Consider the following 54,933-nt stretch of genomic DNA (forward strand, 5'->3'; position numbering starts at 1 on the left):
ATTTCGTTAACGAACTAAATTTTTCCATCATTTGGCGATAAAAGTAATGTAGTCACTAAAGCCTACCGATAGAAACAATTTTATTAACTTCTTAAGTGATGAAAAAACCCAACATTTCCATTTAAAATCGAATATTTTTTATACTGAGAGACACTTCTAGGAGAAATCACGAATACATGAAAAGGACCTCTCTGTAGACAGATAGTGAGAAAAGAACATACATTTTCAAAATTTTTATGGATTGCCATTAGCACGATACAGGGTGTAGAAATTGGGCAATTATCTTGATCCCAATTTTATAGGGGACTCGTTGATTCGGTAATCCGAGATAACATTTATGCTTCACTATATGACATTATTTCAAAAAATGGCTTAATTTCTAAACATACATATGCAATGAAGACTTTAACTGTTTTTCAGATTTATATGGTTCGGAAGGAGGATAGTAATAAAATTTTGAAATATTTGGTACAAACTGTTGCTCTATAACCCAAAACGACAGTAAATGTGAGGGAGTGAGGGAACAATTTTTACAGTTGAGTTACTGAAAGCTTGCAACATTTTACTGGAAAAGTTTACACAGTAAAATTAACATCAGCTGATTGAAAAACATTTCCATCAAATTTAGTGGAAATCGATTCAGAGTTGGATACACATTCCTTATATTATTTTCTATTATCCCAAATTATAATTGCCCTAAAGCTATGATACGCATTTCAAAAAGGTTTGTATTTGGTGTTTTCTACTTTAACCCTTTATAGCCTGACTTTTTTCTTTTCAATGAAAAAATTTTATATGTTGTATTTTAGGACCCTTAACAACGTTTGTTCTACGACTTTTCACAATTTTGCGTTTTGGACATTTTAGGGGAGGTTTTGTGTGTTGGTTCTTTGAAGAACCACCAGGCTCTCCTTTGACAAGTAGAATGCATATGGCTTATATATGAATTTTTTTTATTTTCATTTAAATTATATATGTATTTCAGTTCATTTATTCAATGTTTTGTATGGTATTCTAGAAAGCAGTTTTTTGTTGATTGGTAACATAATTCTACCTCACATTTAATGCAATACACTGTTGTTCTAGATGTGCAATTGGGCATTTTACAACGAGGTTTGCCTGTTGTTAGGTATTTCGGGAAGTGCCCAAGATTATTAAACCGCACGTCACTAGGCGGCATTACTACCCGAACTCGTTTTGGCACATTTTCAGGGGTCTCACATCCTCCAGTGCTTCTTGGACGTCCTTTCCTTATGGATTGTGTGCCAGATTTTACTAAAACTTTGCGAATCCTTAAGATCAACACCTCCCATGTACTTGTTGTACTCGTGGATTATCGCAGGGTAATTATCGATTGGGTAATTTTTCTGGCAATTTGCAGCCAGGAATTCGGTTACGTTGAACTGTTCCAAGCCCATAGATTCCCTGGGTGCGTAAATAAGCCAATAAAGGAATAGTTCGAAGAAAATTCTGTAGTTCTTGAAAAGCGGAACTTTACGAGCAAGCCGCACCACAATATTTGCTGCTGCTCCCAAGTCTGGTTCATTATCCAAAACATGGTATTCGCATCATCATTTGTCACTATATGGAAATCGGGATCGTCTAGACTTTCGTCGTCAAATCTGATATATCGCCAATTTCACTTATTGACCATTCAAAATTATTGACGAATGCTTCAAACTCTTCAGCCGCGGTAAAATCTTTGTATTTACGTGGCATTTTTCTATGAAAAATTAAACATTTACACTAAAATTAGAAAAAGGCGCTAAAGCACTAACGAATTTCACTTCTCTAATGAGTGCCTACTGGTTCTTTGAAGGACCGAAGGACTTTTACACGAAAAACACCAACAAAAAAAAATTATATTGCTAAAAAGATAATTACATGGTTTTAATGTAGTGCACAAATAATAAAAATTAATTTTATTTGGTTCTTTTGGAGCAAAAGTTTTGATTTCAATCAATTTGAAAAAGCACGACTTGTTCACTTTGAAGCTTTTGTGTGTTTTTCTGATAAACGTCAAAAATCAGGTGTTCAGCACCGAAAAGCATATGATTTTCTTTTTCGCTATATGGCATACATTATAAAGAGAATATTTGCTGAATAAACATTGCGCAAAAAATGTAACAGTTTTGAAAAACAAGTCTCTGAAGTTGAGGTTCCTGAAGGGACCACCAGGCTATTAAGGGTTAATAAATTTTACTTTTTATTTTGTTTGTGGATTTTCAGACAATTTCGATGAAAAATGTGGGTAAAATCATCAAAATACCGAATATCGAGGGTACGTGGGGGATATACGATATCGTGGACCCATACAGACAATTCTTTTTGAGGAGGTAAAATGCCCACAAGGGACTCCTTTCAGAATATTCCACTGAAAAATGCGGCTAAAATCATCAAAATACCGAATATCGGTGGTACCGTTATATGGGGGCTATATGATATCGTGGACCTATATAGATAATTCTCTGCCGAGGTATGAAGTACCCACAAGGAACTCCTTGTGTGGATTTTCAGACAATTCCGTTGAAAAATGTGGGTAAAATCATCAAAATACCGAATATCGGGGGTACCGTTATATGGGTGATATACGATATCGAAGACCTGTATAGACAATTCTCTCTCAGGGGGTACAGTACTCACAAGGAACTACTTGTGTGGATTTTAAGACAATTATATTGAAAAATGTGGCTAACATCATCAAAATACCGAATATCGGGGGGTACAGTTATATGGGGGATATACGATATCGTGGACCTATATAGAGAACTCTCTGCCCAGGTATAAAGTACCCCCAAGGAACTACTTGTGTGGATTTTTAGACAATTCCATTGAAAAATGTGGCTAACATCATCAAAATACCGAATATCGGGGGGTACCGTTATATGGGGGCTATACGATATCGTGGACCTGTATAGACAATTCTCTCTCAGGGGGTAAAGTACTTACAAGGAACTACTTGTGTGGATTTTAAGACAATTCTATTGAAAAATGTGGCTAACATCATCAAAATACCGAATATCGGGGGGTACAGTTATATGGGGGATATACGATATCGTGGACCTATATAGACAATTCTTTTTGAGGGTGTGAAATTAATACAAGGGACTCCTTTTGTGGAATTTCAGACAATTCCATTTAAAAAATGTGGCTAAAATCATCAAAATACCGAATACCGTAGGGGTACCGTTATATGGGGGCTATATGATATTGTGGACCTATATAGAGAATTCTCTGCCGAGGTATAAAGTACCCCCAATGAACTACTTGTGTGAATTTTCAGACAATTCCATTGAAAAATGTGGCTAACATCATCAAAATACCGAATATCGGGGGGTACAGTTATATGGGGGCTATACGATATCGTTGACCGATATAGCCCATCTTCGAACTTGACCTGCCTGCAGACAAAAGAGAGATCTGTGCAAAATTTTAGCTTCCTATCTTAATTCGTTTAGACTGTAGCGTGATTACAACAGACGGACAGACGGACAGACAGGGCTAAATCGTCTTAGAATTTTACGCTGATCAAGAATATATATACTTTGTTGGGTCTAAAATGATTATTTCGATGAATTACAAACGGAATGACGAACTTAATATACCCTCCATACTGTGTATGGTGGAGGGTATAAAAATTTTATAAGAAGTGGTTTTCTTCCCCCTTAGAAGCAAAGATGTCAAATAAGGACCAAAAGACCTCAAAAATACCTTAAATCATATGATGGTGATACCAAACGTCATCATGGTTTCTTCTTAAATTAGTTCGAAAATATGGTTAAAATGTAGAATATACTTGAAATCGGGTTTTTCCGTTATCGGGGCTTATGACCCATATAATGACCTGCCAAAGCGATTAAAGATATCTTGAATGTTTAGGAAGAATTTCTATTTTGCGTCGGTATTTGACTGATTGCAGTCCCAATGTATTTTGCATTTTATGTTCTCATTTGACAATTTATTATCAAATGAAAGAAGCAGGTCCATTTTTTGAAATGAACCCTCTTTTTCGGTCATTTTTGTTTGTTTAAATGTGTTCGCATCTTCCAGCTGAAGCACGATGTAGGTCCTGAAGTAGAAAGCATTTAACATCGTATTGCGCCCTAATTTCATTTTAATATTATTCATTCAGAGTTCAAAACAATAAAAAAATAGAAATGAAAAAGAATTTCGATTCGATTCCATTGAAAAATTGTCGATTTTTCCCGATTTTAGAATTTTCATATAAAGCGACAACGGCTAAAAATGTTATTTATAGATTTTATGTATTGATTGGGTAATACGAATAAATACATAAAATCAATATAACAGTTTTATCCGTTGTGGCTTTATACTACCCAAAAAAACCTACACATTATATTAGAATTTACAAATGTACATTCGAAAATAGTAAGTCAAAATGGAAAAAATATGCAATATAAAACATTACTATTGTACATTTAAAAAGTCAAAATGAAAATGTTTAAATTTCACATTTTAGTGCGATTTTTTGGATTTTATTCTTTTCTGCCAAGCGGCAATTCCGAATTTGTCTGAATCGTTAAAATCAGACCGGCGGTCTTTATGTTATAAGAGTAATAACTAACACAACTTTATTTTACATATAGAGAAATAGATTTAAAAGTCGGCGCGTTCCTCAGCCCCTAAATAAGTACTTAGGGTTGGATGTAAAGCCAACAGCATCTCGTGTAATAATTCTCAAACCAATATCTTCATTATTTTAGCAAATATAAGGATTTTAGAAAAATCGAAATAGTGGGCGTAAAAGTAGTCGTGGTCAATATTTTTTTCTTTAAAAACCTAACTCGGGGTATGACGAATGTTTGTACAAAATATTATTCAAATCGGTCCACCCGTTCTCAACTGATTCCATTACCAACGAACAACAATTGATTTATATATAGGTTTTGCAACCGAATCTGAAATAATTTCAAATTATTGTATTTTTTATTTGAAACAATACATACACAAAATATGCATATTTTTTTATCTTTGTTCTACCTTCTGTAATTGTACCATGGTTGCTACTTATTTGAGTAAAACAATTTAATTTAATTTGTTGATTAGTATGTTACACTAAGTGCCAGCTTTGCGGACCGGGCCAGACAGTTTTAAATGATTTTTTATTTGTTTTTTATTTCTTGAATACATTCATAGAAATTAAATGAAAATGATCAACTTTCTAGAACACAGATATAGGAGCAATATCCTAATAGTTATAACTAAATTGTAATAGCTAAATCTTATACTGTGCTAAAAAAAATTGATTTAGTCCCAATAGCAACAAACAGTCGAGATTTCCTCATATATATCCCACATAATTTTTTTGGTTATATGAGACTACTTCTAAAACGAACAAACACTTTATCTGAAAACTTCTCATAATAAGAAATTATAACAAAATATAATTTTGACATCGCAAGTAAATTTTCGCATAAATTGTTGTTTCTGAGCCAATGTTGATAACAGCATATTTAATAACTGCTTATCTTATTTTAATAGATAATATTTAAAATTATATGGTAGTATAGATTTGAAAAATCGAACATTTCCACAATCGATTTCCACTAAATTTGCTAGAGGTACTTCTCTATTGCATGTGACCTCTCGTTCAAATATCATTGCCATGTAGTGCATATTTTGGGTGTGAAAAAGCTTCAATTTAAAATCGGATGAAATATGTATATTTAAACCATCGAACATTATTATTACGTAAGCATGATTATAAAAAAAAAGGAAGCAAAGGCTATAGTCGCGCGGGCCGACCATGTGATACCCTACAACACTACAATATGTTAGAAGCTTTCTTATGTCCAAATCCATTTTGGAAGATTCCGCTTTTGAAATTATATCACGGAGTACTGTCCAGATATTACCCTTAGCATTTTGACCAGGGACCTTTGTCCAATATTTACGCACTCGGTCGTGCTGTTAGTTGCTGTGGTTCATTCAACAGCTAAATATAATCCAATGGTCATCCAAAATGCTAGAATTCCTCCCTGTCCTTAACTTTCTTCTCGGGCGTGTCGATTGGGTTCCATTGGGTAATCAGGATTTTTTTTTCTATTTTTGGTTCATTTGAACCCCTAAATATTTTACGGTCATCTCCAAAAGCAAGAGTCCCCTCTATATCTCCAAATTTAGACTCATATATACGATAACTATCACATAAATGAAAACCGTTATATGGGGACTAAACGAAGACGTGGACCTGTATATTAATTTTTTTTCATAGGCTGTTGCGCCCATTACGAACTTCCAGTACGAAATTTGAAACGATTCCGGTGAATAATGTTGCTGAAATCATCAAAATACCAAATATTGGGAGGTACCATTATGTGGGGGCTATACGAAAACGTGAACCGACATGGCCCATTTACGAACTTAATCTGATTACTGGTAAACTATGCCTTCTATCTCAATTCGTTCGAAAGATATCGTCTTAAAATTTAACGCTGATCCAGAATATATATGCTTTGTAGGGTCTATAATGAATATTTCGAGGAGTTACAAACGGAATGACAAAGTTAATATACCCTCCATAGAATGGTGGAGGGTATAAAAAGCCAGAAGTTCGCCTTTTGTGTATTTCGGATATCGCCAGTAAGTAATGGTGGTATGTTTTCATACAAAAGTAGTGGTCCGTTCTGCCCGCTGTCCTAAACTCTAACTTCATGTGAGATTTCGTGTCCTTTGGTTTCTATTTGTGACCTTTATAACGGCTGCAATATCAGGAACAGTTTGATGTTGGTTCATTTCAGCCCCTACATATATATTGCGTACATCTTTGAAAACAATAGGCCTAGCCCTTCTGAGCCTAACCTTACCCTTGTGAAAGTTTTCGTGAGTATCGGACGATAATTGCAATCTGTATATAATAACCCCAACCTGTCTTGTAAGTTGAAAAAATATTACAAAATATACACTTCAATATTATAAGTCAAGTTGAAAAAAATCGCATGCGATAAAAAATATAAAAAATGGTACAAAGTACTACAATATCAATATTAACATCATTATTGGCATCTTTTATGCGATTTATTGGCTTTTATACTTTTATGCCAAGAGGGCATTCAGAATTAACAAAATTTGTCAAAATCGGTCCAGCCATTCTTGAGATATAAGCATTCTAGCTAACATCCCCTTCCTTTAAATATATACATTGTATATATTTCGCTATACATATCCGATATATTTACTATCGGCATCTACGTTACGGTCAGAATTGACCTGTTCGTTTATGTGTGATTTCGCCGGGATTAAAAATATTCGCGGTTTTATGGAAAATTTGACTATTATTTAACACAAATGTTATGGTCTGTTTCACCCACTAAATATTACCCGATGATCATCAAAATTGGAAGGCTTCTGCCCACTCCTAAGCTCTAGCCCCATGCTAACTTCCGCTTCGATTGGGGTATAATTGCAAACTGTAGAGCAGCTACACAATCAAGAAAATTTTTCATTTCAACCCCTAAATATTATCGATCATCTCCAAAAGCTATAGGCTTCTGTTATGACTCCAGCCCCATCTCCATTCTAAATTTCGTGAAGATCGGGCTATAATTGCGACCTGTAGAGTGATTACAAAATAACATGGACAGACGGACGGACATACATAGCGATCGACTCAGCTCGGCGAGATAGGAAGATCCACATATACTTTCCTATGTGGGAAACCAATATTTTGAGGTGTTACATAATTTTTGGCCCAATCAAACTTTTGTACCCTCAACTCATAGTATTGTAGGGAATTATAAATTATTAAACATAATTTAATTTTTGTACAAAAAAACGAAGCCAAATTTCATTGGCGAACGCAGTCGGTCACTGGGGCAAGGTCCGTCTATCCGACTTTGGGATAGCTGGCTGTCGAAATAAATATTCCATCGACCTACACAATTTTTCTTCGACCTATTACCGACTTATAAAGCTCTGTTAAATCAGCTTTTTTATCTAAAATTTTGAATAGAAAATTCGACCAATAGCATAAATAACATATACAAGTTTCAACAGAATTTATTAAAATAACAGAAAACTTTTTTATAAAACCATGTTGTTGTGTGTGATTTTGGTCAGATTTTTCAATTATATTTTCAGGAATTTGCTATGTAAAGTTCATCCATTTTGAAGTCTTTCGCCACACCTAGAGGCTGAGAGGCTGAAACGGTGCTGATATCCGCATCCGTGTGCATTCGAATCTCGAGAATATGTTGTCTTGTTATACAGGTTATACTCGTATCGCTTCATACTCTGTTAAAAAATTGAGCTATTGATTTGTTTATCCTGCGCCATCCCGTTTTTGGTTATTACCAAGAACGGAAAGATATAATACTTGATGGACCTTGATTTTCCCTGTTCAACTTTATAAGAGTCAATGGGTGTTCGTACTTTATAAAATCCTGTGAAAAAAAGTAAAAAAACATTAAGTTCGGCTGGGCCAAACTTTTAATACCCTCCACCTTAGAGTAAAGGAAACATTAGAAGAAATGTGGCAAAAACCATTAAAATGCCGAATATCGGGAGGTACCGTTATATGGGGGCAACACCAAAACGTGGACCTATACATGCAATGTTTTGCCACACGTACAGAGACCCGTTATGACCTACAAATACCAATTTTCAGACAAATCCGTGAAAAAATGTGGCAAAAATCATCAAAATACCCAATATCGAGAGGTTCCGTTATATGGGGACTATATCAGAACGTGGACCGATATATCTCATTTTCAATACCAACCATCCTAGACACAATACAAATTGCTCTGTTAAATTTTGGCGCTCTACGTCAAATAATGTGGGCTGTATCGTGATTTCAACAGACAGACAGACGGACATACCGACAGACAGACAGACAGACGGACATCGTTAAATCGACTTAGAATTTTATGCTGATTATGAATATATATACTTTATGGGGTCTACGACGAATATTTAAGGATGTTACAAACGGAATGACAATGTTGGTATATTAACTTTCCAAGGTGAAGGGTATAAAAATTAATAACTTTTTATGTTTAAATTGTATTGTAAATTTCAACTAATTTTTAAATACAATATCATACCGTATCATTTCAATAATTTCATACGATAACAATTTGAATTTTTTATTAAAACATTTGTTCACCTTTTGTTACATTACTCCTCCACCTTATCATAATCACAGACTGTGTGCCAATTTATTCACCTGTGTCTCGTTATTTAATTTCCATCTGACTTTTGTGTCCTTCACAAGTTTCTTGGGGTTATTGGCGTCTTACGACAGGCAGGCAAGCTGAGCGACAGACAAATGACAAAATAACTGAAAATTGAAGGATAAAAAGATTTGAGCCAACAAATTCTATTCAAATAAAAATGCACACCTAGTTGTTGTAATTCTTAAAGGTAAGGCGGGTAAAACTGACAATGCCTTATTTTATGTAAGTGTGTAGGGGTGGGTGGGAGTGTATGTGTCTGTGTGGTAGGGAGTTTCGCTTGGAATGGATGAATGTCCTTCCATAATACGTAATTGTATTCAAGATGTGATATAAAATTGAAATGCGCTTTTTTGTTGTTCTTGCTGTTGCTCATAACACCGGTAATCGTAAATTAATTTTAAATCCAAATTATTATTCTCCACCTGTGACACAGCATTATCTATATTTGAGAAAAGGGTAAAGCTGCAGAGTATGGCAGATGCTAACAAATATATTTTGGAAACATTTCTATGAATTTTGATATCATATCAGATTCAATGACATTCCTTCGAGAAATTGCAGGACCAGATGAATTACTTTGATAAAGAGGAAGTTAAAAAGCCAAAATTCGAACCATATTTTTTATGAGCGGATTGTAACGATGTATTATACACTTCGGTTGAATGGAGGATTATCTAAACAAGAGGTTGTCAGGACCGACCAAATGAAACGCTATAAGACTTTGGGACACAATTGTGCAACTTAAATGTGTTATATGTGTATCCTCATCTGTAACCATATATAAGGTTGGGTTTGAATTGTTCACATTAAATTTGATAGATGTGCTATTATATTACATGATACCTCTCCTACATCATCATATCATTTATCCAAATCCAAAATATGCACCTTGGATTTGAGAAAGGTTCAATTTAAAATTTTCAATTTTAAATTTTTTTCAATTTAAATTTAAAAATTAATATATGACAGCTACAATCATAACTGAATCGATTTGGTCAATATTTGGTAGACTTTATTCTAGTCAGAACATTATTTTATGATCAAAAATTCAATCGCAGCATGGTTTGTGTATGATGTACATCGTGTTAGAGGAAAATATACAGGATGAGATAAAAATAACTGCAACAAAGTCAAACGCCACAAATTTTACAGCTTTTTTTAAATCTGGCTGTATGTGTATGTGTGAAAGCAAAACATTTCGGAAATTGCATCAAAATTTAGGAAAAGTATAGATATGTTCGAATAGGTCACCTTTGGCAAGAATTATGACCTTCAAAAGGTCAATAAAACCGTTATTTTGGCCAATTCCCGAAGCGCTTGCTTGAGGAGATCGACTCTCTGTTGTTTTTTAGTGCCATCCTTGCTTTCGAAAATACTCCAGATACAAAAGTCCAACGGATTGGTGGTCATTTTTAGCTGGAAATGAATGAGTAGCCTAATTATGTAGCCATTTTTGGGTGGCGCGTGCGGAGTACGATGATGCAGAGTCCTGTTGGAATGTCCAAGGTCTGCTGTCAAATGTTTGCGTGTCCATGGCTTTAATACACCCTCCAGAAGATTTTCTCGATAATATTCGGCATTTATTCTGATGCCATGGACGATTAATACGAGCGGAGAGCGACCATCAGCTTTCATGGCGGCCCACACCATCACCATGGCCGTCGCTTGAGTTCTGGTGGCCAATCGAAGGTGCACACTTTCAGCTGACCTCTTTGGCAAGTAAACACGATCATTTTGTTTGTTTACAAACTGCTCGACAACAAATGTTTTCTCATCGGAGAAAACCAAATTCGGCAGTTCACCACCTTCGGCCAAGCGAAGCAACTCTCTTTTGAGTCTATTTTCTCTACACTACACTTTTTGGAATTTCAATGGATTTACCCCAAGCTCATTTTACAATATTTGCCGAATGGAATATTGCGATATGTATTTCGATCAAGTTGCTTCTATATTTTTCGAACCATTTCTGATGATGTTGCTGTTTTCTTCCGTCCACTCCCTTGACGTCGGGCTACGCTACCAGTATCACGGTAACGAGCGATGGTACGAGATATAAAAGATTTATTCACATTTTAATGCTGGTGTGATCTAACGATAGCCACTTGTGGTTTTCCAGCCAAATATAAAGAAATCACACTGTCACGCTTGAATTCCATCACGAATAACTTTTTTTCTGGAAATTCTGACTAAAATGCTTTTGTACGCTTGTAAACAATATAATGAGCTGTCACTGGAATAGGCTTAACAGCTGTCGGACGAGAGGCTTAGAAATAACAGCAGTCTGAAGTTGGGTGCAGTCTTTTCATTTCACTCTGTATATGGGAACTATATATTAGTCTGAACCGATTTGGCAATGTTACTTTTAAGCTGTATGTGTTATATTTGGCACATTTTATTAAAAAAGAGAGTGTGTAACATCTTTGAATTACATAAATATTAAATCGGATGAAACATATCTATGACAGCTTTACCTATATTTGAACCGATAATAAGGAGAAATAATTACGTGCCAAAACTCATTCAATTCGGACAAATATTACACATTTGGTGAACATTAAAACTTTTTTAATTTAATACATCGCCTATATATTGTGATCATCTTCAAAACTTATAGGCTTCTATTCAGTCTCTAAGACTGATTCTGTATCTGGTTATAATTACGGCCTATGGAGTGATCAGAAAAAAAGGAAATTAAATTTAAAAGGTATAAGTTCGGACGTACTGAACTTTCATATCTTTTTTCACCGGCTTTAGTACCTATTACGAACTTCAAATACGAAATTTGAAACAGTTCCGGTGAACAATGTCGCTGAAATCATCAAAATACCGAATATATGGAGCTACAGTTATATGGGGCTATACCTAAACGTGGACCTATATAGCCCATTTTTAATACCAAAAGTCCTGCAGATCAAGCACATATTTGAGTAAAATTGTATCAACCTACTTCAATTCGTTCGGAAGTGACTGTGATTTCCACAGACGACAGGCGGACGTATCGTTAAATCGACATAGAATTTTATGCCGATAAAGTATATGTTTACCTTGTGAGGTCCAATTCATCTCGATCAGGGAACAAGAAATTATTTGAAAAATGTTAAGATAATTTCGTTGTTAAGATAATTTCGTTGTCCAAGAGAAATATCCTTTGAGTCACAACGCCTTTATCATACTGTGAATCAAAGAGACATATATTTTTCCAATTCCTTCCATCCCTTATACTTGACAACTCCCCTCCATGTCAATTACTTGTCACTCTAACAGCTACCTTTTGCGTTTGCCTTTTCCTGACATGCGTTTGTAAATGTCACCGTAGTTTTCATTAGCCAGCAGTTGCTGTTTTCCTACGGGGGTGGAGAAAGTGGATTGTAATGAGGCTGGGAATATTTTCATAAAAAGGGGAATGAGTGCTCGTGTCGCTGTTGGTAGTTAAAGTAATTAGAGTGTGAATAATTTTGCCCACCCCTACTTTTTTCCATCGTCTTTGCAACCCCTTTACACGCGTCAAGTTTTCATTTATTCGGTAACTCTTTTTAATGATTGCCATTGTTCCCTTGTCTTTTGCCTGTTTCTGTCTTCGTTATGTTGGTTGATATTAAATTGTCTATTCCGTTTACCTTATGCTGTTGGTTTCTATTAGCCTTGTTACCGCTGTTGGTGTTGTTGTTTTTCCTTGTTCCTTGTTATGATGATGATGATATGTTAATTTGTGTTTAACTGCCTTAATAAGATGCCTCAATGGCTTAATGTCGCTAAAGCCTTTACTATTTCCAAGTCTTTAGCACAGTGTAACGAGACGTGCCCTGTATATGGTTCTGTATAAAATTGATCAACACTAGGAAAATTATGGTCCTGTTAAGTATATATGTGATCACGGATTTTGGAAGGAGAAAATCACCGTCATCTCCGTATGTAAAAACGAAAAATTTACGTATTTAGATCACATTGAAAGGCCCCAAACTAGACACTGCTTGGTGGGGAAATTGAAATTGAGCAATGAGTGGCCGTTACGTTATCGGACCACTTTGAACGAATTTTGTTCACAAAAAGTTAAGGGAGATTATGAGAACAATTGCATTCAACAGGACGGCGCCATGTGCCACACAGCCGATGCTTTTCAAAAAGATTTTTAAAAAAGATTGGAAAACGCGTTAAATCTGTTAAAGACATGCATGTTTTTTTTTCAAATCTAAACTGATTTTTATACCCTCAGCCATATGGCTACAGAAGGTATATATTATTTGATACGGTCAAAACGTGCTTGGTCGAAATAACGGTTTTAAACTCTTTAGGTCTCTTTGGACCAAATCCGTTTCAGGACATTTGGAGTCGATCAGGCAATGTGCGGTGCGACGATAACTCTTGAAGGGGGTATCCGATTTGGTCCAAACTTGATACATCGTAATATATATTGGTCCACTCCTTCTATTTTCTACACAGAAAGAGAAATCATAATCCGATTTTACTCCAACTTTGTAAATCCTAATATTTGAGTCAGTTCTAAGCCAGGTGAGAAAATGGACAATATCGGGTCACTCTATCAAGTGCTTTCCCCACAAAGGGTCAAAATTTTGAATAATTTTATCTCTTATAATATGTAATGTAAAAATCCGATGGTTTTAAAATTTCACACAGCCCAATATTTTTATTAACTCAAGATCTGGTGTTAAGATTGAATATACCGGTCCACTCCTTCCCCATAGAAGGTCGAAATTTGGAATAACCATAAAACTCGTGAAATTAACATCCGATTCCATTCAGACTTGGTACATTTGAATATGTCCATCAACACAGGATCTGTTATAAAAACGGTAGAGATTGGACCATTCCTTCTGGTACCTCCACCACAAAGGTCCAAAATTTTGAATGTCCATGAAGCTCATAAAAAGCGAAATTAACATCCGATTCCATTCCAGACTTGCTACATCTTAATATTTCGATCAACACAAGATTAGTTATAAAGACAGTAGAGATGTGACCATTTCTTTTGCTACCTGCCTCATATAAGGTTCAAGATTTTAAAAAACAAAACGCACAAATAAAGCGAAATAATCATCCAACTCTCCTTAAATTTCATACATACAAACATTTTTGCCTTCTCAAAATCTATTGTAAAGATGAAATATATCTGCGAACTGCTTTTGGTACCTCTCATCCAGAAAATATATTTAAATAATCGAACATTGGGAGAGGATATACATCTGTCGGCAAAACCGACTGATACATATAAACTTTTAACTCGAATGTTGTGCTAAAAAAATATTGTCTTTATTGCAAAGTCAGTGCAGATTTTGATAGAACACCTACCCATTATTTTCATCTTTTTACCCCAAAAGATATTAACTTGTCTCAAATTTAAGACAACTCAGCCTTTCCTCTAATGTGCAATAGGAAAAGGTTTTTAAACACTTTTGAAAGCCTTTCAATAAAATTGTATTCGCCTCGCTTTCGTAACACTGTGCCTCATTATGCGCGGATTGAAAATCTCAAAGGTGTCACAATTCTTCTTGTTGGCATAGAAACAAACGTGTACGTCACATTGAAATAATTTCTGTGCCCAAAAATATGCTTCAGAAGTGATATCAACGCTTCAGTTGTCACTGTCATTATCACCGCTTTTTGAATTCGAAAATGTAAATGTGCCTTTTCGCCGCCTTTATAAAACTGCTGATGATGGCGGTGCTTTTGTTGTATTTTTAGCATAATGTTCATCCCTACTAGACTCGTGTAAGGAACAACATTTGGTTAATGCTCGCAACTTTTTTCAGGATTTAAACTGGCTAATAAGCATTCATTGTGTATGCGTTGGGGTTAGGTTAGGAGTCGGGTTAGGTATTTAGCTATATTTATCATTTAATTAAAAGAAATTAAGTCGCGGCTGTTTATTCAGATATCGAAGCAGGAATATTGTTTATGGAATTTTGTTATTGCGTCTTTGTTATTTTTAGTAAGCTAATTATGAGTTCGCCTCATTAGCTTTCATTAGGCCAAATGTTATGGCTATGTCATGGACAAATTAGTTTTTAGGGAAGAGATTTTAATTGATCTTTTAATCAAATATTGTTTAATGTAACATTGTTAATTTTAAAGTTTTTTTAATGAAAACCAGTAAAGAAAGTCTTCAAGTCGGGCGGGGCCGACTTTATGATACCCTACACCACTTTGCTAATTAAGTAGAGCTCCACATAACAATTAAAAGTTTTTATGGGAGAATTCAATCATACACGCTATGATTATAATTATAATTTAAAGTTCGAAGGACTAAATATGCCGAAGCATTTGTATCTTTTAAATTCGGCATTGTATTGCCCATTTGGTGCACAATTAATTTGAAATCGGATAAAGATATATATATGGGAGCTATATCCAAATCTGAACCGATCTCGATAAAATTTGGCAAAGATATTTCTGAGCTGTATTTGATATATTTCCCTGAATATCGTTGTTACGGAGTGCATATTACGGTTGTGGGTAACAAATATAACAAATCGGATGAATAATATATATGGAAGCTATAGCTATATCTGAACCGATCTTCACCAAATTTGACATACTAGCTTCTAGACTCAATTCGGTCGTAAGTGCCAAATTCCATCCCATTTGGACAAATATTAGACGTTTGGTGCACAATAAAAATAAATCGGACGAAGTTATATATGGGAGCTATATCCAAATCTGAACCGATCTCGATAAAATTTAGCAAATGTATTTCTGAGCTGTATTTGATATATTTCCCCAAATATTGTTGTTGCATAGTGCATATTACGGCGGCGGTGGACAAAAATAACAAATCGGATGAACAATATATATGGGAGCTATAGCTATATCTGAACCGATTTCGATCAAATTTGGCATACATATATTCAGGCCTAATTTGGGTGTATATGAAAATTGCATACAATTCGGGCTGATATTACACGTTTGGTGCACAATAAAAAGCAAATCGGACGATGATATATATGGGAGCTATATCTAAATTTTGACCGATTATCTCCAATTTCAATAGGGTTCGTCCTTGGGTCAAACAAAAGATCTTTGCAAAATTTCGTCTGGATCGGGCAATAAATGCGACCTGTACTTTGTTTACAAAAATACATGGACAGACGGACGGACGGACAGACGGACGGACGGACATGCATAAATCGACTCAGAATGTGATTCTATGCAGATCATCAAAAGGAACTATGGGTGTATCTCGTTTCCTTCTGCCTGTTACAAACAAATGCACAAAGACATAATACCCTGACCACCTTGTGGTGTAGGGTATAAAAATAATCTACAAATTTATTTATAGGGAATATAAGGTTAATCAAACTGCTAAGAAAATAACTCCAACAAATTAGTCTTAACGGTTTACAGCAAAGGAATATATAAGAATTATAATATTCTATTCTATATTCTATAATATTCGGGAATATTATACAACGATCAATATTATGCAACGACCAATTCCTGCATGTACATCCTGTGTTTAATTGTGTCATAACTTCCCTGGATTGCCCATATTGCATCCTAATAAATCGTTAGCCTTCTCTATTTAAGTCATACCAATCCTTCCTAGTAGGCATAGAGAGGCGGTTCTAAAATCATTAAAAAAAAATTATGGAAAAATGTATAGTATCTCATCAATTGAGAATGGCTGGGCCGATTTGACTTAAATTTTCTTCAGGTTGTTTGTAATTGCAGTGAAAAAAATTTGTGAAAGAAAAGTCTCGAAATTGCAAAAATAAAAAGTTGTGCTTTAATATGGAATTTTGAGCGGAATCATTACTAAATAGCTTTTCGAATGAAAAAATGTGCATTTTTTTTGTGTAACTGTGCTTATAACCAAAGAACGACTTGTCTAATTTTGGCATAATCTGTTGGCAAAAAGGATAAAGTCAAAAAAATAAACGCATAAAAATACTCCCTGAAAAATGTGAATAATTGTGTTAGAAGGTGTTATATATTTATTTTTTTTTAATTTTTTTATAGCACTTGAAATTTTTATATTTGACCTTCCATACATAATGCTTTTAAAAATATGTATACGTTAAACGCAAAAACTATGGACCAGCAACACGAATAAGCTCAACTCGTTTATTATACAATTTAAAGTTGATAATTATCTGTTCTAACTATATAAAAAGTAAGTTATAGCAAGAAATTATGCATCACTTAGCAACATCAGTAATGGAACACACCTTATGTAGATAGGCAATATTGATAACAATAACTGACTAAAAATATGCTACACAAACGATATATATAAAATTGATAGTAAAATTCAAGTGTTAACATTTAACAAAATTGAACTGGCGCCTTAGGGTATGTGTCACATTTACAACATTAACAAGAGAACTAATAAAACCATGCTGCATAGAACCAAAAAAAAGACTAGGCTTAGTCAGTTTACAGGTGGGAAAATTTTACGGAAGATATATGTGAGTTTTATAAAGCTAAATATCTCTGTCCCATCATCCCTTTCTCCAAACAACGATCATTTCTATCTGTCAAAATTTACACTTACTTTTTGAACCAGGAATAAAGTATTGTATTGTTATTTTTGCGATATTTTTGTAAAATTTTTTGAAAGTTTATCTACATTTGCATTGAAATTAAAACTTAAATTCGGAGATCTTTAGCTCAAGGATTGTTATCATTTAGAGATACTAATGATGGAATCAGCTTACAGGACAGTTGGCCGTGGAATTGGAAGCTAATTTTCCCTCCTCGAATGGCAATTAAATTCAAAATTCGGAATATATTTATTATTATCCAAACAAATTCAGCTGATCAAAATTATTATAACTTAAAAAGAAGAGATTAAGCTGTTGCGAATGTTTGATAAAGAATTTAGGATTAATAGTAAAGTTCAGGAAGTTTGAAGATAACGAATTATCGGTAAAGTTCGTGGTCGTTAACAATAAAATGAAAAATGATAAAAATCCTGAATATATTGAGTGGACATTTTGTAGCTCAACTAGAACCTTCGACAACTGATTATCTGACCGATGTCCCGAATCACATTGTCCGAATCAGCATCCTTCAATAACGAACATGACAGAACCTTGGAAACAGTTCACCTAATTTTAGCAAACTTATATAATAACAAGCCAAAAAGCTGTAAGTTCGGCCGGGCCGAACTTTTAATACCCTCCACCATTTGGTACAAATTTGGCAATTTCCAAAAAAAATATAATCCGTTAAAAATTCTGCTAACCGTTATATGGGGCTATACGAAGACGTGAACCTGCACAGACAATATTCTGGCATGGGCTGAAGTATCCATTATGAACTTCACATACGAAATTTGAAACAATCTCGGTAAATAATGTCGCTAAAATCATCAAAATACCGAATATTGGGGGGGGGGGGGGGGGGGTACGGTATATGCGGGCTATATGAAGACGTGAACCTTTATGGCCCATTTTCTGTTTTATGCTGCAGTATCTATTACGAACTTCAAATGCCAGATTTGAAACAATTCCGGTGAATAATGTCGCTCAAATCATCAAAATACCGAATATCGGGAGGTAGCGTTATATGGGGGCTATATGATAAATTGGACCTACATGGCCCATTTACGAACTTAACCTGCCTACTGGCAAAATAGACATGTGTGCAAAATTTTAGCCTTCTATCTCAATTTGTTCGAAAGATAGCGTGATTAAAACAGCCAGACGGACAGACAGACAGACAGACACACAGACGAACATGGCTAAATCGTCTTAGAATTTTACGCTGATCAAGAATATATATACTTTGTTGGGTCTGACATGAGTATTTCATAGTATGGTGGAGGGTATAACAAGTAACCTACAACACTACAATATGTTCAAAGTCCCCATAATACATTTTGAAAGATTTCGTTTTTGATATAACGTCAAAGAGCCCCGCCCAGAGGTTACCCTTAGTTTTTTGGCCCGGAGAATTTGGCAAAAGTTGTGGTCCATTTTACAGCTAAATGTAATCCGATGGTCATCCAAAATGCTAGACTTCTTCCCTGTCCTTAACACTCTTCCGATGCGAAATTTCGTATCGATTAGTTTTAATTGTGGCCTACAGAGCGACTACAAAATTGGAAAAAATTAATTTTCTTAGTCCATTTGAACCCATAAATGTATATCTTAAGAACAATAGCCTTTAATTCTGACCCTGACCCTACCCCCATGTCAAATTTCATGAGGATCGGACGATAATTGCGACATGTATATATAGTACCCTCAAAACGTAGTGTTGAAGGGTGTAAACATTTAGAAAATTTACAATTCAAAATTGTACGTCAAATTGAAAAAATCGCATTCGATAAAAAATATGACAAGAATTGAAAAAATGGAACAAAAACTATTCACTTTTTTATTTTTATCCACGATTTTTTTAGATTTTCTGCTTTTCTGGCAAAAGCGAATTGATGGGAATTGTGAAAATCGGCCCAGCGGTTCTTGATTTATAAGCAGAATAAATAAGATCATTTCTTTTACATATATATTGTACCCATTTTGCTTTATATCCGATTTCTTGACTATTACCATCACTGTTATGGTCAGAAGTGATCTTTTAATGTATTTGTGATTTGGCTGGGGTTGAAAATATTCGAGGTTTAGTGGAAATTTTCCTATTTTCTTACATAAAAGTTAGGGTCTATTTTACCTGCTAATTATTGTCCGATGGCCGCCTAAATTTTTAGGTTTATGCCCACTCCTAAACTCTAACTAACTGTAAATTTTCGCGTCGATTGGTTCATAATTGTGACCTATAGAGCAACTGCAAAATCAGGAAATTTTTCAGTTTTTGGTCCATTTCAACCCTTAAATATCGTGCGATCATCTCCAAAAACAATAGGGTTCTATTCTGACCATAACCCCACCTCCATTTTCCTTTTCGTGAGGATCGGTTCATAATTACGACCTGTAGCTTGATTACAAATTAACATGGACAGACAGACAGACGGACGGACGTACATACATAGCTAGATCGACTCAGCTCGGCGAGATAGGAAGATCCATATATACTTTCCTATGTGGGAAACCAATATTTCGAGGTGTTACATAATTTTTGGCCCAATCAAACTTATAATACCCCCAACACATAGTGTTGTAGGGTATAAAAAGTCGCCATCTTCGCAAGCTTCCATTTAAAGCACTCCAGTAACTGGTTGTTATATTTAAAAGTTTCTTAAATAATTCATATCTTCCTAAAATCTGGAAGATTGAAAGATTCTGCCAATCAAAAAGAAAGTCATTAAATATCAACAAATTTAGGCAAATTTAAAAAAACATACGTAATAAAATGTATGAAGGTTTACGATCTGATTATATACGATATTATCAATTTGGCATCAACAGAGCGCATTCCACTGTAGATGCTTTGACTAAATTTATTAATGATATAATTTCGTGAATTGAAACGTACGGTTCAGTTTCTTTGAATGTGGAAAAAGCGTTTGATAGAACGTATTATAATGGAGTATTTTTTAGAAAGACGCAGTTAGGAATTGCAGCGAATGTGGTGAAATGACTGAAAGCTCTTTCACCGATACGCAATTTTATATGCAGTTGGAAATGGGTCAATTTTATCTCATCCATTTAACATTTACATACATGACTTCCTGCTGCGGCTTCGTCTATGTTATTTTATCATTTAAGTACAGTTAATGCTTTCTATACCGATTGGGGATAACAGTCATTACTTTTAAACAAGAGATGGGTTATATCAGAAAGAAAGTCATTAAGGTTGCCTCTAAATACCACTAAGAGATAGATTCAAATATTTGGGTATTTGATAAAACAAGTTGTTCAAATTTGATGGAAATGAGCGAGGCTCTCTAAGTAAGGCCGGAAAAAACAAAGTTAATGCTTCATAAACTATCAATTTCTGGAATGGCAATGAAAAAAAAATTGGAGTATTTGAAAGAAAAATACTGGGTCTGTGTTGGAAAAATTTTCAGTATCATAATAAGCGTTACTCAAATCGGCATATATACGAAGTATCTAAAATTACCCCAATCTCAGTATATGCTATGCGTCTGATTGAATCTGAAATTACACAAACAGGCTTTTATGCATTCAAACTCACTGCGAATATGCTGGCAAACACGCAATATCTTAATGAAAACTTCAATGGCGGAAAACTTCAAATGCTGGGGTATTTCACAACCTTTTTATACCCTACACCACAATGTGGTCAGGGTATTATGTCTTTGTGCATTTGTTTGTAACAGGCAAAAGGAAACGAGATAGACCCATAGTTCCTTTTGATGATCTGCATAGAATCACTTTCTGAGTTGATTTATGCATGTCAGTCTGTCCATGTATTTTTGTAAACAAAGTACAGTTCGCATTTATTGTCCTATCCAGATGAAATTTTGCACAAATCATTTGCTTGGTCCAAGGACGAACCCTATTGAAATTGGAGATAATCGGTCAAAATTTAGATATAGCTCCCATATATATCTTCGTCCGATTTGCTTTTTATTGTGCACCAAACGTGTGATATCAGTCCGAATAGCATGGAATTTTGCACGTACGATCAGATTAGACCTGAAAATAAGTATGCCAAATTTGATCGAAATCGGTTCAGATATAGCTATGGCTCCCATATATATAGTTCATCCGATTTGTTATTTTTGTCCTCCGCAGCCGTAATATGCACTCTGTAACAACAATATTTTTGGAAATATATGAAATGCAGCTCCGAAATACCTTTGCTACATTTTATCGAGATCGGTTCAGATTTGGATATAGTTCCTTTATATAACTTCGTCCTATTTACATTTGATTGTGCACCAAATCTAAATCTAATATTTGTCCAAATGGGATGAAACTTGGCACTTACGGCCGAATTCAGTCTAGAAGCTAGTATGTCAAATTTGGTGAAGATCGGTTCAGATATAGCTATAGCTCCCATATATACTGTTCATCCGATTTGTCATATTTGTTACCCACAGCCGTAATATGCACTCCGTAACAACGATATTCAGGGAAATATATCAAATACAGCTCAGAAATATCTTTGCCAAATTTTATCGAGATCGGTTCCTATTTGGCTATAGCTCCCATATATATTTTTATCCGATTTCAAATTATTGTGCACCAAATGGGCAATACAGTCCGAATTTAAAAGATACAAACTTTTAATTGTTATACGCAGCTCTACTAAATTAGCAAAGTGGTGTAGGGTATCATAATGTCGGCCCCGCTCGACTTTAAGACTTTCTTTACTGGTTCAAAATGCATTTTGCCTAGTCTTTAACATTTTATGTCTTTGCTATAGTTATAGATGTGATAACCTAGGAAATAATGACCGAATTCCACAAGACATTGGGACACGTAATTGCCTACTTAAAAATTGTTAAAAATATCGAGGGTTTTTCTCTAGTATTCGAAGATTAGTGCTAGTACGTATCGACAAATTCAAATAATCCTCATAAATCTAGAATCAATATTTTCTATGAAAACCTGCGATGTGTACAACTTTCAAAAGTAATGCATCGATATTTTATATCACAGCAAATGGCTCCAGTGAAAAAATTTAAGATTCCACAATTATAAATAAGTTTGGACAGACGAGCGAACGGTAAAATCAGCTCGGCTAGATAGGAAGATTTATGTATAACTCTCGGACCAATATTTCGAGGTGTAACAAACGTTTTTGACCAATTCAAACTTATCACACCCTTAACACAAACTGTTGTAGGGTGCAACAAGCAAATTTGGCCGCAAATGACTATTTTTAGACAAATTGTTATTAACTGGCAGCTAGTGTTTGGATGAAATTTGAATTTTGCTCTGACGATTTTACTATATTTCCGTTCCGGTACTTCCTGAGAAAATTAGTTATCTCAGAACAAGTTAGAAAATGGAAGAATGTGCTATGAAATTGACACATTTGCAAAAGTATTATATAGTGCATATATTTGAATAAATTGTATTTCTTGTTATTATACCCTCCACCACAGTATGAATGGGGTATTATGATTGCTATTTTGTTCGTAACGCCTCGAAATATAAATTTTAACCCCACAAAGTATATATATATTCATGAACAGCTTAATATACTATGTCGATTTAGCGATGTCCGGCTGTCTGTAGAAATCACTCTAGCTGCCGAACCAAATGAAGTGGGTTGATAAAATTTTATTCAGATATTAGGTCTGCAGGCCTTTGGAATTGAAAATGGAATATATAGGTCAAAGTTTCGATATATCCCCCATATAATTGTATCAACCTGAATTTACTGTAAATTGGCAGCATGGATTCCCATTACATAAGAAATATTTTGGTATAGTCCCCATATAACTGTACATAGGTATTTTCATGATTTGTGCCGCTCTTTTCACCGTAAATGTTTCAAATTTGGAATTTGAAGTTCACAATGTGTATTATATGCTGTAATAGAATAATAGAGCCTAGGTCTCTTTGGGCCAAACCCGTTTAAAGACATTTGGAGTCGATCTAGCGATGTTCGTTCTTCCGTCCGGGGAGCATCCGATTTGGTCCAAACTTGATACATCGTAATATTTTTGTCAAACTTAGATCGAGTTCGGAGATGGGCAATATCGGTCCACTTCTTCTGGTACCTCCCCCACAAAAGATCGGAATTTTCAAAAAAATATATTTTCTGCACAGAAAGAGAAACGGTAATCCGATGATGCTCCAACTTTGCAAATCCTAATTTTTGCCTCAGTTTTCGATCAGGATAATATCGGTCCACTCCATCAAGTTCTTCTTCCCAAAGGGTCAAAATTTTGAAAAATTATAACTCTTATAAAATGTGACGTAAGAATCCGGTTGTCTTAAAATTTCACACATCCCAATATTTTTATAAACTCAAGATTTGGTGTTTAAATTCAATATATCGGTCCACCCCTTCTGGTACCTCCCCCACAAAAGGTCGAAATTTTATATATTCATTAAGTTCATAAAACGCGAAATTAATATCCAATTCGATTTAGACTTGGTACATCTGAATATTTCTATCAACACAGGGTCTGTTATGAAAACGGTAGAGATCGGACCATTCCTTCTGGTACCTCCCCTACAAAAGGCCAAAATTTGGAATATCCATGAAGTTCATAAAACGCGAAATTAAAAACCGATTCCATTCTGACTTGACACATCTCAATACTTCTATTAACACAAGATCTGTTATAAAAATAGTAGAGATCGGACCATTAATTCTAGTACCTCCACCACATAGGGTTCAAGATTTGGAAAAACAATATGCTCAAAGAAACCGAAATAAGAATCAAACTCTCTTTAAATTTCACACCAAACATTTTTGCTACCACAAGATATGTTGTGAAGATGATGTATATCTGCGAACACCTTCTGGTACCTCATCCACAAGGGATCACAATTTTCAATAATTTTTTCCGTCATAACTTGCGAAACAAATTAGCGATTCTTTACAACTTGCTATATCGAAATATTTCTCTCATTAAAAAATCTGATATGAATATGGGATGTATCGGAATTTATAATTTCGCATAAAATTTGATATAAATATTTAAATAATAAAATATTTAAATATTTAAATAATAAATATTTAAATAATAAATATAAATAATAAAATATTTGATTTTCTTGTAATTTTGGATATACCAATATTTTTATCCGTATTAGATGATGTATGATAATGGGATACTTCGGTCGACTATCAGACACATTTCAACATTTTCTAAAAATTATCACATATCTCATATAAAGTGATATTTATATCATATTTATTTAGGTCCGATCCGAAATGAACAATATTTGCTCATTCTGTAGAGGGTCAACAATTTGAATAATCATAACAGAAGTCAAAATATATTTAAACTATCGAACATTGTCTGAGGGTATACATCTGTCGGCAAAACCGACACATACTTTTTAAATTGTTAATAATAATATAATAATAATAATAATAATAATAATAATAATAATAATAATAATAATAATAATAATAATAATAATAATAATAATAATAATAATAATAATAATAATAATAATAATAATAATAATAATAATAATAACAATAATAATAATAATAATAATAATAATAATAATAATAATAATAATAATAATAATAATAATAATAATAATAATAATAATAATAATAATAATAATAATAATAATAATAATAATAATAATAATAATAATAATAATAATAATAATAATAATAATAATAATAATAATAATAATAATAATAATAATTATAATAATAATAATATACATATTATTGGTAAATTCTTTAATTAATTATCGATGTAATTAATATAATGCATGAAATATTGTATTAAGTTCGCCAATTTCTCACTAGGTAATTTTCAGCGACGACTTATTCAATGTAACTGCCGTTACAGCTTAGTAATAACGATAACTGTCTAAAAGGATGCTAAACAATCAATGAATATAAAATATTAATTACATTAAAATTTATTGATTAAAAAATTTAAGCTGGCGCCTAAAGGTATGCTCCAGTTAAATGCATCAATTAATAAACAACAAAATATTCTAATATCAAAAGTGAATTAGCTTCGAGAAGTGGCTGTGTTTCAGATCATTCCATATAGTACTAATTGTACTATTTATACACTACGCTACACAATGCTACATGTTATTACGTCATTTGGGCATTTGTTTATACTGCAGAATATATATACTAAAAATATGTAAAGTGTTTGATTGAATTCTCCCATAAAAACTTTTAATTGTTATGCGCAGCTCTACTAAATTAGCAAAGTGGTTTAGGGTATCATAAAGTCGGCCCCGCCCGACTTTAAGACTTTCTTTACTGGTTTTTATTGGGTGCTGCAGTAAAAAATCTAAATATAAAATTAGTCCAATTTTAGTTATTAAAATATTTAACAATTTTATAAAGTACTTGTGATATTTATTTTTCGCATAAAGTACAAATATTTCTGATGATATAAGCTCTTATCTTATTTTAAGCCCACAAGAACGATGAAAAAAATAAAGATAATAATCCTCTATTTGAAAAGAATTATTAAATGCAAGTATTTAATCTAAGAAGTCACAATAAGAGCATTGAACCAATAATGCAGTCAGACATTTATCGTAGACAGAAGGCAAACACTTACATCCATTTGCATTTGGTAGTTATTTGAAAATACAAAAATCTTCTGTGCTTATAACAATAAAAATAAAACCAAAAGAATAATGACAATATCTTAAGAGTAGTTTCTTTCATCATAATCATAAGCAATGTCCAGAAAAGAGACAAATTTATTTTTTTAAGATTTTAACACTCGACTTACTTTTAGTAGGATTTCATGCAAACAATCAAAACTAAAGCCAAAGAACCAATGAAGAAAAGAAAAACAATGAGACGGAGAGTCAAATCCTGGTATAGTACGGCAGTACAGGGTGAGAAAAAAAACTGCAATAAAGTGAAACGCCATAATTTAATTTTTTTTTTAATTTTATTGAATGAAAGCAAAAAATGTCGGAGATAGCATCAAATTTTAGAATAAGTTTAGATTTGTTCAAAGTGGTCCCCTTTGACACGAATTATGGCCTTCAAACGGAAAATGAAACAGTCACACGCTGCCCGAATGTTGCTCTGCGGTATTTTGACCCATTCCCGGCGAAGCGCTTGCTTAAGGTGATCGACACTTTTGTATTTTTTAGTGCCAACCTTTCTTTCCAAAATATTCCAGACAAAATAGTCCAACGGATTGGTATCTAGGGATTTTGGTGAAGCGAGGAACCTCATTTTGTACCCATTCTTGGGTGTCGCGTGCTGAGTGCGATGGTGCTAAGTGCTGTTGGAATGTCCAAGGTCTGCGGCCAAATTGTTTGCGTACCCAAGGCTTTAATACACCCTCCACGATATTTTTGCGATAATATTTGGCATTTTTTCTGATGCCACGGACGATTGACATGTGCAACCGAAGGTGCACATTTTCAGCTGACCTTTTTGGCAAGTAAACACGATCATTTTGTTTGTTTACAAACTGCTGGACAACGAATGTTTTCTCATCGGAGAAACCCAAATTCGGCAGTTTACCACTTTCGGCCAAGCCAAACAAATCTTTAGTTCTTTTGAGTCGAATTTCTTTCCGCTGCAGTGTAAGTTCTTGCAGTTTTTGGAATTTCAATGGCTTTACCCCAAGCACATTTTTCAATATTTGCCGAATGGAATATTGCGATATGTTCAGCTCACGAGATATTTTTCGGACACTGCGACGCAGGTTTTGATCAAGTCGTTCCTTTACTTTTCGAACCATTTCTGCTGATGTTGCTGTTTTCTTCCGTCCACTTCCTTGACGTCGGTCTGCGCTACCAGTATCACGGTAACGATCGATGGTACGAGACACAAAAGATTTATTCACATTTAAATGCTGGAGTGCTTTTGTGGTTTTCCAGCCAAATATAAAGACATCACACTATCACGCTTGAATTTTGATCACGAATATCTATTTTTCTGGAAAATTCTCACAAAAAGGCTTTTGTACGCTTGTAAACAATATAATGAGCTGTTGCCAAACTATATTGAAATCGGCTCAGATTTGGAAATAGCTCCTATATATATTTCCTGTAGACTTCATGTGTTTAATGCATCAAAGACATTTAAAATGTATATATAGCTCCCATACACATTTTCGGCCGATTTCATTTATTTGATGCACCAAACAAGCTATGTGTCTCTAATTGCAATGAAATTTGGAATGTGTAACGGAATTTTAAACGAACATACACTTGCCAAATTATATTGAAATCGGTTCAGATTTGGATATAGCTCCCATATATATTTTTGTGCCGATTTCATTTAATGAAATCTAGAAATAAATTTGTAAAATAGAAATCGGTACAGATTTGGATACAATTAATATACACATTTTTCGCCTGTATTTGAATTTAGCTAACTAGGCTAACAGTAAAAAAAAAAACTAAACAACAACTTAATTGAGGCAACGAATATTGCGGGGAAGTATGTAAGTGGATATGTATTGTTACCTAGAATTCCTCCAATAGCTAAAACAATGTCGTTTAACTTGAAAAGATTGCAGTTTCCTGTACGGTTGGCATTTGCTATGACAATTAATAAATCCGAAAAAGAACAAGTAAAAAAACAGTAAGTTCGGCCGGGCCAAACTTTGAATACCCTCCACCATTTGGAACGAATTAGAAAATTTTCAAAAAAATAAAATCCATTAAAAATTATTTTAAAATCTTTAAAATATCTAACATAGGAAGGTGCCGATATATGGGGGGATATACGATATTGTGGACTTATAAAGACAAATCTATGTCTGCCTGTAAAGTACTCACAAGGAACTCCTTGTGTGGATTTTAAGACAATTCCATTGAAAAATGTGGCTAACATCATCAAAATACCGAATATCGGGGGGTACAGTTATATGGGGGATATACGATATCGTGGACCTATATAGAAAATTCTTTTTGAGGGGGTAAAATGCCCATAAGGGACTCCTTTTTTTGTGGAATTTCAGACAATTCCATTGAAAAATGTGGCTAAAATCATCAAAATACCGAATACCGTGATGTACGATATCGTGGACCTGTATAGAAAATTCTCTCTCAGGGGGTAAAGTACTCACAAGGAACTACTTGTGTGGATTTTAAGACAATTCCATTGAAAAATGTGGCTAATATCATCAAAATACCGAATAACGGGGGGTACAGTTATATGGGGGATATACGATATCGTGGACCTATATAGATAATTTCCTGCCGAGGTATAAAGTACCCAAAAGGAACTATTTGTGTGAATTTTCAGACAATTCCATTGAAAAATGTGGCTAACATCATCAAAATACCGAATATCGGGTGTACCATTATATGGGGGCTATACGATATCGTGGACCGATATAGCCCATCTTCGAACTTGATCTGCCTGCAGACAAAAGAGAGATCTGTGCAAAATTTTAGCTTCCTATCTTAATTCGTTTAGACTGTAGCGTGATTACAACAGACGGACAGACGGACGGCCAGGGCCAAATCGTCTTAGAAATTTACGCTGATCAAGAATATATATAATTTGTTGGTTCTAAAACTAAATTTGGCATGTTCTTGCTTTTCTCAATGTCAGCTGTATATGGAATGTTCACGTGAGTGTAGACCAATCGATTTGTTTATTTACGCTCCTGAAGGAAAAAAAAACAATATTGTATATCCTAAAGCACTACAACAAATGGGGTTTTAAATTGTTGACTTTGTTATATTTTTATTTAAAACCACAAAATATTTGTATATACAATTCTGAAGCCATATAAATCAAAAGAGATAGCTAAGCGCGCCGGGTTCAGCTAGTCTATTTTAAAGTTGAATTGTCATTACGATAATTGAAGATTTAACAGAAAATATCTCAACCTTTTAGAGTCAGTTGAAAATTTATAAAAACTGTTTTCCATATACCATTTGCATACGATTTCCTCGGAATGTTCAACTAAACCACATTGTCATATTAAAATCAAGTTTTTAGCTTTTATTCCGTTTTGTCTCATTTGCTTTTAAAAAGTTCAAGTCATCGATTGCTGCTGAGCCATTTCCAATCCATAAATAAGAAGCATTTTATCGCAATGTTCTATTGAACAGGTAATGTTGTGGCTGCTGAACGTTTTTAGGCTTCATTTATTTTTCATGGCATGAACTATAAAAATTGTAATTTCATTACCGCGCAGTCTGGCAATCTGGAATCGGGAGAAAGGACTACTTTGCCGGAGTGCCTGGTAAACACTTCAATGAGGTGGTGGAAGGTGAGACGGAAACGAAGAGGCCGCTAAGTACGTTAACAAACAAACATACATAGGAGCGAACGACAGGATACGATGGAGCAGAAGATGTGAGCTGAAAACAATGGTAGTAAGAACAACATTTAACAACTTAGAGGCAAAAACTCACTGCATTGTGGGTAACCTACCTTTCAATCTGGCCATTTACCCAGAATAACGAAATGAATTTTCCAATTTTTTTACACTCTATTCTGTTGCGTTGTTTGCTTTCTTTTTTATATCAATTTTGAAAATTGTTTTCCGCCAGTTTCATTTCTAAAAAATGGTTGGCATGATAAGTTAATTTATGATGATGTAACATTTTTCAAAGCTCTATGGAATAGGCAATACAATGCCTAGGGCATCATTGCGTATGAGCACTGTATGACAATGTGTCACGTTTTGTTTTGTAAAATCATACAATGAGGAATATATGTGACAAGTTTTATGCCCTAATGCAGGTGAAAGAAATCTTGTCCATGTGATGTAAACACGTGTCTGATGTGCAAAACTGTAAGGTAAAAGAAAAAACTCAAACGTTGCAAACTGTTTTCATTGTCGAACGGTCGTAAGGGGCAAGGAATTGTGGGTATATGTAAAAAATGGTATGGTAAGTAAAAAAAAAAAAACTTATAGGGCTGGGGAGTCGAGTCACTTTCACCAGATTTCGTCTCGACTCTGTAAACAAAATCTTTTCATCCCATGAAAAAAACTTTAATATAAATGTGTCTAGGACCCATGACACAACCAATACAATATAGGCAACTTTATATTTAATAATAACAAATGCGATAAGTTATTTTGATTATTTCAGACATTTCTAAAATAGTTTAGTTAAAACAAGTGAAACAAACACAAAAACAATAAAATCCGTTAAAAATGCTGTTAAAATCATAAAAATACCGAATGCAGCTGTTATATTAGGGTCTCTAGGACGACATGGGTCTGCATAGGTGACTTTGGCAATAAGACATTACAATATTCAAATGTGAAACTTAAAAAAATCGGTGAATAATGTAGCTAAAATAATCAAAATACCGAATATCGGGATGTACCGTTATATGGGGTCTATACGAAGACGTGGACCTGCACAGACAATTTTCTGTCTTAGGCTGTATTATCCAGTACGAACTTCAAATACCAAATTTGAAACAATTCCGGTGCAAAATGTCGCTAAAATCATCAAAATACCGAATATCGGGAGGTACCGTTATATGGGAGGTACCGTAAGTCTACTTAATTTCGTTCGGAAGCTAGCTTGATTTCCACAGACAGACGGACATCGCTAAATCGACATAGAATTTTATGCTGATCAATAATATATATACTTTGTGAGGTCTAAAATGTATATTTCGAGGTGTTACAAACGGAACATACTATGGTGGAGGGTATAAAATGAGATATATTAGTTACTGCGCATATTACTCAAGAACGACAGACATTTTGACAATTCTGACTGGTTCAGAATGGACTCTTGGCAGAAAAGTATAAAATCTATTTTCAAACACCATAACAATATGTGTTGGGAGTATTGTACGTTTGGTTAGGTAAGAGAGTTTTTAAAACCATGAAATATTACATCTAGGCCCATTATGTTACATATGGATCTACAGGTCGCAATTATGGTCCTGAAATTGGGGTTAGGGTCAGAAATGAAGCCTATTGTTTTGGAGGTGATTGCCAAACATTTAGAGTTTGAAATGAACCAAAAACAGTTGCTCTGCTGGTGGCAATTATAGATAATGATGCTAGAGTTTAGGACTCGGCAGAAGCCAAACACGATCGGAGTATGACTGATGCTACAACTGAATTGTTTCTCTAGCTGTATGACAAGTTGTTATCATTTCACGATACCGACTTCGTATTTCACGATTGCATTTTAGTTGGGACACGCTTTATATCAAATAGGGGGATGATAGTTAGACCGCTTACAGCTCAAGAACCGCTAGACTGCTTTAACAAGTAATTTTGGTAAGATAAATTTTTTGCATGACAACGTGACTTTACATATGTTTTGACGGAAAAGAAAAAAAATGTATTAAGGGGGTAGCTTTGTTCAACCTTCAGTTATTTTGCACTGGTGGTACCGGTATATGTTGGCTATAGAATAACGTGGACCTGTATCGACAAACTACGGTCAGAGGATGTAGTACTCATAACGAACTTCAAATATCAAAATTGAAATAATTTTGTTCAATGGTATGACCCAAATTATCAAAATACCGAATATATTGGTGCACAATTATATATAGATCTCAGCAGGAACATTTTCACACATATTGGGAATACAAACTATTAATTAACAGCTATATTTCGTTTAAAACTGTGACTAAAACCCCGAATAAACCTTAAACCAGCTGGTACCGTTATGTGTGTCCTATACCAAAACGTGGACTAGTACGGACTTAAAATACATTTTAGTAAAATGTTATCTTTCTTCTTCATTTCGTTCGGAAGCTGGAGTTATTTCCACAGACGGGCACCCGTATAGAAATGATGATCTTATGATTTTCAAACGGAAAATAAACTTCATAGATTATCATAAATCATTAAAAATAGTTTACTTCGTGGGAAAAACTCATAGACCATAATTTATATAGCAGGTATCTATGCCACATAACCAACACAATCGTTTTCATAATCTGTTTGTCGAATAGCGGCTTTGCTATTCGTTGATGCCAATTTGTTTTCATTTTTATGCAGAACTTGCTAAATCTAAATTTGTGCATTGTAAATTTTCTTGCCGTAGACACAGTCATACATTCATCCGTACATGTGAACTTAGTATGTACTAATGTCAGAATACCTGAGTTGATTCTGTCGAATAAGTGTTTGCACGGTTATAACTGAGCCTGCATTTTAGTTGTATTATTTCAAAGTGCTTCGGGTTTTTTGTTTCACGGCATGGCTTCATGGAACTCCATACTTTACATGCAATTCAGACACCGTTAAATGGAGATTTTCCGTCTTTTTCGTAGACGTTTTTACTCGATTTGTGCGGTTTTGCCTAGCATCAATTTAAATTGAATTTTCACTTTTTTGTGGCACCTTGCTGTTGTTGTTTTTAGTTCTTCTTCTTCGACATTCGAGAAGCAAGAAAACTCAGTGCTGCAAAAAACAACGAAATACGCGATAGAATGAAAAATCAGCTACAAAGCTACAAAAACTGGCACTAACACATGGATAAGTGAAGAGCGAAATCAATTTTTTACGTACCTTAAGTTTTGAATAGAGATGTCGTCGGTCGAAACGGTGATTTTTATTAGACCGGGCAATGTAAGGCTTGAGAAATAGACCAAACCTTTTGTGTGAAAAATATTAGTGTCAACCTTGCTTTATCTTACTTGTTTTTCTATCAATATTATTAATGTTTCCCATAAGAACGATGTCATTGATAGAGACAAGGTCCACCAAGACATAACTCTGTATCATAGTATGGGCCTGGAAACTTGGTCAATTTTAGAAAGCGTTTGTCCAAAAATCATTAGCTATGCTATCGTGGACGAGTCTATATTTTTTAGCAATTAATAAATCTCAGGTGATAAAAAACATGACCAAAACAAGTAAGCAAAGGCTACAGTCGAGCGGGGCCGACCGTTGAATACCCTACAACACTATAATAAACGATACTGTTTATAGGGACAAAATACTCGACAGAATTCCACAAGAAATTGTGACAAATAATTAAAGAAAACCATCAGGTTTCGTTCTCTAATTTTCGAATAATAGCAACTTAAACTAATTTGCTCATTTCCAATTTATTGGTAGATGTTGCACGTAAATGGTCTTCCTAGATCTAGAACAAATATTTCCCAAATACCTATAATCTCTCAGAAGTGGCAAAAGATTAACATATATTATTGGTTTTTGACTGAAACGCATCTATATGAGATACATCCATTTGACTATATTCTTCAACTAAATCAGCGTTAACGAAATAGTCAGAAGTGCGTCTTTCCTGTATTTGTGAATTCTCCAAAAAGTCACTGGAATGGACATTTACGTATTTTGTCTACAAAAGTTGGCAAACTATTTCACACATTGAATATTTTTGGATGGCCATCCAAAACTGCTTGGCTTTTGCGATGTCCGGTAACCCCCATTAAACTGTGCGTGAGGATCGGGCGATAATTACGACCTGCTGACAATTTTGCAGTTTTTTGGACCATTTAACCCCTAAATATATTGCGATCATCTCCAAAAAGAGTAGGCTTCTATTCTGACCCTCATCTTATACCCATGCAAAATTTCGTAAATATCGGGCCATAAATGCGATCTGTACATGATATCCTGATATCCTAACTACTTAGTTTTGTTAGCTGTAGAAATATTACAAAATGTTTAATTCAAAATGAAAATATGCCAAAAATATGACAAAATAAAAAAATATGAGAAAATGTTACAAAATCAAAATTTTCATCTTTAGAGAGATATTTTTATGCGATTTTTTTAGACGTTTTTTGTTTCCAGCCAAGAGGCCATTCTGAATTAATGAGAACTGTCGAAATCAGTTCAGCCGTTCTCGACATATAAGATATCTTTCAAGCATATCTTCTTTGATAGACATATATATCGCACATATTTTGCTATATATCCGATTTGTTGGATGTTAACATCAATGTAAATGTCAGAAGTAACCTTGTCATGGCTTCGTGATTTCGCCGGGATTTAAAATATTCACGGTTTAATGAAAAATGTTGAATTTTTTCAACACAAAATATATGGTCTATTTTACCCGCTAAATATTATCCGATGACCACCCTAATTGGTAGGCTTCTTCTCCGCCCTAAACTCCAGCTACATACGAAATTCCGCGACGATTGGTCTATAATTTCGTGAAGATCGGACCATAATTGCGACCTGTAGAGTGATTACAAATTAACTTGGACAGACGGACAGACGGACGGACGGACATACATAGCTAGATCGACTCAGCTCGGCGAGCTAGGAAGATCCATATATACTTTCCTATATGGGAAACCAATATTTCGAGGTGTTACATAAATTCTGGCCCAATCAAAGTTATAATACCCCCAACACATAGGGTATAAAAATAGAAACAAATATCACAAAATATTACAAAAAACCAGTAACAACTATGCGTATTTAGTAGAGGTCTCGTAACAAAAAAGTTTATATTGAGAATTTATGTGAAGTTGATCATACCAACTATGATCCGCATAACTTGCTGTATAGTGCATGATATGTCTTCAATAAGGATTATATTAAAAAAAAGTATTAAAGCAATAGATATTCCGGACTGAGTTTAACCAAATGGTAAAATTCGGTTGAATGTATAAAAAATATATTCAATTTGGGCTGATATTCCAATTGTGAGAAATAACCGTAAACTTGGATTAAAATGTACCAATCTCTATAAAATTTGGTAGTGTTTTTGCGAGCTACATCTGATGTCCGGTCATTGTTGTGAAGTTCATAATACGCATGGATAAAACATATATATGGGAGCTATAGCTATATCTAAACCGATTTTCACGAAGATTTTAAGCACTAGCTTCAAGGCTGAATTCAGCAGGAACATTCAGTCCATTTGGGCTAATATTAGCAATTAACAATAAACCTAATATCTCTTTATGAGGTATATATTGGATACTCTGATCCGATTTCGATAAAATTTGATGAAGTTATTTTTGAGCTTCATGAGGTATCTGGTGCCAAAGATTATTGTGTTATAAAAGAATATATAGGAGCTATATTCAAATCTGAATCGATCTTGATAAAACTTGGCAGAGGTATTTTTGATCTATATCTGATATCTGGTTCCAATATCATTCTTGTGGAGTGCATATTGCGAATGTGAAGGACTTAAACACTGAATCGGATGAAACATAGCGATATCTGAACAAATTTTCACCAAATTTAATATACTTACTTCTTGACTGAATTCTGACGAAAGTGCCAAAATTCACTCTATTTGGACTGATATTAACCATCTACCATCCATCTATATACATGATGAGATGAAAAAACAGCAACCAACTTCAGACTGCTGTCATTTCTAAGCCACTAGTCCGACAGCTGTTAAAATTATTTCAGTGACAGCCCGTTATATTTTTTACAAGCGTACAAAAGCACTTTGGTGAAAATTGTCCAGCAAAAAGATATTCGTGATAAAATTCAAGCGTGATGGTAATTTATTTATATTTGAATGGAGACCCACATGTGGCTATAGTTAGAGTACTTAAATATGAATAAATCTTTTGTGTGTCGTACCATCGCCCGTTACCGTGATACTGGTAGCGTAGCCTGACGTCAAGGAAGTGGACGGAATAAAAAGCAACATCAGCAGAAATGGTTCGAAAAGTAAAGAAGCGACTTGATCGAAACCCGCGTCGCAGTGGTCGAAAAATGGCTCGTAAGCTGAACGTATCGCAATATTCCATTCGACAAATATTGAAAAATTAGCTCGGGAAAAGCCATTGAAATTCCAAAAAAATTGACTCAAAAGAGCTAGAGAGTTGCTTCGCTTGACCGAAAGTGGTGAACTGCCGAATTGGATTTTCTCTGATGACAAAACATTCGTTGTCCAGCAGTTTGTATATCGAAAATGTATATCGAAGCTTTATAAAAATCTATACCAATGAACTTGGCAGTGTGAAATGTATCTCAAAGCTTTTTAAAAATCTATGCCAATGAACTTGGCAGTGTTATTTTCGAGCTTTATCTGATACCCGGTATCAAATATCATTGTTGTGAAGTGCATATTTCGCATGGATAAAACATATATATGTGAGCTATAGCTATATCTGAAGCGATTTTTGCCAAAATTTAAAGCACTTGGCTGAAGGCTGACTTCTGACGGAAGTGCCAACATTCAGTCCATTTGGACTGATATTATCCATAGGTCTACAATAAACCTCATATGATATTAACCATCTGGTGCACAATTAACGTGAAATCGATCGAAGATATATTTGGGAAATCTGAAACGATTTTAACTAAATTTAAAGTTTTTGTTTCTAGGCTGAATTCCGATTTCACGTTTATTGTGTAGCAGGTGGTTAATGCCAAAATTCAAGTCATTTGGACTGATGTTAGTCATTTGGTGCACAATTAACATTAAATCGGCTGTAGGTGTATGTGGGAGATATATCTAAATTTGAACCGATTCTCACCAATTTCATTAGGGTTTGTCCTTGGGCTAAACAAATATTGTTTTGAAGGTTTCATACCAATCGGATAATAAAACAGTAACAAAAATACAAGTACAGACGGGCGGAAAGACGGATAGACGGTCTGACACGCATAAATCGACTCAGAGAGGGATTCCATGGAGATCCTCAAAAGTAACTATGGGTCTATCTCGCTCTCTTCACTATGTTATAAGCAAATGCACAAAAACGTAATACCCTTACGTGTAGGGCTATAAATGTTAACATTTTAATTAGCCAAAAGGTCATTTTGAGTTAAATACATTTGTCAAAATCCGTCCAGCCGTTCTTGAGTTATAAGCGGTCTTACTAAAGTTCCCGTCTTTATACCCTACACCACAAGGTGGTCAGAGTATTATGTCTTTGTGCATTTGTTTGTAACAGGCAAAAGGAAACGAGATAGACCCATAGTTCCTTTTGATGATATGCATAGAATCACTTTCTGAGTTGATTTATGTATGTCCGTCCGTCTGTCCATGTATTTTTGTAAACAAAGTACAGGTCGCATTTATTGCCCTATCCAGATGAAATTTTGCACAGGTCATTTGTTTGGCCCAAGGACGAACCCTATTGAAATTGGAGATAATCGGTCAAAATTTAGATATAGCTCCCATATATATCTTCGTCCGATTTGCCTTTTATTGTGAACCAAACGTGTAATATCAGTCCGAATTGTATGGAATTTTGCACGTTGGACCTGTTGCTGTTGTAGCTTACCAGACGGACGTGTTAATCGTTGCTGCAACAAACCTTCAAATTTTCACCGTTCAGAGCGATTTATAGTTGGCGGATTGTTGTTGTATTGGAGCAGTAATTCCTCAGGAACACAATTTCACCCACGTTTAGTCATCGTCGACGGTGAGTGTTTCGCAAATCAAAGTTTTAAAATTTCCAATAAATTGTTTTATTGGCAAAACAAACAAAATTTAATTTGAAAGAGACAAATAATATTGGAGTCAGCTGAATATTTGTTTATCAAATTTACAACATCAGCTGGTCGCTTCTTTCAAAATAGTGGTTGTGGAGCTGTATTTTTTTACACCTTACAACACAGAGTTGCTTCCAAAAGTAAAGTACGGAATTTGTGTTGGGTCGGTAATGTCGTGCTTATGTGGTGTGTGTCTAAGATAAACACCTCTATAGCGAAATCGACATGAGTCACCCTGTTTCCGATCGAGTACCTTATGAAGTAACCCCACGCAACAGCATTGGCTCTTTCCGATTAAATAAATTGCAACAATTGGAGAAAGCTAATGCCGAACTTACTGAACGGAATGAGAAATATGAGAAACTTTGCAGTCAACTCAAAAAAGATGTAGAATTTTTGAAACTACAATTAAACAAAAAACCTGACTCCTATCAAACGGATGAAGATGAACTTCAAGAAGAAGTAGGTCGCTTTGAAAAGCAAACTCAGAACTTCGTTGAAGATGAAAACAAGAATGCCAAGCCAGACAATGAATGGCAAAAAATAACACACAAGAAAAAAAAACAAGAAAGCCCACAAAGTGGCAAAAATAAGAAAAAACAAGCAACCGGGAATAACTACTGGTTAAGTAAAACCCCAAAAAATACTAATCAATTTGCTGTCCTTGATAGTGAAAATGAACCATTACCATCTTCAAACCCCCCTGAAAAGGTTTTTAAACCACCGCCAATATTCGTTGACAAAGTTTCAAATATTCAACCTCTGATTGCACTATTGTCAGAGACTGTCCCAAATGAGTACGAGATCAAAACTCTTCGTAAGCAGCAGGTCAAGATCCAACCAAAAACACATGAAACATACAAAAGAATTGTCAGCGAATTAGAACAGAAGAATACTGAGTTTTACACCTACAAACCAAAGTGTGAAAGAGGTTTTAAAGTAATTATGCGAAACATGCATCCCTCAATAGACACTCAATGCCTCAAAAATGAACTTTCTCGCCTTGGCCATGAAGTAACTAATATATGGAACATAAAAAGCCGTTACAAAAAAGAGCCTCTTCCTCTATTTGAACTGGTATTGGTAAGTAAGCCGAACAATAAGGATATATACTCAATAACAAAACTAATGTCAAATATAATTAAATTTGAACCACCACGTCCTAAGAAAATTATTCCACAATGTACTAATTGTCAACAACATGGTCATACAAAGGCATACTGTCGAAAAAAAACCGATATGTGTAAAATGTGCAGGACCCCATGAAAGTAGGTCTTGTCCTAAAAAACACTGGGCAAATGAAGTTAAGTGTGCTCTCTGTAATGGCAACCACCCTGCAAATTACAAAGGTTGCTCTGTTTACAAACAAATTTATACTCACCATTACCCTTCTCTAAGGAAAACAATAAATGAGCAATTAGAGCCGCAGCATCCTTCCACTTCAGCTGAGCGAAGGGAGAACGTCCAGTATTCAAGTGTAGCTAGAAACGCTATACAAAACAATCAAATACCTAGCGGAACACAACCACAAAATCAACAGACAACAACTAATAAACTTCCAGAAATACATGAAATGCTGAGTGGTTTAAATATACTAATGAAACAAATGTCAAACCTTCTTACGAGTATCTCTGAAAAACTTTCCCACATCTAAAGAATGGAAATTTTAAAAGTTATATTCTGGAATGCAAATGGATTATCACAACATACTTTAGAAGTTTCAAATTTCTTACAAACTAATAATATAGATATATTTCTTATATCTGAGACACATTTTACTGATAAAAACCATTTATCCATTCCAAAATATAACTTCTATCACGTCATGCATCCATCTGGGAAGGCGCGTGGTGGTTCAGGCATATTAATAAAAAACACAATAAAACATCACCAAGGAAGACATTACTGCACACCTGAAATACAAGCGACAAGTATTATTGTCCAAACTATACATGGGCCTCTTACAGTCTCATCACTTTATAGTCCTCCAAGGCACAACGTAAAAAAAGATGTATACGTTAGTTACTTCAAAACTCTGGGAAACAAGTTTATAGCTTGCGGAGATTATAACGCAAAACACGTCCATTGGGGATCACGCCTCACAACACCAAAAGGAAGACAACTCTTTTGGGCTATAAAAGACCTAAATTTAAGAACTATTTCTCCCAATTCGCCTACTTACTGGCCCACTGATCTAAATAAATCTCCAGACCTCATAGATTTTTGTGTCTCCAAGGGCATTCCAGAAAACTCAGAAACATGTGTAACTAGCTATGACTTGTCATCTGATCACTCTCCAGTGTCTCTAGTGCTACATTCACAACATGTAAACCAAAACCAAATGTGTAAACTGCACAATAAAAAAACAAACTGGCACCTATTTCGTTATCAAATCAGCAATACTATAAATCAAAAGCTTTCCCTAAAAACCGACGAAGAAATTACAGTAGCTGTTGAACATCTAATTCAAGTCATCCAAATGTCATCATGGAACTCCACGCCTAAGTGCAGCTTTGACAAACCCTCAAATTTTAATATTTCATTAGAAAGGAAGCTGTCAGAAAAAAGAAAGGCTAGAAAAAGGTGGCAACAAACTAAATCGCCAGAAGACAAAAAAATACTCAATAAAGCCACATCTGATCTTCAAAAAATGTTAAAAAGTATAAACGAAAGGAACACTGAAAGAGATATTCGAAATTTGGGTACAACCATGAGTACAGACTATTCCCTGTGGAAGTTAACCAGAAATATCAAAAACCAGCCTAAAACAAGCTATCCAATTAGGAAATTTGATAACAGCTGGACAAAAAGTAACTTGGAAAAAGCAACAGTGTTTGCAAAACACTTATTTGACGTCTTCACGCCTAATAACTCTGAAGAAACACCTGATTATATTAAAATTACCTAAATCAGCCACACCAACTCGACTTACCCATAAAAAAGTTCTCGAAAAATGAAGTTTCGGAAGCGATAAAGTCCTTAAAACTTGGTAAAGCACCTGGATATGACCTAATTACTCCAAAAGTTCTTAAAGAACTTCCACAAGATGGTATTAACCTTATCACGTACATTTTCAACGCTTGTTTAACACGCAATTTTATTCCCCCTCAATGGAAAGTAGCCCAAATTACTATGATCCAAAAACCTGGAAAACCGGCAGACCAAGTTAAATCTTATCGGCCAATCAGTTTATTGCCTATTCTCTCCAAGGTTTTAGAATCACTGTTTCTTAAAAGATTAACACCTATTATTGAGGCAAACAAACTTATTCCACCACACCAATTTGGTTTCAGAAAAAGTCATGGAACTATTGAGCAGATTCATAGGCTAGTCGAAACAATAAATGCTGCATACGAATCAAAGCAATATTGCACTTCGGCCTTTTTAGACATATCACAAGCATTTGATAAAGTATGGCATGACGGTTTACTGTACAAAGCAAAACAACTTCTTCCCATCAATTTCTACTTGTTTATAAAATCTTACATACAAAACAGATTCTTCTATGTACACGAGATTGACGAAAACAGCAACCTTGAGTGTATAAGAGCTGGTGTTCCTCAAGGTAGTGTTATGGGTCCAATATTATACCTTCTGTTTACATCAGATCTTCCGCAATCTGACACTGCTGTTATTGGAACTTTCGCGGATGACACTGCTGTTCTTGCAGTGCACAAAAATCCTGACATGGCCAGCAGTTTGCTCCAAAAATATCTGATCATACTTTGTAAATGGTTTAAGCGTTGGCGTATAAAAACAAATGAAACAAAGTCCAACCATGTAACATTCACCCTCAACCAGGGAATATGTCCACCGGTACAAATGAATCAAATAACACTACCTCAGGAGAAAGAAGTTAAATACCTCGGTCTATATCTAGACAATAAACTTAAATGGCACACACATATAAAAACAAAGCGAAAAGCCCTTGACTTGCAAATTCATAAAATGCATTTTCTAATTGGCTCAAACTCAAAACTGTGTCTCGAAAACAAACTACTAATATACAAATGTATCATAAAGCCCATTTGGACATACGGTATCCAGTTATGGGGAACTGCTTCCAATACAACAATCAAAGTACTGCAACAGTTTCAATCAAAAACATTGCGTAAAATTACCGGAGCGCCATACTTCGTAACGAATAAAAGATTACACGAGGAACTGAACATGAAAACCGTGCAAGAAGAAATAGTACACCAACTTCAAAACTACAAACTGAGAATAGAATCACATCCCAACCCCTTAGCTGCAAACTTAATGGCAAGCTCTGAAACTTTCACAAGATTGAGAAGAAGGGCCCCTCAAGATTTAATTTAATGACTCTAGCCAATTATACCTAAAATTTGTAAGAACTATTATACTATATATGAATCATAGAACTCCAGTAATACTTTAAGGGCAAACCACTGGGTGAACCCTGATGAATTAAAAAATTTTTGATAATTTTCATAATTAATGTAAATATCAAATTAAGATAGAAGGCATTAATAAATATATTAATAAAAAAAAAAAAAAAAAACGTTGGACCTCAAAATAAGTATGCCAAATTTGATCGAAATCGGTTCAGATATAGCTATAGCTCCCATATATATTGTTCATCCGATTTGCTATTTTTGTCCTCCGCAGCCGTAATATGCACCTTGTAACAACAATATTTAAGGAAATATATCAAATAGAGCTCAGAAATACATTTGCTAAATTTTATCGAGATCGGTTCAGATTTGGATATAGTTCCCATATATAACTTCGTCCGATTTACCTTTTATTGTGCACCAAACGTCTAATATTTATCCAAATGGGATGGAATTCGGCACTTACGACAGAATTGAGTCCGGAAGCTAGTATGTCAAATTTGGTGAAGATCGGTTCAGATATAGCTATAGCTTCCATATATATTATTCATCCTATTTATTATATTTGTTACCCACAACCGTAATATGCACTTCGAAACAATGATATTCAGGGAAATATATCAAATACAGCTCAGAAATATCTTTGCCAAATTTTATCGAGATCGGTTCAGATTTGGATATAGCTCCCATATATATCTTTATCCGATTTCATATTAATTGTGCACCAAATGGGCAATACAATTCCGAATATAAAAGATACAAATGCTTCGGCATATTTAGTCCTTTGAACTTTAAATTATAATTATAATCATAGTGTGTATGATTGAATTCTCCCATAAAAACTTTTAATTGTTATGTGGAGCTCTACTTAATTAGCAAAGTGGTGTAGGGTATCATAAAGACTTTCTTTACTGGTTTTTAGTTTTTTAAAAGTGAGTAAAGTACCTAATTTTAAACTGGAAAAATATTTACCATTTGTTTATTTTTGTAAAAGTTACAGGGCATTTATTGTATTTGCGATTTTAGTTGCTTTAGTTTTGGCCACCAGTGTATATTGCACGCATTTTGCTACACATGCGACATCTTGGCAATCAGCATCACAGTAACGGTCAGAAGTGACATTTTAATGTATTTGTGATTTCGCTGGGAATAAAAATATTCCCGGCTTAGTGGACATTTTCATATTATTTTTCATACAATTAGGTGTATTTTACCCGCTAAATATAATTCATGGTTATCGAAACCAAAGCCCAGCTCTACACTCAATCTCCGCCTATAATTCTGATCCGAAGAGCAACTACTAAATCAAGTTTTTTATGTTTTTGGTCTATCATATTCACCTCTATGACAAATTTCGTGATGATCGGGCCATAATTGAGACCTGTTGCGTGATTAAAAATAACATTCAAACATATAATACTCCCAACATATAGTGTTGTAGGGTATAAACATTTCATACTGTTGAAACCACCTTAAAATCCCACAACATCCGTATCGGCATCTCTTCGCAATCACTTATTGTGGTAAGAGTTTAGGCTGCGAAAACATCTTTTCTAGTTATGGGTATTTCATTTTCCTCGTAGAAAAAATTTATCGCTTATATTAGCTTACTATAAAATTCACTTTACCTTTCTTTGACTAAGTAAAATGTTCACTTCATTCCCAAACCGCCGATACACATTCACATGAATATTCTCGCTCAATCAAACCACGTAGCAGTAACTATAAGATCTCGACCATGAACTGCTACCGAAGAGGTTTAAATTGCCATTTGGTTTGTTTTTATCCTAACGATGATGGCCTTTATATATGTGTATAATTCAAATAGGCATATAAAGTTTGTGCGCTCAGGTGTATTCTGTTCACTGGTCATAATTCTTTTATTTGGCCTTTTGAACTTTTTCTCCTAAGTGACTGAACACAAGAGGTTTTCTGCGGAAATTTGGCGGAAATTATTAAGCTTGGTTGTTGTTTGGTTGAACTAACTAACAGCAGTTAGGGTTCGCATGCAAATTTGCGAATTTTTATTAGGGTCATAAACGTGAATTTGTTTGGCATTATTTTGTGCATAACAAGCTAATATGAACGGGTTAGTTTTCTGCGTTTGTATACTTTTAGTTAATATTTATTAAATAACCATAATTTTTGGTAAGTGAATGTTTTAATGGAGGAAAAGGAAATACGATGTAAAATATTACGGAAAATTGGATCTTCTCATGGGATACACTTTTTATAATCGTTATTGGCAAACGATTAACATGCAATTTGAGAAAACTTCCAGTACATGTAAAATAAAATCTTGTTGTGAAACGCATTGAGCATTGCGGATGTTATATCATAATATTATTATTCATACAATATTGTGACACAGGCCATGATATTTTCCTTCATAATTTTGAGAATCAATTTGTACTGCATTTGAGAAATACAATTATTATAGAAATAAATTTACAAATATAATAATAATAATTAGGACGATGGATTTATGAATAGTGCCGATTTGTGTATGTAACTTCTTCAATTGAATATTGCGCATAAGTTAGTATGTGGAAGCTTTATTCAAATTGTTTTTGTTTTTGATATGCACCGAATATCATTCTAATGTAACGCAGTGGGAGTGTTATATGGAAACTATGCCAACATTTGGACCTATCAATACAATATCCTTCCAGAGGAGTTTGTGCACATTACGAACTTCCAATATTTAATTTGAAACAAAAGTCATTAAAATTTGCTGAACAAGAATAAAATGGAACTAAAACAAGTTAAAAACGAGTAAGTAAACGCTATAGTCGTGCGGGGTCGAACATGTGATACCCTAGAACACTACATAAGGGGGCTTATGTCCAAATCCATTTTGGAAGATTTCGTTTTTTAAATAATGTCAAAGAGCATTGCCCAGATGTTACGCTTAAGTTTTTAACCCGAATATTTACGCACTACGCCGTATTGTTAGGTATTCAAAACTATTCCAAGTTGTGGTCCAGTTTACACTTAAACATAATCCAATTGTCATCCAAAATGTTAGACTTCTTCCCTGTCCTTAACACTCCTCCTTCAATTGTGGCCTATAAACCGATTACAAAATTGGAAAATTTTTAATTTTTTAGTCCACTTGAAAAATCGCATGCGATAAAAAATATGACACTTTTTATCGCTACAATTTTCCGCGATTTTCTCAGATTTTAATCATGTCTGGCAAAAGACCTTTCCGAATTTATGGGGAATTGCGGTTATTGACTTATAAGTCACTTCAAAAAAATCGCATGCGTTAAAAAATATGACACTTTTTATTGCTAAATTTTTCCGCGATTTTCTCAGATTTTAATCTTGTCTGGCAAAAAACCTTTTCGAATTGATGGGGAACTGCGGTTATTGACTTATAAGCAGAATAAACAAGTAAAAAAGCAGTAAGTTCGGCCGTGCCGAAATTTGAATACCCTCCACCATTTGGAACGAATTAGAAAACTTTCAAAAAAATAAAAATCTTTAAAATATCTAATATCGGGAGGTGCCGATATATGGGGGGATATATTGCGGACCTATATAGACAATTACCTTTCAGGGGTTAAAGTGCTCGCAAAGAACTCCTTGTGTGGATTTTCAGACAATACCATTGCAAAATATGGCTAAAGTCATCAAAATACCGAATATCGGGGGTACCGCTATATGGGGGACATACGATATCGTGGATTAAAAATTTCGCGGTTTAGTGGAAAATTTTCTATTTTATTACATAAATATTAGGGTTTATTGTAACCGCTAAATACTGTCCGATGGCCTCCCAAATTGGAAGGCTTCTGACCAGTCCTAAACTCTAACTCCATGCTAAATTCCACGCCGATCGGTATATAATTGTGGCCTGTAGAGCAACAGAAAAATCAAGAATTGTTTCTATTGTTGGTCCATTTCAACCCCTACATATTTTGCGATCATCTCCCAAATCAATAGGGTTTGTTGCTTATTACGACCCTAACCCCACCTATATTTTCAATTTCATGAGGATCGGGCCATAATTGCGACCTGTAGAGTGATTACAAATTAACATGGATAGACGGACGGACATACATACATAGCTAGATCGACTCAGCTCGGCGAGATTGGAATATCCATACATACTTTCCTATGTGGGAAACCAATATTTCGAGGTGTTACATAATTTTTGGCCAATCAAACTTATAATAACCCCAACAGGGTAGGGTAGGGTATAACTACCAAAGTATTGCACTTCATCTATTACTGATAAAAATATTTTGATCTGCAACATTTAAAGAAAATCGAACAAAAATAGTTAGTTAAAAATTAAACCTTTTGTGGGAGAGGTAACAGAAGGAGTGGGTCGATAAGGTCCATATCCACGTTAGATCTCTGGTTGAGAAAATTTTTCGATATACCAGTTTTGAAAAGATTCACTGACCTGTTTCGCAAGTTAGAAGTGGTATAAATATTGATAATTGTGCTCCGTTGTGGGGGAGATTCCAGGCGGCTGGGCCGATAACTTTTGTCTTTACAATTGATCTTACTTTAGTCAAAATATTATTACATGTTATATTTGAATTGGAAGCTTATTTAGCATTTTATGATCGTTTGAATATTCAAAATTTTGACCCCTTGTGAGGGAGGTTCCAAGAGGAGTTGGCTGAAATTGTCCATCTTCAGAGCAGATCTTGTGTTAGTAGAAATACTGATATGTGTGAAATTTGAAGAGAATTATATGCTTATTTGGCATTTTATTCATGATTATTACAAAATTTTGACCCATTGTAGGGGAGGCACTGTAGGGAGTGGTCCGGTATATTCCACCTTCACACCTGATCTTCCGTTGGTAGATAAATTAGGATGTGTATAATTTAAAAACGAGTTATTTTTATTAAGAGTCATAATTATTCAAAACGTTTACCATTTTCGTACCTTAGTTAGGACTGATAAAAATACTAGGATTTGCAAGGTTTTCACAAAATTGGATGATTCTATCTTGGTATTTAGTGTAAATTATTTTCTGATAATTATTTTCTGAAAATTACGACCTTTTGTGCGGGATGTACCAGAAGGAATGGATCAATATAACCCATCATCGAACTCGATCGAAGTTTGATAATAATATTGAGTTGAGTTATCGTGCGCGCCAACCTACCAGACATATAGTCGGACGGACGGCGGACACCCTTATATCGACTCCAAATGCCCTAAAACGGATTTGGTCCAAAGAGACCTAGGGTGTAAAACCTTTATTTCGATGAGTAAAGTTTTGGCCGTATCAAATGATATATACCCTCTGTAGCCATATATATGAGGGTACTATGAATAATATACCATCCATAAAGGGGGCACAAAATATGGTTTGTTATGGAAGCAACTCGTAACTACAAGTTTTATTAGGGAGATCTAAAAACCATGACGCTGTAACTCAGAAAACGGATTTATGGTAAAATTTTCCTTCATTTTTTCCGCATTATAATAAGATTCTATGTATATTTCGACAAGGTTCATTTCGTGGTCTTTAGGCTTGGTACTCTACAATGAAAACTTTATAATATCTTGTAGAATGACTTTGGTCGCTCATTTTCTCAAAACGTTACATTTTTTTCCAATATAATATAGAAAATATAAAGTGAACGAAGGCCACGATTTAGTCCAAAAGGTTGACACTGCTCATCCAAAGGGTCAGGGTTATGAAGTTTTTGTCTAATAAAATAAGAAATATGTGGGCCATATCTTAATTTCTCTTCCAATGTTAGTTCCGGCCTAAAGTTCGCCTATATCACTTTCTATAATACCTTCCCTAGTTAATGGCCAACAATTGCAGTTAGCAAAGGCTGCAGTCGGAACTGCCGACCATGTGATATTCTATAACAATATAATTTACTATATTTTCTGTAGACTTAATACATCTGGAATATAATCAACGAATTAACCAAGATATTGGTATGCAATAAATGATAACTTAACAAATCATTCCAAAATCAACGTTTTTCTCTGATTTTTGATTATTAGGTTTTATATGTAATGTGTTCATTTCTAATTTGAAAGCTGATGTTTTGACTATTGGACTATTTCGAATCGAAATTTCTACGATCTGTAGAGTGATTAAAATTTCGATAGATCGTGGGTCTAGGACCAATATTACGAAGTGTTACAAACCTTTTGGCCTAGTCGAACTTATAATACCACTCGAAATATAGTGCTGTTCGTTATAAAAACCAAAAAACCAAAAAACTTTTACCGTTATATGGGTGCAATTCAAAGACGTTTCAACACAAAAAATTCTATGTAGCTGAGTTAAATTTTTTACCACCTTATTTCGAAAACTAGGACATCGCTAAATAAAGTTATGCTGATACACTTTGTGAGGTCTAAAATGGTTATTTCGAGGAGTTACAAACAGAATGACAAACTTAAAAACTTTAAAACATAATATAGCCTTCATACTACGGTGCAGGATAAAAATTGAGAAATAAGTCGCCGATATAATTCACAAATCTCATTTGCTGCACCACTCACTGCCATCTCAGATGCAGCGAGTTTTTATACCCTCCACTAAAAAAAGTATGGAGGGTATATTAAGTTCGTCATTCCGTTTTGTAACTCATCGAAATAATCATTTTAGACCCAACAAAGTATATATATTCTTGATCAGCGTAAAATTCTAGGACGATTTAGCCCTGTCCGTCCGTCTGTCCGTCTGTTGTAATCACGCTACAGTCTAAACGAATTAAGATAGGAAGCTAAAATTTTGCACAGATCTCTCTTTTGTCTGAAGGCAGGTCAAGTTCGAAGATGGGCTATATCAGTCCACGATATCGTATAGCCCCCATATAACGGTACCCCCGATATTCGGTGTTTTGATGATTTTACCCATATTTTTCAATGGAATTGTCTGAAAATCCACACAAATAGTTCCTTGTGGGTACTTTATACCTCGGCAGAAAATTATCTAAATAGGTCCACAATATCGTATAGCCCCCATATAACGGTACCCCCACGGCATTCGGTATTTTTATGATTTAACCCACATTTTTCATCGGAATTGTCTGAAAATCCACGCAAGGAGTTCCTTGTGGGTACTTTATACCTCGACAGAGAATTATCTATATAGGTCCACCATATCGCATAGCGCCCATATAACGGTACCCCCGATATTTGGTATTTTGATGATTTTATCCACATTTTTCAATGGAATTGTCTGAAATTCCACAAAAGGAGTCCCTTGTGGGCATTTTACCCCCTCAAAAAGAATTGTCCACGATATCATATATCGCCCATATAACGGTACCCCACGATATTCGGTATCTTGATGATGTTTTCAATGGAATTGACTTAAAATCACCACAAGTAGTTCCTTGTGAGTACTTCACCCCCTGAGAGAGAATTGTCTATACAGGTCCACGATATCGTATATCCCCCATATAACGGTACCCCCCGATATTCGGTATTTTTATGATTTTACCCACATTTTTCATCGGAATTGTCTGAAAATCCACACAAGTATTTTGATGTTTTTAGTCATATTTTTAACGGACAGAGAATTCTCTATATAGGTTAACGATAACGTATAGCTCCCATATAACGATTCCCCGCGATATTCGGTATTTTGAAAATCCACACAAGGAGTTCCTTGTGAGTACTTTACACGCAGATTTTCTTTATAGGTCCACAATATCGTATGGCACCTTCCTATATTAGATATTTTAAAGATTTTAAAAAAAATTTTAATGGATTTTATTTTTTTGAAAATTTTCTAATTCGTTCCAAATGGTGGAGGGTATTCAAAGTTCGGCCCGGCTGAACTTACTGCTTTTTTACTTGTTTTTTTTTTTTAATGTGGTCCTAACATTGCATATCGTAATAATTGTACTAAAATCAGAATGCATGAAAAAAATACTCACTATGGATCATCATTGTAAATAATCTGATCCTAATGTATGATGAAAAGGTTTTTGGTTCGTCAAAACTATAATCCATTCAATACCCATTTATTTATTAAACTACTTTATTAGAAACATAGGGATATCCATAAAATCGCGTTCTAAGCTGATTTTTGCATGTCCGTATATCATATGTTTTTATGTGTACAGTACAGTTTGCACAGTCTATTTGATTGACCCTAGTATAGAAGAAAATAATTGGTCCAGATTTAGATATTACTTCCTGATGTATCTTCAAATCGACTTATATACAGTGATAGCTCCCATACATATGTTCTAGTCCATTTCACTTTAAACCAACCTAGATGCCGTAACATCTTCCCAATAACAATAACAATAACATTTGGTACAAGACATCTGCCTCGAATCGGTTGAGATGTAAATATACCTCATATTTATATTCACAACTTAGTTCATGGTTATTGTGAGCCACATGAAATAAATTTTAGCATAGGACCCCAATTCAGAAGTAACATATGTCGAAGATCGATTCTGATATTGGTTTAACTCATATATATATATAGTTATAAACTGTATTCGGCCATTCGCGTCTTGGCAGAAACGACTCGTTATTACGACTTATCTTTAAAAAGTTTTTCAATGTTTTGTTCTTTGAACCAATCAAATATTTTTACAGAAAATGAATTACGATTTGCAAGAAACATTACCTGGTACCTCATTTATTATTTGCAACACGTCTTAACAGTATTAGAAAATTAAATTGATCATAAAACAACTAAAGAATGAATTTCCAGAAACCACTTTCGACAACATTTTGTCTTACTTTGATATCCAATAACTGAATGTTATATGGAATACAGTCAAACAGTGTTAACATACTGAAAGAAGCAAGGATTTTGCGTTTGCAATCGACATTCGCCGAAATGGGGTTCCACTGTTAAGGCAATCTCTAAATTTTTGGATATCCTATAATTGGAAATGATGAGGCTAAATGGTGGTTGGGATTTGGTTTTAACATCACATCACAAGATTTGTAACATTTCATCTCATGAACATATTCACACACATATATTCCAGTGGAATGGAGGTTGCCGATATTGTGTACGTTTTACAAACGTTTATGTGCAATTTCAATTAAGGTTCCTTGTTTTTCCTTATTTTAATGTAGATGTTGAAAGAACGAATACCAAAAAGGGCCAAATTGCGTTCAAAATAAGCCGATAGCCTAAAATGGTCGCACAATCAAATTAAAGTGGCCACACATATCCAAATTTATTATATTTCGAGAGGAAAGGAAACGGAAGGGAGAGCCATTTTTGGAAACAAAAAGATGTTGGCCCATATGTTCCTCTTTCGTTTTTTAAGTGAAATTGCTACTTAAACGTGCCACCTTTTTTCCAACTGGCTTTTATTTCACAACGTTCAATGTTTTACGCAAGTTTATGTGTTGTTTTAGGATGGAGGAGAATTATATTACTTTGTTGAGCTTTTGCAAACTTCATAGAAACGAGTACTGTAGATAATGTGTTCATCTGTTAACAGGTGTATAATGGAAAATCGTGTGATTTCGTTAGGATTTCATACATTCCGAACTGTAAAAGAGTATTATTTCAATTAAACATATAGAAATAAAACCAGTAAAAAAAGTCTTAAAGTCGGGCGGGGCGACTTTATGATACCCTGCACCATTTTGCTAATTTAGTAGAGCTGCGCATAACAATTAAAAGTTTTAATGGGAGAATTCAATCATACAAGCTATGATTATAATTATAATTTAAAGTTCAAAGGACTAAATATGCCGAAGCATTTGTATCTTTTAAATTCGGACTTGTGTTGCCCATTTGGTGCACAAATAATTTAAAATCGGATAAAAGTATATATGGGAGCTATATCCAAATCTGAGCCGATCTCGATAAAATTTGGCAAAGATATTTCTGAGCTGTATTTGAAATATTTCCCTGAATATCGTTGTTACAGAGTGCATATTACGGTTGTGGGTAACAAATATAACAAATCGGATGAACAATATATATATTCACCAAATTTGACATACTAGCTTCTAGACTCAATTCGGTCGTAAGTGCCAAATTCCATCCCATTTAGACAAATATTAGACGTTTGGTGTACAATAAAAGGTAAATCGGACGAAGTTATATATGGGAGCTATATCCCATATATATCTCGATAAAATTTTTCAAATGTATTTCTGAGTTGTATTTGATATAATTCCCAAATATTGTTGTTGCAGAGTGCATATTACGACTGCGGAGGACATAAATAACAAATCGGATGAACAATATATATGGGAGCTATACCAATATCTGAACCGATTTCGATCAAATTTGGCATACTTATTTTCAGGCCTAATTTGGGTGTGTATGCATACAATTCGGGCTGATATTACACGTTTGGTGCACAATAAAAAGTAAATCGGACGAAGATATATATGGGAGCTATATCTAAATTTTGACCGATTATCTCCAATTTCAATAGGGTTCGTCCTTGGGCCAAACAAATGATCTGTGCAAAATTTCATCTGGATCGGGCAATAAATGCGACCTGTACTTAGTTTACAAAAATACATGGACAGACGGACGGACGGACAGACGGATGGACGGACATGAATAAATCGACTCAGAATGTGATTCTATGCAGATCATCAAAAGGAACTATGGGTCTATCTAGTTTCCTTTTGCCTGTTACAAAAAAATGCACAAAGACATAATACCTTGACCACCTTGTGGTGTAGGGTATAATTATATTAAAAGTCTACCGCCACCCTTGGGTAAAGAAAACATTTTTATATAGAAGTATCTGAATTCAAACGTATTCCACTTTAAACTACAAATACCAGTAAGACCGTTTGAATAATGCTGTTAAACTTTTCACGGCTATTTTAAAACGTTATAAAAAGCTTAAAGTATGAAAAACTCTGTGATAATTAAATAAATGTGTATTTATTGCAGATAATTTATCCTGAAGATGCAAATCAAGTGATTGCGAAATATCGATATAAATAAAGAAGATATTTATAACAATCTGGCTTCGAGGTCGAACAATTATTCAATTAATGAAAAACCAAATTTGAAACAATTTTGTGTGTAAATGTGATTAGGATTATCAAAATACAGAATATCGGAGGGTACCGTTATATTTGCTATAGGAGAACGTGGACCTAAATATTCAATGTTCTGGCAACGGAGCTAAAACCTATTTCGAAATAGAAATACCAATTTAAAGACCGGTATATGGCGGCTATACCAAAACGTTGGCCGATATATCACATTTTTAATACCAACCATCCTGGCAAATTGTTTTGCCATATTTTGAAGTTCTATGTCGAATAATGTAGGCTGTATCGCGATTTCAACAGACAGACAAACGGTCATCTTTAAATAGACTTAGAATTTTATTCTAATAATGAATTCACAGGTTGAGAAAAAAAAACTGCAACAAAGTCAAAGGCAATAATTTTTACATTTTTTCTTAAATTTTATTTAATAAAAGACAAGTGTCGGAAATAGCATCAAATTTTAGAAAAAGTTTAGATTTGTTCGAAGTGGTCACCTTCGGCACGAATTATGGCCTTCAAGCGGCCAATGAAACCGTCACACGCTTCCCAAATGTTGCTCTGCGGTATTTTGGCCCATTCCCGTCGAAGCGCTTGCTTGAGGTGATCGACACTTTGGTATTTTTTAGTGCCAACCTTGCTTTTTAAAATACTCCAGACTCATAGTCCAACGGATTGGTATCCGGAGATTTTGGTGGCCATTATGCGCTGGAAGTGAAGCGAGGAACCTCATTTTGTAACCATTCTTGGGTAGCACGTGCTGAGTGCGATGATGCTGAGTCCTGTTAGAATGTCCAAGGTCTGCGGCAAAAAATTTTACGTGCCCAAGGCTTTAATGCACCCTCTAGAATATTTTCGCGATAATATTCGGGATTTATTCTGATGCCATTGTCGATGCCATGTCGATTATACGAGCGGAGAGCGACCATTGGCTGTTATAGCGGCCCGCACCATCTCCATGCCGGCGCTTGAGTTCTGGTGGCCAACCGAAGGTGCATATTTTCAGCTGACCTCTTTGACATGTAAACACAATAATTTTTTTTTGTTTACAAACTGCTGGACTACGAATGTTTTCTCATCGAAGAAAACCAAATTCGGTAGTTCACCACTTTCGGCCAAGCGAAGCAACTCTTTATCTCTTTTGAGTCTATTTTCTTTCTGTTGCGGTGTAAGTCTTGCACTTTTTCAAGCTCATTTTTTAATATTTGCCGAATGGAATGTTGCGATATATTCAGCTCACGAGCCATTTTCCGGCCACTGCGACGCATGTTTCGATCAAGTCACTTCCTTACTGTTCGAACCATTTCTGCTGATGTTGCTGTGTTCTTCCGTCCACTTCCTTGACGTCGGGCTACGCTACCAGTGTACAAAAGATTTATTCACCTTTTAATGCTGGAGTGCTCTAACGATAGCCACTTGTGGTTTTCCAGCCAAATATAAAGAAATTACACTATCAGAGTATGCCAAATTTCAGATTTAAGTTCGCATTTTTAAAACCTGTACCCACCAGCAGTGACACCAATACCAACATTTACTGCAGTTTTTGTACCTAGTACACGTTTCGAAAACAACCTCCTTATATGTAATTCTTCACATAATATTT

General features: G+C 34.6%; 1 long non-coding RNA gene across 1 annotated transcript; it reads right to left on the bottom strand.

The window, feature by feature from the left end:
* Positions 1 to 8,046: 8,046 nt before the first annotated feature.
* Positions 8,047 to 38,568, bottom strand: LOC131804250 (uncharacterized). The gene is made up of 3 exons (XR_009343021.1): positions 37,809 to 38,568; positions 9,128 to 9,301; positions 8,047 to 8,402 (listed from the first exon to the last, which is right to left on the bottom strand). It is a non-coding gene; the product is annotated as an uncharacterized LOC131804250 (long non-coding RNA).
* Between the last annotated feature and the right edge of the window lie 16,365 nt (positions 38,569 to 54,933).

The sequence above is a fragment of the Musca domestica genome, unplaced genomic scaffold, assembly GCF_030504385.1.
Source record: "Musca domestica strain aabys unplaced genomic scaffold, Musca_domestica.polishedcontigs.V.1.1 4, whole genome shotgun sequence".
Taxonomy (NCBI): Eukaryota; Metazoa; Arthropoda; class Insecta; order Diptera; family Muscidae; genus Musca; species Musca domestica.